The sequence below is a fragment of the Gossypium hirsutum genome, chromosome A09 (genome assembly GCF_007990345.1).
Source record: "Gossypium hirsutum isolate 1008001.06 chromosome A09, Gossypium_hirsutum_v2.1, whole genome shotgun sequence".
Lineage (NCBI taxonomy): Eukaryota > Viridiplantae > Streptophyta > Magnoliopsida > Malvales > Malvaceae > Gossypium > Gossypium hirsutum.
Genome location: NC_053432.1, coordinates 58327498 through 58399586, shown reverse-complemented (window position 1 = coordinate 58399586; position 72089 = coordinate 58327498). Strand labels below are relative to the sequence as shown.

At 33.6% G+C, this 72089-nt stretch overlaps 1 protein-coding gene across 3 annotated transcripts; it reads left to right on the top strand.

Moving 5' to 3' along the window:
* Positions 1–35080: 35080 nt before the first annotated feature.
* Positions 35081–51385, top strand: LOC107890019 (sister chromatid cohesion protein PDS5 homolog A). Of its 3 annotated transcripts, XM_041077746.1 has the most exons (34): positions 35145–35476; positions 38246–38449; positions 39024–39205; positions 39651–39777; positions 39880–40098; positions 40413–40629; positions 40706–40851; positions 40958–41103; positions 41598–41747; positions 41856–41904; positions 42004–42195; positions 43059–43241; positions 43479–43633; positions 43712–43838; positions 43964–44113; positions 44206–44265; positions 44450–44586; positions 44736–44853; positions 44951–45085; positions 45203–45399; positions 46002–46158; positions 46345–46491; positions 46858–46938; positions 47038–47386; positions 47459–47697; positions 47796–47852; positions 48078–48157; positions 49286–49337; positions 49436–49522; positions 49615–49658; positions 49925–49978; positions 50054–50190; positions 50497–50921; positions 51012–51385. In XM_041077746.1, the coding sequence occupies exons 1-34, from the start codon at positions 35384–35386 to the stop codon at positions 51063–51065; spliced, it is 4950 nt and encodes a 1649-aa protein (XP_040933680.1). In that variant the 5' UTR covers positions 35145–35383; the 3' UTR covers positions 51066–51385. The 3 variants fall into 3 exon arrangements, with proteins under 3 accessions (XP_040933679.1, XP_040933680.1, XP_040933681.1); XM_041077745.1 differs by having other exon boundaries at positions 35081–35476; positions 47038–47697; XM_041077747.1 differs by lacking the exon at positions 35145–35476 and having other exon boundaries at positions 38384–38505; positions 47038–47697.
* The last annotated feature ends 20704 nt before the right edge of the window (positions 51386–72089 follow it).

Genomic DNA, 72089 nt, shown 5'->3' with positions numbered 1-72089 from the left:
AAACGAGGGTCCAAAGACTCATCTTTCAACTGCTTTTCCTTAATCTGATCCACCCAGGTTGGCCTTACTTGCAATTCAGCCAACAAACTTCCATCATCATACAGACTTAGACGAGCAAACATTGCTCTCAGATCAGATACAGCTCTACGACTTAGAGCATCGGCTACCACATTAGCCCTGCCTGGGTGATATTCGATTGAACAATCATAATCCTTAAGCAACTCAATCCATCTCCTTTGCCTAAGGTTCAGTTCCTTCTAAGTCAGCAAATACTTGAGACTCTTATGATCTGTGTATATAATACACCTTTCTCCATACAAGTAATGCCTCCAGATTTTAAGTGCAAAGATCACTGCTACTAACTCCAAATCATGAGTGGGATAGTTCCCTTCGTGAGGCTTAAGTTCTCGAGACGCATAAGCAACCACCTTACCCTCTTGCATCAACACACAACCCAAACCTACGTGTGATGCATCACTGTACACAGTAAAATCTCTCCCAGACTCTGGTTGAATTAACACAGGTGCTTTAGTCAGAACTTTCTTCAACCTCTCAAAATCTTCTTGCTGCTTCTCTGTCCATACAAACGGTACTCCTTTCCTTATGAGTTTTGTGAGAGGTGCTGCCATCACAGAAAAACCTTCCACAAACCTTCTGTAGTATCCTGCCAACCCTAGGAAACTTCGAATTTCTGAAACCGACCTAGGTGGCTTCCATTCCAAAATTGCTTCAATCTTTCGAGGATCCACTTTAATCCCCTCTGCAGAGACGACATGCCCCAAAAAGGTTACCTCCCTCAACCAAAACTCACACTTGCTGAACTTCGCATAAAGTTCCTTCTCCCTTAACACTTGCAACACAGTGCGGAGATGCTCATCATGCTTTGCTTCGGTCTTAGAATATACCAGAATATCGTCAATAAAGACGACCATGAACCGATCTAGAAATGGTTGGAACACATGATTCATCAGGTCCATAAATACTGCAGGAGCGTTTGTTAGTCCAAATGGCATAACCAGAAACTCATAATGACCATAATGAGTCCTGAATGTTGTCTTATGAATATCTGCCTCGTTGACCCTTAACTGATGATATCCAGATCGAAGATCGATCTTGGAAAATACAGAAGCTCCTTTAAGTTGGTCGAACAGATCGTCAATCCTTGGCAGAAGGTACTTATTCTTAATCGTCAGTTTATTCAACTGGCGATAATCAATGCACATGCGCATCGTCCCATCCTTCTTCTTCACGAATAGCACCGGTGCTCCCCATGGAGACACACTTGGCCTAATAAAGCCCCTATCATACAATTCTTGAATTTGCGCCTTTAACTCCACTAACTCCTTCGATGCCATCCTATATGGTGCAATGGACATTGGTGCTGTCCCAGGCAACAGGTCGATTCCAAATTCAACTTCTCGGTTTGGAGGCAATCCCGGAAGCTCCTCTGGAAAGACATCTTGGAACTCTTTTACAGTTCTAACCTTATCCACTGTCAGCCCCTCTACATTTGTTTGACATACAAATGCCAAATAGGCCTCACAACCTTTTTGAATCCACTTTTCAGCCCTCAATGCCGATATCACATTAGACAAATAGTCCCTTCGCTCACCTATCACCATAACCTCATCCCCTTCCGTGGTTCTTAGCACCATTCGCTTAGCAGCACAATCCAGAGTCGCCTTATGCTTAACAAGCCAGTCTATTCCCAGAATAAGATCAAACTCTCCAAACGGCAACTCCATTAGATCGCCAGGAAAGATCCTACCTTGAGTTTCTAAGGGTACATCCTTATACAGTTTGTCTACCCTAACCGAGTGACCCAAGGGACTTAGCACAGATACCCCACTCACTATCTTCTCAGAATGCACTCCCAATGACCCAGATATGGCACACGCAACATAAGAATGAGTAGATCCAATATCCACCAAGGCAGTATACGGCATATTAGAAACTAAAAACGTACCAGTTATGACATCAGGTGCGTCGCCCTCCTCTCGACGACGAGCTGCATACACCAACGCTGGCTGTCGAGCCTCAGCATTTCCGACTCCCCTGCCAGGTGCCCCTCGACCTCGACCATTTCCATTCCCATTTCCGCCCCTACCTTGTCCACGTCCTCTCGGTGGCTGTGGTCCACCTCTCGCCGGTTGAGTAACCCTCTGTTCTGTAACTTGAACCTGATCAGCTCTCTGAGGACAGTCTTTAACTTTGTGCTCCATAGATCCACATCGAAAACAAGCACCAGAATGTTTCCTACACTCACCCAGGTGTACCTTACCACAGTCCCCACAGATTGGCGGTCTAACCACATTCATCGGAACGGCTCGAACTGGCTCCTTCACTCTCGCCCTTTTGCCATTCTTGTTTGCTCCACCCGAATGTCCAGAATCCCTCCGAAAATGGTTCTGATCTTTCTCACGGTTCTGCCTCTCAGTACGCTTTACCTCCTCAGCGATCTTGGCTTTTTCCACCAGAACCGCGAAGTCTCACTCCCTCTGCGGAGCAATCAGCACCTTAAGGTCATCTCTGAGTCCATCCTCAAAGCGAACGCTACGCTCATACTCCATAGCAACTATTCCCACAGCATACCTACTCAGCCTCAGAAATTCAGCCTCGTACTCCGCAACAGTTTTGCCTCCTTGGACCAGATTCAGGAATTCTTTCCTACGGGCGTCCACATAACTAGCCCCAACATACTTCCCCTTAAAGGCCGTCTTAAACAGCTCCCAAGTGACCCTATCAGCTGGGGTTCCATCCCTCACGGTGAGCCACCACTGATAACCCTCATCTCGTAGCAACGATACGGCCCCCTTCAGCTTCTGCTCCACAGAACAGTCCAAGTCATCCATAATTCGTTCCGTGGCCTCCAACCAATATTCTGCCACATTCGGGGCTACACCAGATACACCCCTAAAGATCTCGCTCCGTTAGCGCGGAGTCGTTCAGAAATCGACCCTCGAATTTCGTTGCCCGAACTTGCCCCGGTAACCCTTTCCAGAACTCGAAGCATAGCCTGCGACAGGGCGTCATCCCCGGCACCATGACCATGTGATTCCACTTCCGTTGCCGATGGTACCGGTGCTTCTGCCGCTGGCATATGTCCTGAAGACGAAGATCCCACTCGAGCTTTTCTTCGGCCACGTCCACGGCCTCTTCCACGAGTGGCTCTTGTACTCATATCGTATTATCTGATTATGAATTTTATGCATTAATATCATTCCAATGTTTATTACAGATGTTTTATGATTCAGACAGTAATTCAGAGTTGGTTTTCGCAGAATCGATGTCTAGCTACAGTCTCAGTCTTTTAGCAAGCTTTTCTAGGATTTCAGTAGCATCCTATCTAGAGTATTCTAGTAAAGTTTCAGTACAGATAGATAATTCAGAATATATTCAGAAAAATTTAGAATACTTACAGGCTTGGGCCGGAGATTCGGAATGCCACCTTCAAGAGTCCAGATTTTTTAAAAACTGATTTTTTTTTGAAAATCTTCATTTTTGTAAACCCATTCCACAGCCGAGTTGTTGCAACTTGGCTCTGATACCACTAAATGTAACACCCCAAACTCGGCCTAGACGTTATGACCGGATCCGGTGCGCCACATCGATGCGTTCAAAACGTTCCGTATTACTTAATTTGGAGAACTTAGTTGGTGTTGTAAAAAATACTTTTAAAAGTAGGTTAAAGTGAATAGAAGTTGTGCACCAGGTAGGAAAACCAGGAAAAGAGGAGGTGAGTCCATCGGACTGCTTAAGTACCAAGCTCCCTTCGGATCCAATCCTAGACATGCACACCACCATTGCCACACCTTAACGACTCGTATAATTTTGAGAAAATCGTCTGGTATGTCTATCTTAAGAAAATGATTAAGTTTGAGAACGTTTGCTTAGCGGAAGTCTTACTTGTAATCGTGTTATTTTGAAATCACTTAATGTTTTTGGAAACGCGTCCTAAAGCTAACCCATTTTCCTTAGTTATATAGTTTTTTTCATCATAATAAAATAAAATAATAAAAGTAAAACAAAACCATAAAATTAATTAAGCAGCCTTATTACACTTAAAACCCAAAACCATAAATGAAATTAAAAGGACGTCCAGTTCACCAGAAAGAAACCAGGTTCATAGAAACATGTGGCCAGTCCGAATCCCTCACAGCTCCAAGCCCACTATGGTTGAGGATTACCTGCGAGGATGAAAATAAGGGGTGAGTTTTGGGAAACTCAGTGTGTAATTCAACCCAACCATAGCCTAAATCAGTTCAAACCACAGAGACAGAATAAGTTGGCCTCAGCCCAGAACAGATATTAGAATAAAGCCCTTAGGCCCAGAACAGATCAAAACAGATATACCATGCTTATGCAGAAACCCAACCATATCCAACCACATACACCCCCATACCATCCTTTCGCCATGTGGGGTGACTACTCGACCCACCCAACCGCTATACGCCACAGAAATATGTAGCATGGCAGCCAGATACAGAAAATGTGACAAAGTCACCAGATACAGATATTTTGTGGCAGTGCCACCAGAACAGATATATGTGGCAAGGCCACCAAAACAGATAATTTGTGGCATAGCCACCAGGACGCTTCCTCCATAATATAACCCATGTCCCCATGCAACAGATATACATTCATGGCATACATCATACAGATTTAATTCATCATGCTTTTCAGACAAAATTAACCCTAAGGGTATAAAGGTCATTTTGCATACATAGGGGTATAATGGTAATTTTGCATACATAGGGGTATTCTAGTAAATCTAACTATTTCTATGGTTTTCATGCATATCGTAGCCATTATGTTTAGCCAGAAACACTTACCGAGCGTTCTTACCGAATTGGGCCCGTTGGCCCATTAACCCAGTTTTGGCCCATTAAGCCTAAAATATCAAAACGCACGAAATAGCACGTACTGCAGTTTTATTACTTTTGATTACCAGTAATAATTATCCATACGTCCTACGAGCATTCGCACACTCGCAAGTGCCCAAAATACCGGCTTTTCAGTATTTCGGCTTTTCGGCTTTTGCTGATCTAGCCTATGAGAGGGTGTCAGTTACACACCTATTTTTGGGATTTCCTCGACGAGATCTACACACGAACTGCCTACAATTGAATCACTTAATATTACTCCAAATATCGAAATAAAATTGAGTATATAGTCCCTTACCACATTCGGCCAAACATGCCTAAAACCCTTATTACTCTTACCTTACTGCCGAAATATGGTTAACTCCAAAGATCCGATTGTTCCACCTGTCCAAGCCCTTGATCAACCACCTCTAAATCACGTTATTACCAAAACAAAATAGTTATTACGACCCCTCAGGATTACAAGTCCAAATCGACAAACTCCCTAACTTTTAGGGATTTTGGCTTTTCCTAAAATATGTAAGAAGACTAAGTTTTGGAGAAGACTTACCACCGATTCCTTAGTGAATGATTCCAATGAGTTTCCCACTCGATACCGATGTAGATCTAAGCCCTCAGATGATAACAAAAGTCGAGCTTTCAGTGACTCCAGTATTCGGCCAAGTCCCTTATAATGTAGGGTTTTCGGCTTTTTGCAACTTGTGTTTAGAAAGGTAAAACGAGAGGATCTTGCTATGGTCTTGTCGTCAAAACTTGAGGTTTTAGAGGGCTGGTGAATCGGCCACAAATGATGAAGAGAAGAGATGTGGTTTTGATTAAAAGAAATCGGCACAAAAAGAAACAAGCTTTCGGGATTTCAGCTTTTTATGGCCACAGGCTATGAAGGTTTTGAAATGGTTGAAGGAAAAAATGGAGATGAACAAGATGGTAGGAAGGTTCGGTAATGGTGGAAAGGAGATGAAGAAAAAGGTTGATGGGGAGAGGAGAAAAGAAAAGATGAGGTGAAAAGTCAGGAAACGGCACCAACTACCCTAAGTGCCGAATTTATACTAGCTCCTTAACCTAGCCGAATTTTGCCCCCCTTAAAGAATCCCTTGGCCGGCCACCTCTTGCTCTTTAAGAGTCCAACATTCAGCTAACACATCTCTCCCTAATCAGCTCCTAATTTCTCTCCCTTATCCCCTCCTTGCTCCATCTCCTGAGCAACTCAAACTCTTGTTAACAGTCTTTCACTTCATTTCCATTACCTACCTTTTCTGTTCATAAAAATTAATCCCTTGTTTTTGCTATCAATGTGACTTGAACCTGGGTCCTCCCTAGCTTCCACACGCTACTTATAGCCTTCCCTGTGGCGTCACATGCCACTTCACCACTTGCTTCCTTGTGATCTATTTTACACAATTAATTCCTCAAAGCCCAATTTACCAGAACCCCTTTCTCTTATGGAATTAAAATTATTTAAAACTATCGGGTTATCCTAAGCTTGGGCCTTCTAGAGGCCCACTATCACAATTAAACCTACACTTAACAAGCAGAACATAGAATTTTAATTTTACAAACTTTTTTTCAGAATTCCCAAAAATTTGGGGTGTTACAAAATCAATTTAAAGATTAGTATAAATAGAACAAGGTAAGTATCTCAAGATTTCAATATGTTTTTAAGTTTGTTATTATTGACAAAGCATGGAAATAATGTTATAGTAGAGTTTTCTTACATAAGGTCATATGTTTTTGATATGTTAGTGAAGAGAAAATAAGAGAAAGTGATGAGAAATGGTGTAGAAAAAGAAAATAAGGGTGTTATAACATGGTAATTAATAGCTTGCACAAAAACAGTTTGGACAATAGCAGTAGACTAACTTTGAAAAATCACCATAAATTGTAGAAATCGAATTAGAATATGAAAAAAAAATATGGAATTAAATCTTATTGAGTATAGTTTCTCATAGAAGAAATAGTGTAAGCAATAGATTTGTAAATTTTGAGATATAATTAATTTTGTGAGACAAGGTCAGAATGAATTCGGGTTCCCCTATTCTGACTTTGAAAAATCATTAAAAATTGAATAAAAATAATTAGGGGCTTAAATTTATATTTCTAAAATCCTGAATGAGTCTATTTTTAATAGAAACAAACAAGTACATCATTTTAATCCTGTATGAGGAGATAATTAATTTTTGGTGAAGAAGGGTCAGAACTGTCAGACAGCAGAACAAGGGTAACTTTAAAGAACAAACTGTACTTATTGGCTAAACTAAAAATTCTGAAATTTATATGGTAAGAATATATATGAGTCTAGATTCAAGGAAAATTATCGGATATTAATTTGAAGTTCTATAGATCTAGATATAAATAATTTAGTGACTATGATGCAGATAGACAGCTTGAATATTCATAAAAGTAAATAATAAAAATAATGGATAATGTTACTTACAAGTGTGTTATCTACATTAAGGATGTTGAATGGAGAGGAAGAAGAGGAAAAATATGTATGAATATTCATCTAGCATGGCTAATTTGCATATTTTAGGCTCAGGGACTAAATTGAATAAAAGTAAAACTTTATGGGAAATTTTGTAAACATGTCAGAAATGACCAAATTGCATGAAATGGATTATTTTAATATTTAAATTACAAAATTGAATGAAATTATTAATTTAGTTCAAGATCGGGGGAAAACATGTTTTAGGGATTAAATTGAAAAGTGTTGAAATTATGAAAAATTCTGATATTTTATAGAATTCATGGATTGTTATCAATATATATGAGAATAATAGCTGGAAATAAGGATTAAATTGCAAGAATTTTATTTTCCTGGCCCTAAGGATGAAATCGTCATTAATTAAAAGTTTAGGGGCAAAATGGTAATTTTGCCTAGAGCATTAATTTAATGCATTAGAATATGAAATGAATGAAAATGATGATCAAATTTATTTATAAAGATCCGGACGACTCAAATATGAGACTTGATCGTGGAAAAGAAAAGATATCAAATTAATGAAATTATAAACACAAACAAGCAATGAGGTAAGTTCGTGTAACTTGAATTATATTCTTAAATGCTTGAGAATATATGTTATTTATGTGAATATGATTTGAATGTTCATTGTATGAAAATTTATGAAACATTGATAAATTTGATAAAAGGAGAAGAAATCCCAGTTGAATGAAAGGAAAATTCGATGGATCTCTGAAAAGGAATTGACGGTAAAAAGGATCTAGCCCGGACGGGTGATCCTATCCTGATATAGCCCTCCCAAAGAATATGTGTAAAACGGATTTAGCCCAGACAGGTAATCCGAATTAGGGTCTGAATTTAGCCTGGACTGGTAATTCAGATCCAAGCTCGTTAGAGTAATTGTCGTTGCAAGGGATTTAGCCTGGACTGGTAATCCCGACAATACTCTATGAGTTTATATTACAGGGGATTTAGCCTGGACTGGTAATCCCACTATAAGGATGAGGTTCGCGGGAGTGTGCTCTCTGATATGAAATGTGTAAGACCATGGTTGAAAGATACCATGGCAACATGTGTGTAAGACCATGGTTGAAAGATATCATGGCAACCTGATATGAAATGTGTAAGACCATGGTTGAAAGATACCATGGAAACCTGATATGAGATGTGTAAGACCATGGTTGAAAGATACCATGGCAAGGTGACATGAAAAGAATAAGACCATGGTTGAAAGATACCATGGCAACATGACAGAAAATGAGTAAGACCATAGTTGAAAGACACTATGGCATCACGTCAAAGATAAATAAGACCGTGGATGGGAGACGCTATAACATTTGTTGAACAATTGATATTCAGGTAAAATGTATCATATGACGAATGGTTAAATGAAATGGTTGTGTGAAATGTTTACAAGAACTAGTCATATGGAAATATATGTACAAAAGCATTGTCTGAAATAATTATGAAAATGGATAAACAAAATAAGTATAAGTACATGGAATATAATTTATGTTAAGTTCGATATAAGCTATTACCATAATAAATATACATAAAATATATGGAAATGATTGAGCAAAAAATATTGATATAATGAAATGAATGATATATGATTGTGAAGAAATGGTAAGAGCATGATATATTTCATGACATGTACGTATATGATTATCTTTGATATGTTGATACAAGGAAATTATGTAATTGAGACTATTATTAAACTCAAGTGCGACATGTCGAGAAAATAGATATATCAATGTTGAATTTATATGAGATATGTGCAAGTATACTAACAATGTTGTTGTTTGATGCTTATACAAGTGCCAAACTGTTGATTGAATGGTAATATATTTATTTTATATGATGCATTGAATCGGTAAGTATTTTAATTTTTTTAAGTAATCTGCAAATGGTAGTAATGCTCCGAAACCCTGTTCTGGCAGGGGATACGGGTTAGGGGTGTTACATCTTGGGCTCGACATGGACACGCCCGTGTGTAATTTCTTCAATCCGTGTTCAAGGCTGTTACATAGGCATAGGCGTGTGGTCTACCAATGTAAGTCGTGTTTCAATTCTGCCAAATGGACACGGCCTTGTGGCTTACTCGTATGAGGAAGTCCAGGCCATGTTGATTTCCTATGTTAGTCCATTTTCTTCGTTTTCAGCCCGTTTCTCGCTCTTTTTACTCCCCTATGCTCACTCAAGTATAAAACATGAAATTAAAGGATTAGTAGCATCGAATTCACCAAATCTAAGGATAATTCATCCAAAAATATGCTAAGCATGAGGTAAAAATATGTATAACTTATGGTTTATCATTTTTCCATTGAAAAATGTGATATTGTGATACCCAAAAAAGGATATCAAGATACCTCGAGCAATGTTGAAACTTGGGGTCTTCCTTGGGAAGTCGATATTGCCATGCCTAAGGGGATATCGCAATACCACTAAAGGGAATCCTTAGTCTTCTATACTGTCAGGGGTGTCGTGATTCCAAGGGTTGGATATCACGATACCACTGCCCTTGGTATCGTTCTTGCTCATTTTTTATCTCTGATACATCCCTACATCACTTAAACACATGTTAAACCTCTCAATGGCACTATCAACCAATTTGGGTAAAAAAAAAGACAAAAATAAGACATTTTTAGTTATTACCCAAAAATATGAAATAACGAAAATAACGAAAAACTATGCTAAAAACTTTATTTTGTTCGAGAAAAAGCACCTTAAGTGTGTCAGAAAAGCCTAATTTTCTACATCAATTTGTGGCAGGTCATACACTGAGAAATAGGCTTATTGGTGCATTTATGATTCAAGATATATATACATAACCATTAACAATATGTTTTAAGGCAAAACATGCATATATGTACCTAATATCCAACCAATTCATGTTCCAAAGTGCCAAACATTTTCCATCATCTATTTATATATGTAAGCATAGTAGAACATTACCAAACAACCTATTCAACAATGCAACATATATGACTAACTCCAACTTGCTTACCAATTACCAATCATTCAATACATATCAATTCAATATTATTCTAGAATCAAGTCCTTGTGTATGTATCTCTACAACATGCTATTGACATTATACCATTCAATTCATTTCTAGAGTCTATCAGCTCATTCGCATCCGATTCGACCCCCAGGGCTTATTTTCAATTTGTTTCCACATTAGTATAAATTTTCTTTATCAAACTCATATATATACATATATTTAATTGTATATACCATTTTGTTTCAATAGTATTTATCAAGCTTATCATTTACACCCCTATTATCATAACTCAGACTTATATGGATACACGGATTGTCCAACCAACACACCAGCTGGCATCGAAGTGCATCATCGGATAAATCGTAGTAGGCTAAACTGACATGTAAAGTGGATACTAGTGTAAAAACATAACCTAACACACCTGAGGAGCTTATTCTTAAGCAATTTAAGTTTCTTTTATATGTTTTTGCCAATTTTTAGTTTTAAGCATTAATAAACATTTATGTTTAGCTTTACACCCTTTTAAGACCCAAATTGGCTAAATGTGTCATGAGGGGACCTAACAATATGATTGAGCAGTGTAGGTAGTCGATAATGGCCCGAACTTGAAGAAATCATCATTCAGAATGGGGTATTATGATGTTGAACCGTAGAGGTTGTGATATCCTGATAGTGCTGAAGTGAAGGAAATTGAGGCCAACTCAAATGATATTGCAATACCCAGCCTCGGTACCGTGATAACGTTATGTCACATCTAGATTTGTAGGGTCGTATGTAGCAAAAGATTTTGGCATACTCAATTGAAATGTTCTCTAATCTGACAGGTTCTTTTTGTAAATAAGAACAAGTAGCGGACTAATTGAGTAAAAGTCAGATTTCAACCACGGTCCGGTTGGTTACGAACTAGATATTTCTTAGTGGGAGACATATTGATTAAGGTATTTCCCAGGTGGTTGTGAATTGGTTTCTATGAAAGGGGTTGAAGGGACTATATATATGTAAGAGAGGCATTCTTTTTCAGGGATAATCCTTTTATTTTTATGTTTTTCTTCTTCTTCCGTTGAGAATAGGTTTGCAATAAAAGAGAGAAGATTAAAGAACATTCGCGCATGAAGGGGAAAGACTAAGATCTAAGTCTTAGAAATTGTAAGATCTAAGTCTTAGAAATTGGAAATCTTGTAAGCTAGTAAGCTTTCTAATATCCTTGTATTATCAAAATTAAGGTAAAAAAAGGTTGTTAAAGATTCTAGTTAATTATTGAGTCTATTATGTTTTGGGTAAAGTGGTGGGTAACCATTTATATAGCCCCTACATGCAAAGAGATTATGGTTTGTATTATAATGAATGGTCTTAGTAGGATTCTGAAATGATTGTTGTGTTGTATTGACCAATGAGGCTTGAGTAACAAAGGAAGAAGGCCTAGTAGATGGATTTGGTGTTAACTTCCAAGTGAGTTCCAGAACTCAACTAGTAAAAGGATGTTTTTGTACAATTTCATGAGTAGAATAGGTTTACTTTAGTGTTATGTGAATAATTAATTATCCAATGGTTGAACTATGAGTATGATATGTCTAAGTAATGATGCATGGTGAGTGTATGCAATAGGGTATGAAAATATAAAAATGGTTGTAAGCTAACTATTTTAAGTAAACAATATGTTTGGCGTAATGCATTATTGCATATTAAAGTGATATGATTGGCTGATAGTAAGTATGATTATGATATTTCAATGGAATCTTTAGCGTGTTATATGTCGTATGATTCATAGCCTTTATTGGAGGAATAGGTGTATGATATGCATTCTATGTATGTGGCTTTGTGGAGGCTCGGATGGTCATTCGAGGGTTGCATATGCATTTTATATATTTGGCTTTGAGGGAGGTTAAGTTAGACTAAGCTAACATAGGAGATTCGAAATGGTTTGGAGAACAATGCACACCAATATATGAGAGCCCTTGAGTGGGACGTATAAGAGCCCTTAGTGGGATGAATGATGGTAATACTGTATATGTGAAAGTCCATAAGGCTTATCTATTATGTGGGAAGTCCGTCAAGACTATCTTTTGTGGAAGTCCGTCAGGACTATCTTTGGTAGAAGCTTGTGAGGACTATCCTTTGTGGAAGTCCGTCAGGACTATCTAAAATGGGGAAAGTCCGCTAGGATTATCATTGTAAGGAATGCCAGAATTAGCTTATAAATATGATTCCACCCTATGTCCATTCATATGAGTCAACAGAAAGGTGATCTATTATTTTGAGAAGGCTATTGTGCCTGTGTTAGCGGATAAATCGAGGTGGATACAAGTTATGACGGTTCGTTAGCTTACTCTTACAGTCTTGCATCTACTGTAGTTATGAAATTCACTTTGGTGAAAGTTGTAGGTTTGTTGGAAATTCGAACCTAAATTTATAATTCTACCAAGAATGAGCCTGCCTACTAGTAGCACATCCCACGTTCGATCCCACTGTATAGGAAAATTGTATGGAAGTCATATTATATATGACTATCCACTAGGTCCTTTTGGGAACAATGCAAGGGTATTCTGCTATATTTCTGAAATGAGGAAATTGTTTATCTAAGTAAGTGTTGTGTTTAAAATACTATGCCAGCTATCTGTTGATACGAAACTATATATGAAAGATATGGTAGTCCACCACAACTATTTCAAAGAGAACCACCAGGAAGTCTGTAATACAAGCTTGAGTTTGGTAAGACAAACTACTATTAATAGTCCGCGATAGGGACTATTCGCCAAGAATAGTCTTATGGGAATATCGATAGTCATTAGGGCAAGGTGTATCATGGGAATTGTTCATGAAGTTAATTAAAGGTAATTAATAAGGGAAACCATCAAGGAATCATCTATTGTGACAAAGAGCATGGCATACTATCTTAATACAAGCAAGACAATCATAGAGTCATAGCCACGAAGTGCATTCGTATTAGCGTTGTGTTAGTAAGATATGAAGGCTCATTAAGTTCTTTAGAACTTATTTGTGTTGTTATTCATTGCAGGTAAATAGGAATTTTGGAAGTTCAAGAAAGGACCAGATTAGAGATCGCCGTACATCGGCAAATTTTGTTTTTTAGTTGTAATATGCATATGGCGCGGTAACCTAGAGGCGAAGTCTCAGTGTCTTTGTTATAAATGAAATTAAGTGGTCATAATACAAATTGTTTTAATACTAAGTGATTATTTGAACATGTTAACGTTACTTGGTGAAACTATTATATATTAAATTAAAGTTTTATCATCAACATAGATTTTTGTAAGTTCGAAAATCTCTTAATAGAGGTGTTCATAGGCCGGGCTAAGCCCAACCAAAATCTTAGGCTCATTTGCTAGGCTTGAGCCTGGTTCGGCCTAAAAAATGAGCCTAAATTTTTTTTCAAACCCGGGCTCGGCCCACCCGTATTAATTTTTTATATAATTTTTAAATATATCTAATACATTAAAAATATTAAAAAATAAGATAAATATTTTCCAACAAATTGAAAATAAATTTTAAAAAATATGAATACTTTAAATAACTCTAAGATAGATGCAACTTAACAAGCAAATGCCTCTAAAATAATAACAAAATTAACAATAAAACAAATGTTATACAATATCCAAACAATAACAACAAAATAGTAGCAACCGAAAAAGTGAAATGGTAGCAAAATAGGGAGAAAACAATAAGAACATAGATTAAAACAACAAAAAATAGCATTTTTTTGTCCTTTTGTAAATTCAGGTCGAGCTGAGCCCAGGCCAAAATGCTTTAGGCTCGACCCATTTTTTAAACAAAACTTATTTTTAAATTAGTGTAGCATCCTATAGTCTGGACCTGATGATCAGGTCGAGTATAGGGTGTTACACAATGCTTGACGAGACATAAAAATGACTGCAATGGTAGTTCTTGTCCAACCCCAATCACAATTAGACATTTAAGGGCATTTTGGTCCAATTTCTTGGGTTGTACTTAAATGAAAAGTTATGTTTTGGTTGTGTAGAAAGAGAGACCACTTTAGTTTTAGTTTTATATCATCTTTTTAGCTTAGGTTTTAGTTGTCTTCTCCTCCATTTTTCTAAGGTTTAGTTACTTTTCTGGTTTAGGGTTTTAGAGTTTAGGGTTTAGTACTCAAAACTCTCTTATATTTTTATTTTAACCCGTAGTCTTTAATATAACCTAGCTCCATTTCAATTTCTCTGATAAAATATTGATCTTTAGTGTTTTTTTTCATCATCATTACTTCCATTTTCATATTCCTCAAGCTTCTTACAAGAAAACATTAAACTTTTCTTAACCTTCTTCTTGTGCTTATTTTAATGTATGTTTGCTTGTGTGTTGGGTTATTACTTGTATGAAAATGAGGATGATTAGGTAAATTTATGGTGGTTAGTTAATGGAAATGTTGCTTAGTTAGTTGTTGGTATAGTGACTAAATTGTAAAAATTAGACTAAATTGAATAACCTTCAAAACTTAGAATTGACGTCTCTAAGGGGACATTTAGGTAGGTGAGATAGAAAGGAGAGCCTATTGAGCATAAATTCATTTAGCCCAAGTTAGTTTGGTGATGTCAAGAGATAAATAGAACTAAATTGTCTAATTTGGTAAAATGGTGACCAAGAGGTAAAATAAGCCAATTAGAAGTTTAAACCTTTTAGATCCCTAATCTGAAGACTAATTAGTAACATGGACTTCAACCAACCTATGTTTTTCATTGAATTGTTAATTGTGTAATTTTGTCTATTTTGCAATTTAGTCCTTTTTAGTGTTAACTAGTCAATTAGTATAATTAACCTTGATCATGATTTCTTGTAATGTAAGACTTAGTAAGTAGTTATCTAGACTTCTTTATTCAAGCTAGTCAATTAGGAATCACTTTGTGCTCGACTCTCCTAGGTTCAATCCTTATAGTACTCAAGTGTTCCATTTTAACACTATAAATATTACAACTGGCCTGTCACATTTGTAATATACCGTCATATTATTGATTGTTTTAGTGTTGTTTCTTAACCCCAGTGCACGTACGTCATGTGCAGTCAATGGTTGAGTTTGGAGAAGATGATAACATTTCTGCACTCAATATTACTTATATAGGTGGATTAAATCATAATTAAGCTTAATTAATCAATTTGATTGTGTTTAATTAACATTAATCTTTAATTAACTTAAACTAATGACCATTAACTTCACATCCCACTATCATCCATTTAGAATTGGTTTATTTTTCATTTTAACCTCTTAGATAATTGATATCTAAGTCCCCAAGCCTTATTCTAGTAAAAAATTTATAATGATTAAACTTTTACAATTTAGTCCTTGGGGATTAATTACTCACAATTTTGGCTAAATCACTTAACCATTTTTCAATTCAGCAAAATATTAACTACGTAAATATTCTTATTTAATATTTATAGGATCAGATTATGGAAACGAAGTCTCGAAACTAAATTTTCTAACACCACTGAAAATCGAGTCATTACACACACACACACACACTCTCTCTCTCTCTCTCTCCCCCCTCCATGACGGCCCTCTGTCTTTCAAGGGTGAACCATCTTTCACCTCCGCCAATTCCTCTCCATGTTGATTCCTATTGTCAACAAGTGTAATTATTTATACTTACTCACATAATAACTTCAATTTTCATCCTCTTCCTTATAAAAATCAAATAGTATAATTGGGGTGATCTAATTACACTCAAGTCACTATAATCACTAATTATAATGGTTACCAAGGTTGTCTAAACCGCACTAGATAGAAGCAGTCGATCAGACTAATTGGATCAGAAATTGGCTAGAGTATTGGTCCGGAAATGGGCTTTGAACTAGTTGAATCAAGCGGCTTAATGGAATTTTAATATATATTTTTATTTTTTATAAAAAGTTTAATTAATTATTTAATCAAATTAGTGGCCCGGCCAGTTTGACCACCAGTCTGATTTTGAAAACCTTGATAGTTACATAAACATGTCTCACGTGTACAATTACACTCAAATTTAATTATTGAGTGACTTTCTAAACATACCCTTAAAAATAATAACTTTAAAACCTTAATCTAATATTATAGTTTTTTTTTCATCCTGATATTATTGTTTTATGTTGAGTATATAACTCTGCATGAAATGTTAAAGTCAATTACTATTACTTACCTTACAAAATCATAGTGTTATAATGTGTAATTTAGTCTTTTATAATTAATACCATCAATTAAGAAAAATTTCCCATGTTTTTAAGAAAGTTTAAATATGTAACATGTTTTTTTATTATTCGTAAAATTAGAATTTAGTTTTTATATTTATAATTTTAGGAATTTAGTCTCTTTACTTTTCAGGTTTCAAAATGTAAGTTCAACTATTAACACTATTAAAATTATTTTTGTTATGAATATCTTATTAAGTAGATGTCCATCATGATCAAGATAAAGTTTTAATGTACTTTAAATTCTAATAGTTATTAGAATTAGATCTCTACTTCTTTTATACTTCTTATGCCTATAAATAGAGACTCTGATGAAGCAATGTAATTACCCCTTTGATTAATAAAGCATATTCTCTGTTGCTTTCATATTTTCTTTATTCTTTATTCTCCCTATCTCTCTTTATTTTATAACACGTTATCAGCACGATCTTGCTCAAAGTGATAGTTCCTTTTATCGACGATCAAATTTATCCTTCATGATTTTCAATTTCTTTGACGGCAAGATGCAAAGTTTTTACAGGAAGTTTCTTTTATTTAATGTTTCATATCTGATTATTATTTTTCATTCTTCTTTCATTATATGTTATCATTTTTTTGATTAACTTATTTTACTTCTTGTTTTTAAGGATAGTGAAAGATTTGATATCGTTATACATATGAAATCAAGAATATTTTCGAACTATCTTATACCTTCTAGTGATGACGACGATGTTAAAGATCTTCAGGTATATTTTGCTATGTCTTATTTATTGTTTATAATAATTGGAGACTAATCATGACAACAAGCATAGATAGATTTTGATTTGAAATCTCATGCATGTTTGCGGTAGTAATTATGAAATAAAGAATCTATTGGGGTGTTTATAAGTCTGTCCTACTAGATTTGTTTCATTCCCCGAAATGAATGTAAACATAAAGAAAATAAAAGATATAATAATGGACCACTAAAAGTGGGAACATAGTAATAAATAAGAGAATAATGAGAATTCTCAAGATAACTCTTTAAAGGGTAAAGATAACTTATGTTATCAATATGTGATGTGAAATATTATTGGCCACATATGTGGCGTATGCCCAAATATTTTGTTTCTGTTAATATTCTTTAAGGAAGGATGTAACACCCCCTAACCCCAAACCGTCGCCGAAATGAGGTTATGAGGCATTACCGGACATATCAGACTACTTACGAATAATTTACAATTAATAAAACTTTCATAGTATAATATAATAATTAAGTCCCTATCTTGGACTCTCGAAGTTCAAACACATATTAAAAGTAGAACGGGACTTGTTCGAGTATTCCAAATTTTTTTTATAAAAAATTTCGGCAGCATTTCTGCTTATTTTTACCTAAACCTCCTGCAAATTCAAACCAAGATCACCAACACCAATGTTTCACATTCATATAACTAATATTTATATCATTAACATAATTTTAACTTAATAACTATCATAGCATCATTCAAAATTGATTATAAACTTCATTCATTTAACAACTTAATGTTCATGTATCAAAATATCATGTACTTTCCTTACCATTTCATTTAACCATCTAAATCTTATAATTCATCATTCACTACTCAAAGTAATATACATATTCAAGTGACTAAACAACACCTATGTACATGCCACCTTTACCCAAAAGAAAAATATACATCACCAAGTTTGTGTTGGAGTCAGGATTGTTCTGGATGCTGAGCCGGGACACTTGACTTCTACTAACCTGCGCACGGAAACAACCGTACGCTGAGTATGGATATACTCAGTGGTATTACTATAAATCAAGAATATTTAACATTAATAAATTACAAACATTAACCATAAATTTTATAATTATTTAAACTACTTTTATATATAATTATTTTACTTCATAAATCTTAAATTCATAATTTATTTTTCTCATACTAACTCAATTCATAATTTAATTCATACATTCTTTCTCGTACTTTTCAATAGTGCTAAAACAAATAATCTCATTTTCAAAATTTCATTTCAATTATTTACCCTATTAACAAAGCTCGAACTATGACAGATACGCGGATTTCCACCTAAACACACCAGAATGTCCAACCCAAACACACCCAGAATATTTTAAATTCTCCATAACACACCAGTAAGACCTTAAGTGCCTCTTCGGATATATCGAAGTATATAATAACAGAAACATCTTCTCGACCAAACTACAATCTCCTCATCACATCACAAATCCAATGGCATGCCATTTGTATCAAATCTAGTCCGACAAGTTAATAGGGCATTATTTTACTTTTTCTAATTTCAATTTAATTTACACAAAAAATTTCAATACTCATTCAATTCAAATATTTATTATCTTAATTCATATACAAATTAATTTTCACACAAGTGTATACCATCAACACCATACAATTGTCACCATTTATTTATTTTTCAATCAATACACTTTTCAAATAATCACATACTTACCTCAAGTCTTACTTACCATACATAACAATTAAAATTTCAGCAATCAATAATAATTAAAATTTGAGTTATAGTAATACACACCGTAATTCTCCCGTTTTAGTCCTCGATGACTTTCTCCTTTCCTTTCGATGTTGAAGTTTCAGGTTCTTTGTTGGCTACGAAAATAATAGTAATTTATATTATTATTTGCAGCATTAATTATAATAAATAATTAAATTTCTAAACAATTCTTACCTTATTCCCAATTTAATCCTAACTAAACTTAATTATTTTCTTAATCCAATTCACTCTCTTTTTCTATTCAAATTTTGTCTAAACTTATATTTAACTATAAAATTTCCAGCATATTTCCCTAATTTCGAAATTTCTTCAATTTAGTCCCTTCAACATAAAACTTATAGCCTAGTTTACAATTTAATCCCTTAATCAATTCTAACTTAGAATTCATTCAATTAAATCCCTAATTCCATAATTTATCCAACATGAACCATATTTGGAAACATATAAACTCTTGAATTATCAACTTAATTTCATCAAAACTTGTTTTAAAGCTTCTAAAATATCAAAATTAAGAGAAAATGACTTAATTAAGCTTACCAATTAAACTTGAAGCTTTAAAATCCCAATTTCCCTTTTTCTTCCCCTGTTTTCGTTTTGTTCCCTACTTCGTTTCTGTTTCTTTTGTTTTGTTTCTTTGTTTCCTTAATTCTTTTTATGCTTTATTATTTTATTAACATAATATAATATTAATATCATATATTAAAATATATTTTACTTTAATATTAAGTAAATAAATAATTATATAACAAGTGTACATATTTATATTATTACAAATGTCATTATCTTATTTGCTTATCAAATAAAAATCTCATGATTTAATTAATACAATTAATAATTATAAAATATCTTTATACTTAAATTATAAGTAATTAAATATTTAAATTACAATTGTACCAATACAATTCTTACACATGTATATTTTATTACCATACAATTGTCTTCTATTTAATTTATTTAATAATAATGCTAATAATAATAATCTAATATAAAACCATAATGTTAATTAATAATTGTAATAATTTAATATAAAACCATAATAATAATCATTATAATATATAAAACCTAAAAAAATCTTTGATTTTATTTTACCAATATGCCGCCTCATTTGTAGTCAATGGCTTAATTGCCATTTTAATCCTTTTTATTTTCTATTGCTTTATAATTAAACTTTTACCCTTTATTCAATTTAATCATTTTTATTACTTACTCTAAATTAAGCTAAATTCACCTAATTAGATCCTAATTTGACACACCACTAGGCTCATAAATATTTTTAATAATTATTTTCGAACTTATTTCACTAAGACGGAGGCCCTATAACTCACTTTTCCGGTGCCCGTGAATTTCGGGTTATTACAAAGGATATGAAAATGTAGGAATGAATTCTATCATTATAGATAGAAAATATTTATCTTATTTGGTATTGAAACAAACAAATATTATCCCAATATTTGATAGTATAAAATTAGTTGAAAGCTCCAGAAGAGCTAATATATCACTATCTAAAAAGCACAAAATTTGTGATGGTTAATGCATTACTTTTAAAAGTTATTTGTAATAGATCTCATATTGAGATTGTGAATGAGGAAAATATTATATTTCATATGAATAAAAAAAGGGATTGAGTTATTAATTTATAATATTTATGATATTCTTTTGTCATCATCCCTATTAAAGGGTTGAAAGTAAAATATCTGATTGTGAAAGATATACTCGTAAGTAATAGAATATGATAATTCTATCTAAAGCATATTATGGTTAGATGTATCTAAAGTTGCAAGTATTTTTTAAAAACTGTGAGTATAACTCTACAGTATTCAGAATAAGTTTTCAATTAAAATTATGTGGTAAAATATTACTGATGAGAACTTGCAAGAGAGAAAACTTATGTATGAAAAGTCATTGGTTATGTACCTGTTATACACATGGAAAATAAGATTCATTCTTAAAGTTTGCTATTAATAGATTTTTGGGTATTTGAAGATTTTGACATATTCTCTGAAGCGAATATTGCATACAATTATTTGGAAATTATATTTATTGACTTGGTGGCATTATAGACTTCACATTGATTTAGACATTTCCAGTAGTAAATGTCACAATAGTACTTATATGCCGATACAAATTAAAAGGAATGATAATAAAATTATCAATTTGTTACAATTTAGTACAATTGAAACACATGTTAGAAGTTTACTAATACAAATGCGTTTACTACTTGGCGTGACCAGTTAGACTATCCTGGATCATAAATGATGCGAAAATTAATTGAGAATTCATATAGACATTCAATTAAAGAACTAGAAGATTCTTTAATTTAAAGAATTTTCATTTATTGTTTGTTCTCAATAAAAATTGATTATTAGAAACTCACTAGCTAAAGTTAATATTTAATGTTTTGCATTTCTGAAATGAATATAGGCCCATTCATCCACAATGTGGATGATTTTGATATTATATGATTTTTGTAGATGGATCTACAAAATAATCACATGCATTATCAATTCGCAACCTGTTGTTTGCGAGATTGCTTGTTTAAATGATTAATTTCAGATTATGCAATTAAAACAATTCATCTTGCTAATGTTGGTGAGTTTACATCCCAAGTTTTTAATGATTATTGCATATCAATTGGGATAAAATTGAACATCCTATTGCTCATGTTCACAGACAAAATGATTTAGCTGAATTATTTATCAAATGCCTCCAACTAGTAGCTAAATCATTACTTATTAGAACTAAACTTTCTATTTCAACATGAGATTATGTTGATTTACGTGTTGTACACATCAAGCCAATAAGTTATAAATACTCCCCATTACAATTGGTTTTTGATCAATACCTAAATATTTCTCATCTTTGAATTTTTGTATGTGCGTATATGTTTCAATTGCTCCACCACAACACACAAAGATGAGTGAATCCTGAAAGAAATTTGGGAATATATATTAATTACAAGTTTATTTGTAATTACATTTTGATTTGATAGTTTTCCCTACATTAGGGAGAGAGAAATAATAACTTGTAATGAGTTAGGAGGAGAATAATTTGAATCAAAAGTTCAATAAGGATAACTCATTACAAGTTAGCTGTTAGATGTATTTACAAACTTAATGAGAATAACCAAGTGTTATATACCATCTAATATTTTAATTTGATTTAAAGTCCCAGTAGGACAATCAATTGGAATAAATTATAGATTGATTGGTTCCAAATAAGAAAATTATTCTAGATGGTCATATAGTAGAGGCGGGTGCTCTAGAAGAGACCCAAGACATAACTAATAAATAAAACTTCAGAAGAGATTCAGGTACCTGAAACTGAATTTTAAAATAATGAAAATAAGAGATCTCGATAAGTTATGTCAATTCGAGAAAATGTGGAACTGAATAATAAAAGTGGTCGACAATGATTTTGCATGCAGTATTGCTATAATGAAATAAAAGGAAGATCCTGAATAAATCTATTGAGAAATATAGATATAGAATAAATTGATCAAAATAGAAAGACACAACTCATGTACAATTAAATTTGTGGAGTTTTTGGACCATTAGTCCAAATATCTAAAGGTATAAAGCTAGTAAAGGTGCAATTAAAGTAGTTTTGCAAAAGCGGAATAAAAATATGAATTTTTTCGCTATGATTATTGTTGAAATTCCTGAAGAAATAAAAATATGTTTTCCCAAAATTTTCTCTTACTCATGATTTTCAAAAGAATGGTGGTATAAATACTTAGTAATACATTTAAATAGTCATTTGAAAAACTAGTATTCAAGATTGAATACGTAGAATATGAAAAAGTATGTTATGTTTTCATGAGTGGGAGTAAATACGTGTTGTACTCTTTTTCCCTTAACCGAGGTTTTGTCCCATTGGATTTTCCTAGTAAGGTTTTTAATGAGGCAGCATATTATGCGTATTATAGATCGTGTACTCTTTTTCCTTCATTAGGTTTTTATCCCACAGGGTTTTTCCTAGTAAAGTTTTAATAAGGCACATTATCTACCAATAGACATCCAAGGGGGAGTGTTATGAATATCTTATTAAGTGGATGTCCATCATGATCAAGATAAAGTTTTAATATACTTTAGATTGTAATAGTTATTAGAATTAGATCTCTATTTCTTTAATATTTCTTATGCCTATAGATAGAGACTCTGATGAAGCATTGTAATTACCCATTTGATTAATAAAGCACATTCTCTGTTGCTTTCATATTTTCTTTATTTTTTATTCTCCCTATCTCTCTTTATTTTATAACAATTTTGTTAAATTTAGGTTTATTGCACCATTTTTTTAGTTACATCCTACCAAGTTAATATTTTTTATTTCACACCAATAAATTTTTTAAAAGAATTTAACAATATTAACAATGGAATTTGAATTTTAAAATCTAAAAAGAAAAAGATTAAATTAATAAACCTAAATTCTGAAATTGTGAAAAATACAAAAGAGTTCTGAGATACTTTAAACTTTTCCAATAAACGCAAACAAGTATGATGCTTTCGTTAGGACTTAGCAGGGACAGATTCTATGTCTATTTCGATTTCTATTTTGTATGACAGAATCAATTACTATGTTTTGTACTCCAAAACTCTCCTACTTCATGACCTCTCTTGATTCTTGCCGATGCAATTTTTTTTGTTTAAGTAAACAATATGAATGATATTTGTGACTTTTGTTGAACTAATTATAAAAATATTTAATTTAAGTATCAATTTTAGTCATCTGCACTGAAATAATGAAGTGGTTTTTTTAATTGGTAGGATGATTTATTTAATTTTAAATATATATAATTAAATATGTATATATATATAATCAAAGTAAGAAAGAACTCTCTCTCTCTTTATATTTCCAAGGCCTTTGTATTTTTGGGATGGGGTCCAAGAACATGAGTTTGTATCCGATTCTTTTCAATAGTATTAGCTGTTGAATTCAGTTTTCAATTTCTAAATTTCGGTCTCTCTCCTTTTTTTTTTTTGTTATTTGACCTTATTTGAATTTGGGTTCTTTGATTTTGAGCTTTTGGGGTTTATTGAAATTTTTATTTTTAGAGAAAGTGAGCGATTTTCAATGGTTGTTTAAGAATATATTTATCAATGGCTGCTGCAGAAAATAATGGCGAATCCAACAAGAGTGTTGGTGATGGGCAAGATTGAGAGGTTAAGAAAGGGAATGAGCTTGATTTTGGGTTCGAGAATAGGTAATGAAAGCCGGTTTTTTGTGAAGCTTCCATGTCGCAAGGGCCTCATAAGAAGATTATTCATAGCCCTCAATGTCTAGAACCTGTTTGATCAATTGATTCAATGGTGGATCAGTTGTCTTCCTTACCTTCTAGTTTGCCTTCTTTAATGCTTTCTTTACCTTATTCGTCTTCTTCTAATGCTTCTTTGCTTTCTTTGAGATTGGTTTTCCCTTTCGCTTTTAACGCAACTCAGAATCTGATTTACTATCGGCCATCACCATAAAGTCGGCAACAAATGATTTCACTTAGTCCTCGATTGCAGCAACATGGTTTTCTTAGTCCACGATGTATTTTTTTATCAGTTAATTTTAAAAAATTATTATGACTTTTTTTTAATATTTTATTATATTTTATAGAGTACTTGTCAATCTCTAATCTTGTTTGTACAATTTAAAATCTCCACTAAAAATGTATATAAAATATTTATAATTCCTATTCAAATATGAAATATTTTTAATATTTATAATAATTATTTATGATTAATAGGTTTTTGACGATTAAATTGGTAAAATTTATAAATGCGAAAGATTAAATGTATTGAATTATTTAGAATTAAGATCGAATTGATAAAATATGTAAGTATTGATGACTAAATGTGTTATTATATCAGTTAGAAAAAAAACTATGTCATTTCGATGGGTGATGAAAACAGAAAGGGATACTAATGTTAGTGCCTAAATTGAAAATTTTTATAATTGAATGACCAAAACAAAAACACACTAATAAGTTGGATGACCATTTGTATAGCTTATATAAAACAAGAGCTTGATGAAAAGACCCTGTCTACAATCTAGTTGTGCCTCACGAATAGAGTATTGTAGGAGGTATTGATAGAGAAAACCTTATTCGCTTTATGGAAAAGGTTAGAAACTTTTTATGCGACTAAGTCCCTAACTAACCGTTTAGTGTTGAATCAACGTCTATTTATGTTTCGCATGAACGAATGTGAGCTTCCTAGAGATCACATTAGTCAATTTATTACTCTTTTGAATGATTTAAAGAATATTTATGTTAAAATTGACGATGAAGATCAGACTATACTATTATTGTGCTCTTTACCCTCTTCATACAAGTCTTAGAGATCACATTCGAGGATTTGAATGGTCATTTGTTGAGTAAATACAAACTCGACCATGAGTTTGGTTTGGATAAAAAAGCAGATAGGCAAGCTTCCGTTTTGATAACATCAAAGAAGCGTGACAAAAGGTGTTGCTATTGTAAGAAGTTAGGTCACATAAAAGCAAATTGTTATAAACTACGAAATAAAAGGGTTGTTGAGAGTAACGAGGAAGATGTAATTGATGCTAATTTGGCTGACGAAAGTAATGATGATTTCTTTTTAGTTTCAAAAAGTAATAGCTCTAAGCTTACATCTGAATAGATCTAAGATTCGAGATGTTCTTTCCACAAGTGTCCCTACAGAGAATGGTTCTTCATGTAACAACCCGTTTTTAGTCAAATCAGAACAGTGCTTTCGGGACCACAAATTCAAAGTTAAAATATTTATTTTATTATTATTTTAATGATTATAGGATGATTGAATGATTGTGTGAAAGTTTCATTTAGAAATTTTATCGATTGATTAGTCAATTTGATAAAAAAAGACTAAATCGCGTAAAGTGTAAAAGTGGAGTTCTATTAGTTAAAGGTATCTAATAGTTATAGAACCTTAAAGTTAAAGTCCTTATGTGGTAATTAGACCATTAATTAGATAGTGGATGATAATGGCTTGGCATAATTGAAATTTTGAATTAATAATAAGGTTAGTTTAGTAATTTAGTAAATAAATGAAAGTTAAATAAAACAAAATGTTTTAATTGTGTTCATCTTCTTCAAAAGACAAAAACCAACTGATTTTCTTGAGAAAAATAGGGCTAAGGTTCGGCACTCTTATTTCCATCAATTAGGTATGTGTTTTTGATCCGTTTTTGATGATTTCTGTGTTTTTGAGATCGTTACAACTAGGTCTAGCTAGCCCAAGGACTAATTTACAAAACTGTTAAAGATTTTGAATGTTTCCATTGATGAATAATCATGTATTTTAAAGTTTCTTGTTAGATTATGAATGTTTGTGGATAGATATACAAGTCTTGTTAAGTGATTTTTAATGAAAATGCAAATTAGGGGCTAAATTGTGAAATGTGTAAATTTAGTGGTTAAAATATGAAATAAATGAAAATTTTGGGCTGCAATAAGCATAATAAATATTTGGTTAGGCTTGGGGTTATGATGAAATTGAATGAATTTTGTTTTACAAGCCTAAGGACTAAATTGTAAAAGATGTGAAACATTAGGGGCAATTGTGTAAAAATACTTTAAAGTGAATTTTGGACAAAATTGAATAGAGAGATGATTAAATAAGTTAATTTTGATTATATTTAGATCAAGAAAGGCGAAATAGGGACTTAGATCGGGGAAATAACAAGGTTACAGAATAGTTGATTCATTTCACCGTTTTAGCATCCGAGGTAAGTTCGTATGTGATAAATTTCATTATAAATGTATTTTAAATGCTTTGATATTGCATAAACTGTGATTACGAGACTACGGATATGTTCAATAATGATTCGACGACAATTCGATATTTGAAATCCCGATTGAACCTTAGAAATAGATTTGGATACTAGTGACATGTCATTAGGGATTGTTGTGATTGTGATCTGGGTGTTGGTCCTGTACGTCTTATTGGTGGCTGAGTATACCGGCATGTGCTGTGGATACTTGGCAGCTTGTGTGAGCAGCAATGTGGAGTTACGTCTCGACTAAGAGCTTATATGAGTAAGCCCGTTGATAACTCTAGTGTAAGCATTATATGTGTGATATGAGATTGAGATAGCTTCAATTATATATGTGGCACTTCGGGTTCGAGTTTCCTATGCATCTGATAGTTTACCTAATGGTTCAATGAGTAATTGAAAGATGTGATTGCGTATGATACTGATAGGAGATGGTACAGGTATGTACACAAACTGTATAAATCTTAAATCGAAGAAGTTGTGAAGTTTGCATATAATCATGTGATTAAAGATGTGAAAGGTTTGTTAGTTAAAATATGCTAAATGTTGATATGGTTAATTGTGTATTTATGATTAGTTTAAGTTTATTTCATACGAGCTTACTAAGTAATAAAGCTTACTTTGTTTATTTTCCATGTTTTATAGTGAATTCAAAGCTAGCTCGGATTTGGGGATCGTCAGAGACGTTGTCACACTATCCATCTATCAATTTGGTACTTTTGACTTATGTTTTGGTCATATGGCATGTATAGGAATATGGTCATCTTGATATGTATTTTGGTAGTGAATTTTGTCAATTGATTTGGCTTAAGTTGGTTATTTTGGATATATATGTGTATACGTGAGAATGGCCTATGATATGGTCTATAATTGCTTGCAAATGGTTTGTGGTAGTTTAGTATTTATGGTAGCTAATGGTTAGAAATGACTATTGTATGTTTGTGATTTTAGGTAAGGTAAAATGTTTAGTTGAAATAATGCATATAAGTGTTTTGAGATTAATGTGTATAAAGAATGAGAGTATTGAATGTGCATGAATTATGTTTGATTTGGTTGAATTGAAATGCCTTTTGATGCTATGTATTGGTGCCTTTGAGTTTGATGTAGGTGAGCATAAGTTTGGGTGGCAAAATGGCTTAGTAAATAGCCTATTTTTGTCCACACGAGCAAAGACACGAGTGTGTGTCTCAGCCGTGTGTGACACACGGTTATGTTACACAGTCGTGTGCCCCCTGGTGTTGAATTAAAAATTAGGTCAATATGCTCCACACAGTTTCACACACGGGTGTGTAACTTGGCAGTATGGCATAAGCCAGTACACTCTATAGGTTTGGCACGACCTAGTACACGGTCTAGCACACGAGCATGTATGGCCATTTTAGGGCACACAGGCTAGTCACATAGGCGTGTGTGTTGGCTGTGTGACCCAATTAAGAGAGTTACACGGGGTCAAACATGGATTGGGACACAACCATGTGCTTCTATTTTGAATTTCCACACGAACATGTCTGTGGCCGTATGAGAGACACGGCCAGGCCACAAGGGCGTGTATCCCCTGTTTTTGAGAAAATTTCTTAAGTGTTCAAAAAGTTTTCAAAGTTATTAGTTTAGTCCCGAACCACTCTCAATGAATGTTTAAAGCCTCGTAGGCTCGTATTAGGGACAAAATGATTGCTTATGAATAAAATGTATATGATTTGATTAATTGTATGTGAAATGTATGTTTAAAATGTGTTATAAGTCTAGTAATGCTCTGAAACCCTATTCCGATATTGAATATAGATAAAGGGTGTTACACTTCACATACAGTTCGATTGAAGGTGGATTTGTACATATGTGAAATGATTCATCCAGTAAGGTAATTGGTATTGGTATTTTTAAAATTGGGATGCACGATGAGATGATTAAGACATTCTCAGATGTCAGGTATGTACTTGATTTACGAAAGAATCTCATCTCCTTTAGTATTTTAGACTCAAAAAGTTGTAAAATCAACATCGAGTTGAGCGACATTAAGGTGTCTCGTGGAGCTCTCGTTTTGTTAAAAGTAAAAGGATTGGTAGTCTTTCTATTCTGGAAGGTTCTACAGTGATCAATGAAACCAGACGTCCTTCGTCCGTTATAGAGTCGAAGTCAACTTATAACAGCCCGATTTTGGGGCTAGTCAAAATAATGGTCTCGAACCACAAATCTGAAGTCAGAGAAATTATTTTATTATTATTTTAGAGTCATAGCATGTTTATATTAGTACATGAAAAATTTGGTGAGTTAATTTTGACATTCGTGAACCCAATTGCGAAAAATGACTAAATTGCATAAAGTGCAAAAGTTCTATTTTGATAGCTAAGGGTGTTATTTTATTAGAGAAGCAAAATTGGGGAATTTTAAAGGGCAATTAGACCCCTAGAGATAGAGTGGCCGGCCATAGGAGACATATGTGGTCAAAATTTTCAAAATTTATTGGGTTAGGTGACTAATTTTGACTCAAAATAAAAATAAATAAAAGAAGGATGACATCATCCCTTACTCATCTCTTTTCTCCACAAAAATTAGCCATGGAAGGGGTTTTGAGAGCTTAAAATTTTTCAGCAACTTGAAGCACTCACAAGTAAGTGATTTCCATACCCTTTGTTGATGATTTTTGAATTTTTGAGACCCTTGAAGCATGAGCTTTCAAATGAGGGGTATATCTTGCAAAATGATTGAAGGTATAAGGTTTTTCCATGAGAGCATTTAGGGTGTTTTCTGAAATTTTATGGAAGAATATGAGTCTTAGTTGGGTAATAGACAACTTTTGTGAAAGGTGTTACCATGAAAACACCAAAAGGGACTATTTTGCACAAGTTCTAAAATAATTGATAAATGTGTGAAATAGAGAGAATTTGGGGTTTCTATAAGAGTAAAAAGAGTTTAGCTAAGCTTAAGATGCGAAGAAATTCGATAAAAATTATTTTTCGAGCATAGGGGTAAAATGGTCATTTTGCCAAAGTTTAGGGGCAACACAGTCATTTTACCAAAGATGTGAATCTTTAATTGCTTAATTTTATTTAGTGATTAAATGAGTGCATTTTTCTATTTTAGATCAAGAATTGCCAAATCCGAACCTAGACCGGGGAAAAGCCAAGTGAATTGACTAAACAGATTAGTCGTGTACGTTTTGTAATCCGAGGTAAGTTGTATGTAAATAGTACAACTACATTGCTAATGTATGTGTTGAATTGTATTTGAATTAGTATAGCATGAATTGCTTGATTGTGGAATTCAGAAGGTATGATGATAATAGAGACAATAGAGTTCCCATTTGAACCTAGGAAAGAAATCGGATATTCATGCCATGACATACGGGTTATTTTTGGCCAGTGTAAGACATGTCTAGGACATGCATCGGCCACATTATGAGAGCTAGTGTAAGACCATGTCTAGGACATGGCATCGGCATTGAGACGAGTGCTAGTGTAAGACATGTCTAGGACATGCATCTGCCTCGAGACGTAAGCCAGTGTAAGACATGTCTGGGACATGCATCGGCTACGAGATGATAGTCAGTGTAAAACCATGTCTGGGACATGGCATCGACTTGAGATATGAGCCAGTGTAAGACCATGTCTAGGACATGGCATTGGTCACCTTACCCACGTTTGAGGCTTAATGAATATCCGGTAGTGTTCCAAATGGTTCAATGGTGAATGTTATGTTCTTAAGCTAATGAGGAAAGTATAACTGTGTTGTGAGTGGTACAGGTACCTAATTGGTACGTATGAGATATGAGCTCATTGAATAATATGTGACTAGTATGGATGGTAATGAGTAAGTTAAACTTATGATTACCTTGGTATCTTGAGTATGTGGATTATTGATAAAATGTTGTTGTTGTGTACTTACTTATATGCAACTTACTAAGCTTTTATACTTACTCCCTTTCCTTTCCATTTTCTTATAATGCCGCCTAACTAACTCCAGGATTCCAGAAGTTAGAGATATCGATCACACTATCGATCGAAGCTTTCGGTATAGTTGGATTTATATTTTTGAATATGGCATGTATAGGACTTAGACTTTATTACTTTGTGTCTTTGAGTATTGGCCAAATGTGTTGGCTTGGGATTGGAAATCCTTCAATTTGTAGTAAGCTTTGAATGATGGCTAAGATTCATTTTGAATGTATAAAAGATGCTTTATCATGGTTGAATGAATGTCTAATGTGGTTGATTGGATTATAGAAATTGTGCTTGTCTTGGTATTTGTTGGCCTTTGTATGAAAATAGGTAGATAAGGGTGGCAATGAGGCTTGGTAAATAGCTTTATATTGTCCACATGGATAGGCACACGGGCGTGCATCTTGGCTGTGTGTGACACACAGTCTGCCCCATGGGCGTGTGGTCCGGTCGTGTGTCCCTTGCACGTAAAAAATTCTAGTCAGTATGCATGGTAATAAACATACAGGCAGAGACAAGGCAGTATGTCTCAGCCGTGTGGAGGACACGGCCCAGCACATGAGCATGTGCCTTGGCCGTATGACATTATGAGTATGCTGACGTTAGAAACAGAATGTCTATGTTTTTGTACACGGGCTAGGACACAGGTGTGTCGTGGCTGTGTGAGGGACACGAGTGTGTGTCTAGCCATGTGAAAACCCTTGTAGCTGTGAATTAGAAATTAATTCTACACAGGTGTGGGACATAGGCGTGTCCCAGGGTGCTTAGGCTGTGTGAGCCACATGGGCCTTCAGCACGACCATGTCGAAATGGTCACAAGGGCATGTTACTCTTCCTCACGGGCGTGTGCCCTATTTTAAAGGCGAATTTCTTAAGGTTGATTTAAGGATCCGGAATGGTTCCGAATAGTTTTAAATGATTGATTTGGAGCTCATAGGCCCATAATAAGAAGTTTAAAGTAGATATTGAAAAAGTTTTAAGTTGGATCAAGTCTCGGTGACTTGAGATTGGTTGTATGCATGAGATCAAGTTAGGTAATGCCTTGTACTCCTCCCCAGCGTGGGTTACGGGTATAGGGTGTTACATAACTTGTTTGGAGAGGAGGGAACTTGGTCATAGGAGGGAAAAAGGTATGACCGTTTCGTTGAAGAGAGGTTCTCTTTTGGATGCAAGTTCTGAAAAGTTAGGGCACCGTGTTCGTGAAAATTAGACCTAGGTTAGTTTTGATTTGGCAGTGCACAAGTCGAAGGCTAGAAGTCTTCCAACTTCTAAGCATAGATTCGACTCAGTTAGTTTCCTACATAGTTCAAGATAGGCCATGGCGGGTTTTGACAAAGATGGCGTTGTGAGAATTCGTATTAAGTTGGAGATTGTTAGGGTTGTGTGAACCAAATTCCTGTTAAATAAGAGATTACTTACAAGTCAAGTTAAGCAAAATATATTTCCTTTCTAGAAGATTTACTATTTTTTAGTATAATATATTTAACATTTATTAGCACAATTTATTTGACCTACAAATTTAGCATATAAATAGGCTCTTTTACAACCTTAGAAAATACACCCATTAAAATATTAGAACTCATAACACTTTTTGAAGAATTTTGTATTTACGTTTTAAAAAGTTACTTTTTTCGAGTTTCAGGGTTTAGTTTTTTTATCTCCATCTTTTGTACTTTTTGTTCTTTTATCATTATTGTAAATTTATTTTTGCCCGTGGTTTTTTTATTCTCTTTGGAGGAGTTTTTCGACGTTAAATTTGTGTACTCAATTTCTCAATTTTCTGCTATTTTTACTTGTTCTTAACTTAATCGAGTTGATCCCTAACATAACTTTTAATAATAAAAAAAAACAAAAATATGATATTTTTAATTATGTTTTGGTCTATTTTCATTTTTCATTTTTTAAATATAAAATTTCCTTTTTTTTAATAATTTCTCAATTTTATGAATTTTTAAATTATTGTTAAATTTTGAAACAATTAACTTTTAATATCATTTGTTTTGTATGTGATTTTGCGCATTTAATAGTTAATTAGTTTTTTCTACCAAATATTTAATTAGTTTTTTCTACCAAATATTTAATTAGTTTTTTCTACCAATAAATATTTAATCAAAATTTTAAATATTATATTTTTAATTACAGTTTTTAACATAAATAATATTTCTTATTTGAATTATTGAGTATAACTAAAATATATTAGCTTATCAATTTAAATATTATAATAGAAAATTTTCAAATGATAATTAAAGCATTTTACCATATTCAACATACAATATATTTTTACTTTATGTAATTAAGGCTAAGTAACATTATTAAAAATAATAACTAATTAACCTAATTAACTTTAATATTAATTAATTGATATTTAAGATGTTTAGAATTCTATTCAAGTAATAAGTCTATTCATATGAATAAAATTAACACAATTTTTGTTTACCTAAAAAATTAAACTAATAATTGTAAATTACAATTATAATTATCACAATTTTTTCCCTATATTTTATACTTAGATTTTAATTTAAATAATAATTCTATTTTAAAATTAGCACATTTCCTTTTAACTAATAATTATAATTTAAATTCTAATTATTTTTGAATGTATGATTACACAACTTCTATTTTGTTTCAACTTTTTAAACTAATAGTTCTAAATTAAATATTATAATTATTTTTAAATGTGAATTTAATAATATGATGGAAAATAAATGATATTTTGGTCGGTTTAAAAGTTTTTCCAAACTCATGCTTTTATATATACATTATAGAATTATAGATTATAAATTATACCATTCGATTTAGTTGATTGAATTCATTGAATTGAGAATTGAAAATCTAATAGATTTAACTTCTAATTTAATTTTTTCAACCATAATAGTTAAAAGTAGGGTAAACTACATTTTATTAAACTTTTAGTAAGTTTACTTTTTGGTCACTCAATTTTAAAAAATTATAAAACGGTCACTGAACTATTTTCAAGTTTTTATATAAGTCACTGGATAATTAAAATTGTTGTTGTACGATCTTCTTTGTTACCACAACTTGTATCAATCGAAAGCTCTCCTTCCCATTCTCTTCTACAATTCAATTTTTTTCATGAAACAACTTTGAATGTCACAAATCTACAAACCAAAATCCATAGGTTTCTTCTTCGATATCTAACACTGACCGACAGATCAATTTAGATCTAATTTATGTTCTTCTACTTGTTGATTGGTGCTAATCCACTATACAATTTCAAATTGTCGCTTGAAGCTCACTAGTTGAACTTAAAAAAGAAATTTAATAGCCCAGTGACTTGAATAAAACTTTCAAATAGTTCAGTGACTTGCATGAAAATATTCGAATAATTCAATGATCATTTTGTAACTTTTTAAAATTAAGTAAACAAAATATAAATTTACTAATAATTTAGTGACTTTTGAGATAATTTACCGTTAGAAGTAAAATACATTCAAAATTTTTAAAACTAAAAAATTAACGAGGCAAACCGGAAATAAAAAAGTAAAATCAAGTAAAAGTGCAAAAAACAAAAAACCATAAAAATATAAAAGAAAAGGTTAAACTCTACCACAGTCCCTATACTTTGCAAAAGTTATTGATTTAATCTCTCTACTTCAATTTGGTTATATTTAGTCCCTGTACTTTTCAGAATTTAAAATTTTGATCCTTATCAAACGGTAATTTTTAAAATTTGATACGTCAAGCATATTATAATATGTAAAAGGTTAAACTCTACCACAGTCTCTATACTTTGCAAAAGTTATTGATTTTATTTCTCTACTTTAATTTGGTTATATTTAGTCCCTGTACTTTTCAAAATTTAAAATTTTGATCCTTACGAAACGGTAATTGTTAATTCATTAAGTTCTACTATTTTCAAAATCTGATACGCCAAGCATATTATAATATGTGTAATGCTATGTCAACTTGTTATTTCTACATATTACTTACTAAAAATCTTGTTGATGGATTAACAACTATCATTCTACGTCAAGATTGAAATTTCAAAATTCGAAAAGTATAAGGACTTAAAATGATCTAATTGGAGAATATGAACCAAATCTATAACTATACGCATAGTACTAAGCTAATAATTGAGTTTAAACAAATGTATTTAACTGTTATTGTTTGAGTTAGGATGAAAATTTCAAAATTTTAAAAGTATAGGGATTAAAATTGACCAATTAGAAAAATAAAGTGACTAAATCCATAATATGGGGACTAAATATATAATTTTCACAAAAGTACAGGGCCTAATAGTAAAATTTAACCAAAAAAACCAAAGGCAGAAAAGGAGACGGAGCACGTAAATAAGTATGGAAGTCAGCATGTGGGCGGAATTTAAGTAAGTATTTAGAGCTCATTTTAATTTCATATTTCGCGTCCGTATTCGAAATCGAAAAAAACCACAGACCAGAGTAGAGAAAAAAAGAAAAGAAACGAGGGAGGGAGAAAAATATAAAGGCAAAAGGCCCAAACTATTAAATCTAAAAAAAAAAATTCAATTTTTTTCTTTGTTTCTTCCTTGAATCTCTATGTATGCATGTCAGCTCGGTAATGGTTCTCGAGTCTGAAAGTCCATGAGCTTCTGCTTTTTGTTTTTGTAAACAGAAAAAAATATAAGAAAAAATATACGGATTGGAAAATGGCGCAGAAGTTGGAACAGCAGCTCAAGGAGTTGGGATCCAAGCTTCACTCTCCTCCTTCTTCCAAAGACGCTCTTCTTAAGCTCTTAAAGGCACGCATGCTTCTCCTTTTTTCTTAAAAAAGTTCAATTGAATTACTTAATTCGAGTGAGCTTCCTAGTTGCTGTGAGGTTTATTCACGATTAAGTTGTTTTTTTTTCTGTGTTTCCTTAGTATTTTAGGTTTTAAAAGGGTATCATGAACCTCTTTTCTATAAATTTGCTTTCCCAGAGGAAGCTAGTTCCTAATTAGATGCGAGTTTCATGAAATTTGGTTGAATTAGGGTATGTGTACAAGAACTTTGTAAGTTTCCGTATTTGTTTTTTGAAAGTTCAATTGAATTACTTCATTTGAGCGAGCTTCCTAGCCTGTGAGGTTTACTTGCACTTAAGCCTTTTCTTTCCTTAGGATTTTGGGTTTTAATAGGGCGTCATAAACCTCTTTCATGAAATCGCTTTCTTAGAGGAAGTTAGTTCGTAATTAGATGCGAGGTTCTAGAAATTTGGTTGAATTAAGGTATCTGTACAAGAAACTATGCAGGTTTTAGTCTTTTGTTTTGAAGTTCAATTGAATTACTTAATTCGAGTGAGCTTCCTAGCTGCTGTGAGGTTTATTCACGGTTAAGTTTTTTGTTTACTTAGGTTTTAAAAGGTTAATAGGTTATCATGAACCTCTGTGATGAATTCACTTTGTTAGAGGAAGTTGGTCGTAATGCAAATTTCATGAAAATTGGTTGAATTAGGGTTGTTTTCCAGTTCGTAGACGTGTCTCCAACTTACATGTTTTTTCCCAAAATGGGTTTCTGACATGTTTTATTCCCATAATTTGGTAGATGATATGATGAATGTTCAGGCCTTGCAATTTTTATTAAAAACTCAATCTATTGTAATATGGTTAGGATGTTCTGTTGTGATTGTGTCAAGTAATTGGATCTCCAAATATGTTTCTGACAAGACCATGGTTCCTCAAGGCAGTGAATCAGGCCTAAATCAACAGCAGTGTGCTATGCCCGGAGCCTGGACCGTGCTTGGCATTTTACTTTTCAAGTTTGAATCTGAATTGTGCACAATAATAAGTGCAACGAATGCTGTAAATGAGTGATAAAATGGCACCCATGCATAAGAATGATTGATAACCCGTTCCATAGTTCAAATCTTCAAGTACGTTAGTACATCACAAATCTTTGATTTAGGTTGCCCTTCATGGATTGCAACACCCACCCACTATTTTGTATAACAGGGTCAAACAAGCATATCTGGGCCTGGTCTTAGTTTGGAATTTTCATTGTGGTTTTGGTCCTGGGGAAGGCTCTGAGGGGTATTCTGGTATGCGTAATCAACCCCCAAAAGTTTTCCTCTAAGACACAGAATTATATGGGACTGGCAACAGTAATCAATTTTAGTCATTGTTTTGGTGAGGGCTATATCCTTCAAAAGGGTTATTAAAAGCTAACTGATCTTTAATGATATCAACCCATCTAAGATGTTGTTTCACACTACCTCCCTCTTTCATTTTTTTTTTCTGCTTGGATTGAATCACTTTTCCATACTGGACTATCATTCTTCAGTTTTGCACATGACTAAACAATCATGTTGCCCTTCCTTTAGTTTATGAATGATTGATTAAGCTTCCACTGGTACGCAAATGCCTGATCTACGAAGAAGTGGTTAGGTTTCTCAAGCAGCAATAACTAGTTTGTAAAGGATTTTTCGTCTTAACCAAGCGTAGTCAAAGTGATTTTATTGAATATCCATTGCTTTTATTTTTGTAGTACATGATGTTTGGGACCTCTGATGGTGAGTTTATCACTTTGCCAATGAGCTGAAGAGGCATCTTATTATGCATGAAAGAAATGGCAGTTCTTATATTTTGGTTGACCTTAATATACTTGTGGTTGAGTGGGATCTCTGATGGTGAATTTATTATTTTGCTAATGGGCTGAAGAGGCATCTTGTTATGCATGAAAGAAATAGCAATCTTTCATGTTGGTAGGCCAGAATATACCGGTTGTTGAGTGGAAAACTAATATGCATTTTGTCCTTCAGTCGGTTTGAATTATGGATTCTGCATTTTATTTTCCAAAACTGTTTTAAACGCATGACTACCACAGTGGCAAATATGTATTAGTGTGTAATGATGCTGTAAATAAACCACAGCTGCTGCTTACTTGGGAGTATGTGAAAATAGAGTTCCTCTGATTTTGAAGTCTACTATAAGTAAAAACTTGGATCTTATGAGTCTGGTCAATTGATTTGTTAGGTTATTATGGTTGTTATATTGCCTTCTGCTGTTGAGTAAAAAATGCACAAATACTTCTATATTTCTTTTTTCTTTCTTCTCTTGTGTTAGGGGTTTAGGTGGGTAAATCCTATGTATGTATATGTATGTGTATTACATATATATTTCTGAATCTACCAAATGTTTTAGGTCGATTATAGGTTGCCTATTGAAACTGTGTCACTCATTATCAAATCTAGCCTGTGGCTGTCTTGATTAAACACTTTATACTAATATGTAAAAATTAAAAGCTTCCTTTTACTTAATCCATCCAAATGTTATCATTATAGTGCCTACTGTTTTATATGTTATATTTTATGCTTTTCCTATTTATATTGATAGTTCACCTTTCATTCTTTATCATGTTATTGATGCATATCTGGCATTGGACCTTAGTGACTTGTGGGTATGGTAAAATATACCATTTAATAATGCTTGCATATCTTGTTAGATGCTATTACCTGTGCATATATGTATTTCATGCCAATCGAAATCAGGTGTGAACTTTAATTTGGTTGTTCCATGTTTTGTCCTTGAATCTGCAGCAAGCTGCTACATGTCTTTCTGAGCTTGATCAATCTCCTCCATCAACAACAGTGGAATCAATGCAGCCCTTTCTAAATGCAATTGTCAAGCCAGAATTGCTCAAGCATCAAGATAGGGATGCCAAACTTCTAGTTGCAACCTGTATTTGTGAGATAACTCGTATTACTGCTCCAGAAGCGCCATATAACGATGACGTTTTAAAGGTGCATTTCTTTCATGAAGGTTGACTGTTTGTGGTCTGGATTTCTTATGAGTACGGGTGAGCATTCAGTTGGTTTGATGAAAAATTCTGAAAACAGATTAAAATGAATTAACTTATAAAAATGATTGAAATCACCAAGTTAAATTTTTTAACTAAAAAATTGAAACCGACTTGGTTTGGTTGTTTTTAACTATTTAAAAAAAAAAGGAAGTTTTATTATTATATAAAAATGATGTATATTATGTTTTATGCAATATATTATATAATATCAACGATGTACTTTTATAATTTTAAATTACTATATATCATATAAAATATATTTAAAATTAAAAATACAAAGGTTGGTTAGTTTGGCCTATTTGGTTATCAATTTTGAAATCCGATAACTGGCTGAACCAACAAATAAATCTATTTTCAAAAGCAATTGATTTTATAACTGAATAAACCTAACAGAATTAATAAAATTTGATAGGTTCAGTCTGTTAAATATTTTGTAACTGATTAATGCTCACCCTACTTGTAAACTAATAAAATGTCTACTGAACTCCTGTGTGATTGATGTGTCATGCTTGCAGGATATATTTCATCTGATTGTTGGTACTTTTAATGGATTGAGTGACACCAATGGCCCATCTTTTGGAAGGAGAGTTGTCATTTTGGAGACTCTTGCGAAATATAGATCATGTGTTGTTATGCTGGATCTTGAGTGTGATGATCTGGTGAATGAAATGTTCAGTACATTTTTTGCTGTTGTCAGGTGTGTTCTATATCCCAGTTTATGTATTTGCTCTTTTCAGCAAAGTGCTTCTATTGAGGGTAACATTTACTCATCACTACTATTTACATAAAATTTTCTGTTGCATGCATATCTGAATGCCTTAATTAACATAGAATGGTAGAAATCTGCTGCTGCTGTTAGTTATATGGAAATCATTCTTAGTGTTTGGCTTCAGTGTGATGGCCAAGTTATGCCTGCAACCCCTTAGTTGTATGCATCTTGACCCTGGAATAATACGTCAAAAAATATACGCCTATCTGTCTTTTGGTTGATTTGGTGTGTTAAAGTTACATTTCCCTTTAAATTGTCTTCACACTGAGAATTTGTGGGAGTCATGCAATGGTCAAAAAGTTATCTATAGCTTTTCCAGTAATATTTCATAATTATCTTGGACTAAAGGTATGTGTTTTACTACATATTGCAGAGATGACCATCCTGAAAGTGTTTTATCATCCATGCTAACAATCATGGTCGTCGTTTTAGAAGAGAGCGAAGATGTTCGAGATGATCTTTTACTTATTATATTGTCTGCTTTAGGTCGCAAGAGAAGTGTAAGAACTTTTTGTTTGCTATCTGCTTTTTCCTTCATGTATTCTGTAGAAGTTATAAATCTTAATTGGAAGGAAATTTACTTCTGGAATCTATAATCTCAGGATGTTACTCCAGCCGCGAGGAGACTTGCTATGAATGTCATAGAGCAGTGCTCAGGAAAACTTGGAGCTGGCATAAAACAATTTCTTATATCATTGATGTCTGGAGATAATCATTTTGTAAATAGTGAATTTGACTACCATGAAGTTATCTATGATGTTTATTGTTGTGCTCCTCAGATACTATCAGGAGTCGTCCCATACCTTACTGGAGAGCTTTTGGTAAGCACATATTAACAATAATTCTTTTCATTTTTGCTAATTTCCTAACTGTTTTAAGATTTTGCTCATCATGCAAATGCATATTTATTTGTTGTTCTGTGAAAATTTCTGTATTCTAAAATAATTCTAATGATGCTTTTGAAGTTGAAATGTTTGTAGTTCTGGACTGTTTGAATTCAACATTTGTGGTAACAACTGACTTTGTTTTTCTATTGAGGATTTGACAGTTTTAATTCTTATTTTGATAAGTTGTATTCAAAGATGATAGAAGTTTCATGAAAATTTCTGAGGTGTCCAAGTTCCAATATCTGCAGACTGATCAATTAGACACTCGTTTGAGAGCTGTGAGATTGGTTGGGGACCTCTTTGCTCTGCCAGGCTCTACTATATGTGAAGCATTTCAGCCAGTATGTTCAGAATTTTTGAAAAGGTTGACTGATCGAGTTGTTGATGTTCGAATGTCTGTACTTGAACATGTTAAGAACTGTCTGTTGTCGAATCCCTCCAGATCCGAGGCTGCTGCAATTATCTGTAAGTTTCTTTTGGTCTTCTACATATTCATTTGTGTGGTACTTTGCTGATTTTGATATTGTTCTACGTTTTCTAGCTGCCCTCTGTGATCGGCTATTAGACTACGATGAAAATGTTCGAAAGCAAGTTGTGGCTGTAATATCTGATGTTTCTTGTCATTCTCTTGCTTCCGTTCCTGTTGATACTATAAAACTTGTTGCAGAGCGTCTTCGAGACAAATCTGTATGTTCATTTTTCTTGTGTTCATTCGATTGCTTTTGTTACCCATTGTGTACCCAGTGATCATTATCCATGGCTTTTAACTCTTTCTTTGATTTGGAAATTACAGCTGCTTGTTAAAAAATTTACTATGGAAAGGCTGGCTGAGATATTCAAAGTTTACTGTGCTAGCTGCACTGATGGCTCAATCACTACAAATGAATATGATTGGATACCTGGGAAGATTTTTAGGTGTTTCTATGACAAAGATTTTAGGCAAGTCATTTTAGATATCTTGCAGCCGAGGATTACTTTCACACCTTATCTTTTATTTCATTATTTATCTTTTATTTTTTCTTATTATTCGAAGTTCAATGTCTGGTTAAGTAATAAATTTAGATCTCTGCATTATTAGGAAAGGTGATGCAAGAAGAAATTATATAAATTAGCATCAGAAGTATGCTGTATTTTCAACTCTCCATTAATCTTAATATCTTCAATTGGTGACATTAGAAGAAGTTGAAAATACTTTTGTATAAGTTAGCCTTTTCATAATCATTTAGTGTTCTTTTGTGAATGTGCAAGTAGTTATTAGAATGATTAGCAATCCATTAAATTATTTTTATTAGTACCTCAGTGACAATTTTTTTCCAATTAGTGAAGTACTTGAAACAATGTGGTGCAAAGTTGAAGCATTTTCTGCTATGACTCCTTGTCGCTGTGTGTCTGGCACAATCATAAGATTTGTAACATGTACATCTGCCCTGCAGGTCAGATACGATTGAGTCTATTTTATGTGGGTTTCTCTTTCCAACTGGGTTCTCAATCAAAGATAAAGTTAAATGTTGGATACGAGTTTTCTCAGGATTCGACAAAATTGAGGTGAAAGCACTCGAGAGGATGCTGGAGCAGAAGCAGAGGTTTTTTGTCAATGCTTTGATATATGACTGTTGAGTAGCTTTCCCTTTTCCGTTATGTATTTAATGGATTGTAAACTGATTTCCAGGGGATTTCCTGTCGGATTGCAGGTTACAGCAAGAGATGCAGAGGTATCTCTCTCTAAGGCAGATGCATCAGGTTTGAAGTTCAGAATGATGAAATAGTATCCTAAGGAGCAGAATTTAAACTTCTATGAAATTTGTCAAACTTTAATAACTCATTCTTATTCCCATGCAGGATACTGATGCTCCTGATTTACAGAAGAAAGTTTTGTTTGGCTTCCGAATCATGTCACGCTGTTTTTCTGATCCCATGAAGGCTGAAGAGAGTTTTCAGATTCTTGATCAGTTGAAAGATGGTAACATATGGAGGATTTTAGTGAATCTACTCGATCCAAATGCCAGCTTCCACCAAGCTTCTAGTGGTCGGGTAGGTTGTAAGATATTGATGATGCAAATTACATGGGATTTTGCTGAGAATGTATTTGGATTTTGGACCATTTAAGTAGGGATGATATATCACACCAAAGCCACCTATGGAAAATTGAATATTAGTCATTAAGGGGTTACTAGAAAAGTTTATAGGGTTTTCTACCTAGGAAATCTAACTAATGGTCTTGAGAATAAAATTTAAAGCCAACTAATTAGTTAACCTTGGCTGCTTTTTTTTTTTTGTTCAAGTGTCTGTATCAGCTGTTCTGGCCATCCATTTGGCATCATTGTTATTTATGCTAGGACTGCCATAATATTCCTGGAGTGGCGACAAACTGATGATGCTGTCTGTTATGATCCTCAATATCCTTCTGGTGCTATAATTGCTATCATTACTAATTGACAACAACATTAGTAACCTTGTCATGGCGACCTGCAATGTTCACATCTCCTTAATGTGGCTGGTCAGAAAAGGTTATCTCTACCATGGTTGTCTTCTGTATTTTCTCATAACAGGGGAAAAAAAAAATAGAAAAAGGAAGAACAGAGAAGTCTACTGCTTCTTCCTCTGGTAAAGCTTTTCAGTAAAGTATAGTGATAAGCCTCTTAGTTTTAATACTGTGGTTAAGTGGTGGCTTGGCTTCGACCCTAGTTTCTTTTGACAATTGCCTCGACTTTTACTTTAATAAAGTCAACCTTATGCAACTTTTGCTGCCACCAAGTAATGATGGCTACCCGTTCTCATAACTTAACTTGTAGTTTATGTTTTTGGCAGCAGTGTATCTTGTAAGTGAACTTGGCTTTGGTTTAAGGGGAAAAATGAATGTGGTGAATGTTTTTTTATATTTTCTTAATTTGCAGGATGATTTGCTTAAAATACTTGGTGAGAAGCATCGTCTCTACGATTTCCTAAGTACTCTCTCTCTGAAGTGTTCGTATCTACTTTTTAACAAGGAGCATGTTAAAGAAATCTTTCTGGAGGCTACCGTACAGAAGTCTACTGGAAATATACAATACACTCATTCTTGCATGAATATACTTGTGGTAACAATTGATCTTTCTATGAAACTTGTTTTTCTGGGTGTGAGTGAGTACAATTGTGCATGTTTCTATGGTCTTTCGCTTTTGTGTCTTGTCTTTTCTACTTTTCAGTTACAATGTTATTAAGAGTCTGCAATGTTAGTGTCTTCAGATGTAGGTCATTTGATGTTGTTTATGTTCTTTTTTCTGTTAGAAACAGATACATGTGATGTTTTTAAGTTTCTTTTGGTGGGATTTCAGATTCTGGCTCGCTTTAGTCCATTGCTTCTGGGCGGAGCTGAAGAAGAATTGGTTAAATTTTTGAAAGATGACAATGAAATAATAAAAGAAGGCATTTTGCATGTTTTGGCTAAGGCTGGTGGTACCATTCAAGAACAACTTGCGATGTCATCAAGGTGCAACTTTTGAATGAGAGTTGTCAAGGTTTTGTTCTTCATTCATATTCTTACTTTCCACCTAATGATTGTTTGCAGGTCAATTGATCTTATATTGGAGAGACTCTGTTTAGAAGGAAGTCGAAGACAAGCGAAGTATGCAGTGCATGCACTATCAGCAATAACTAAGGATGATGGGCTTAAGTCCCTCTCTGTGCTATATAAGGTCACAGAGTACTTCATGCATCACAGTTTATATATATGCAAAAATGTGTTAACTTTGAAAAGAAATTGTATAAATAGTTTCTTTATAAATTTGCCTAACATGCAGCATCTTTATTCAATTTGCAGAGGCTTGTGGACATGCTGGAGGAAAAAACACATTTGCCAGCTGTGCTACAGTCTTTGGGATGTATAGCTCAGATTGCGATGCCTGTTTTTGAAACTAGAGAGAGTGATATTGAAGAATTTATTAAAAGCAAAATTCTGAGATGCAGTAATGTATGTCTTGTGAGATATTTTTATTCTTCTATTATTTTCTGTAGGTAACTCATGTATTGTTGCTCATCTGTAAGCCTTCTTTATTACTTCAGAAAGCAGATACCAGTGCAAAAGAATGTTGGGATGACAAAAGCGAACTTTGTCTGTTGAAGGTTGTGAATTGTTGTAAAATTTTTTTGTTATTATTATTATTTCCATTTAAGATTAAAGCAAATTCATATTATCAGTATCTCACAGAAACTAAGTCCAGGTTTCTGTTTTCTCATTTTGTAACCTTTTCTTCTTATTAAAATTTTTATGATTGGTCTCTCCTCCCGCAACTTTTTCATGCCACAGGTATTTGGGTTAAAGACATTGGTCAAAAGCTATTTGCCTGGTAAAGATGCTCATCTTCGTCTGGGTATCTCTAACCTTCTAGAACTCCTTAGAAACATACTTTCTTTCGGTGAAATATCAAAAGAGATAGAATCAAGGTACTGTAGCTGACATTGGCAGATTTCTTTCTTTTTTTTCTTACTAATATTTTATGTCGCTATCAAATGTCTTTGTGATCTTGCCCAATTGGTTAGAATATGATGCTTGTTGAAGCAAATTTCATGCACAAGTGTTTTCTGTCTTACAGTTCAGTTGATAAGGCCCATTTACGGCTTGCTGCGGCCAAGGCAGTTCTTCGTCTGTCACGGTACTGGGATCATAAGATTCCTCTTGATGTCTTCCAGTTAACTTCGAGGACCCCTGAGGTGAAGTCATTTGTGAAATATAAATTATCCCTCCTGTTTTCTTTAAACCTTTCTTGTTCACATTTTTTTCTTTTATATTTCTTTTCTGGTCTTGTAGATGATCTCTTTCCCTCAGGCTGGGAAACTGTTCCTCAGAAAAGTTCATCAATATATAAAGGATCGGCTCTTGGATGCAAAATATGCTTGTGCTTTCTTATTTAACATAACTGGATCCAAATTGCTTGACGAGGAGGTTTTCATGCTGATTTTGAAATTTTTTAGTGTAGTTTTGTTTCCAATTTACTTTGTGGTTTCATTGTGGAAAATTTGTGAAATTTTCTGTTAATTTCCGTTGTGCTTGAAATAACAGGAAAAACAGAATTTAGCCGACATCTTTCAAATGTATCAGCAGGCAAAAGCGCGTCTGGTTTCTGTACAATCTGATTCAAATTCCTCAACAGCATATCCAGAATACATCCTGCCTTATTTGGTCCATGTTCTTGCTCATCATTCATGTCCCAACACAGATGAATGCAAGGATGTTAAAGCATTTGAGCTAATATACCGGTATATGCATTTTCTTTTATCTTTCTTGAATATGCTCTGAATATAAGCTCAGATGTTATGGTTTAAGTGGTGTTATCTTACACCAGTTAAGTTTGGTGGTTTATTTGGCTTTGTGTTGAAATGAGGCATCTTCAACAGACAAATCTAACTTTGAACCAATTGAGAACGAAGAACTTGATATCAGTACCAGCCAAAGGGATCCCTATTTAGCTAATTGGCAACAGTTTGAAGCCCAACATTAATATAAGGTCATAGAAAACCTCAAATTTATTTGCTGTGGTTGTAGACATTTGAATTGAGCTAACAAGATCAAAAAGAGGCAACCAACATTTTATATCTATTCTTTGATGGATTAGCTGACTTTATATTGCTCATTGCTGTGAATCCTCAATACTAAAATTTATCTTTTGTCAGTTGCTGCTGTTTAGTTGAACTTTTGTTATTGTTTTTAATCACTGCAATTTAGAATCATAGATTTTACATTGAAGAGGTTGGACTGTTCTTAAATGATTGGATTTTTGCTCTAGGTTGAAGAATTACTTGGTAATTTGTATCTATTCAGAGTTTTTATACATTGAACTTGCCTTTTCTGTAATTTTCAGGCAGTTGTTTGTGGCTATTTCTATGTTGGTGAATAGAGATGAAGATACAAAGTCAGAAGTCGGAGTCAACAAGGAGAAGCAGAGTATTTCTGTGATATTTTCTATCTTTAAGAGTATCAAGTGTTCTGAAGACAATGTTGATGCAACAAAATTAGAGGTTCAATGAGATGCTTAATTTTGTATAATACTTACTATTATCCTGTTATTATTCTATAGTATAACGAGTTGATAGGCTAGAAGTCACAAGTCTCTCCTGATATTGAGAAAAGTAGAGCCCCCTCTTAGGGGGAAAAAAAGAAGAAAAAAGAACAGAAGCTAATTCGAATAATGTTGACTTTTTCAGAATTCACATGCTATCTGTGACCTTGGACTTTCCATCATGAAATGCCTGACTTATAAGGAGGAGGATTTGCAAGGGCTTATGCAGTCTGTCTCTCTGCCTCCTCTCTTGTACAAACCATATGAAAGAAAAGAAGGTGAAGGTTCACAGGTAAGACTTCAAACGTATTTGTCTTATTTTCTTGCATTTTTGCTGCTTACTCAAACAGGAATATGCAGTGTCAGACTATCTGAAGCTCTCTCATTGCAATTGGCAGTGACAGGAAAAACTGTGCCTGTGGGGCTTTTACATGTATAATTATTAACTTGAGACACTGGACTTTTTAAGCAATGTATTAAGATCCAGATTTATATGCAGTTAACCTGATTGCAAAAAACATGAATCCAGTGCAAAAAAAGTTTTATGCTTCAACCATGTGATTATATGGTGCCAGTGACATTTATTTGGTCCATTATTTGCTGTATACTTCCACTATTTGTACAAAATTGTTATTATGCTCTTGCATGTTTTTGACAGGCTGGTGAAAGGAGAACATGGTTAGCTGATGAGACTGTCCTATCTCACTTTGAATCTCTAAAGTTGGAATCTGATGGAATGGTATTATGTGCTTCCTTTCTTTCATGTATAGGGTAGTATGTGGTGTATTTGGTGTTTCATTGTTCATTAACCTTTCTGCTCCTCTGTTGTTCATGTTAGGTTCAGCAAGAGATTTCTGAGGGTGAGGCTTTCAAAGACAGTGAAATAGAAGGAAATGACATGCCTCTTAGAAAAATGATTAAGCTACTAAAATCTAAAGGAGCCAAGGATGGAAAGGCAAAAAGGAAAAAATCTCTCTCAGCAGAAGCAAAAGATGCTAAAAATGATACTGATATTTTGAAAATGGCAAGGGAAATAAATTTGAGCAGTCGAGAAATGTCCAGTAGGTTTGAATCAAGCAACGGTCATAATCATTCTCCTACCAAGAAAGAAAAACTGGGGCAGGAGCATCAGAAAGGTAAAAAGAGAAAAACCAGTGGTGCAGCTTCTGTCCCAGTGCCCAAACACGGTAGGTCATTGTCTGCTCATACTGCTTTCAAAATTTCAAAAAGTGTTACTAAGGTCCCTTCAAGAGATTCAGGAGATGACTGGCATGAAGTTAAAGATGCCTCATTTCAATCTACTGAAATGGACACGGACAGAATTCAAGACTCAAAAGATCAACTGCCTACACAAAAAGTATTTAATAAGAACAATGGATCAGATTATTTGGTGTCATGTTTTCGGAAGAAAAGAAGCGTCTCCTCGAAAGGTGAAGGCAAAGGCTGTGATTGGGGTCATAGTGATGTGTCGGATGGAGATGATGATGAAAATCTGGAGGTATGTTTCTCTTGTTGGTTGATTTTGCTGTAAAGGATTCTACATTTAATGTTCTCATGGTTGTCACTGTTTTAATATCTGTTTTGTATCTCATTCAGAAGTCTGCAGCTGGATCTAGAGTCAAGTCTAAGAGGAGCATTGCAGGATTAGCAAAGGTCTTTGTTTTCACCTCTTTAATTAACAATAGGTCTTTCTAATTGCTGTTGTATGAATAATGCAAAGTGGAAAATGCGATGGTCTTCACTGTTAAGTGAGGACTGAGGATGAGAATTTGAATCCCTAGCATGTCTCTGTAATTCCCACCCGCTTGCCCCCCTTTTCTTCTTTTAATGTTGAGCGTTTTGTTCATTATCTGGTCTTTGTTTTTTTCCCTTGTTCAGTGCACAGCAAATGAAGATGGAATTAATATTGCAGACTTGATTGGTTACAGAATAAAAGTGTGGTGGCCCATGGATAAGAAGTGAGTCCCCAAAACTTTCGCTATTCCATGCATTATAGTCCAAAGTATTATTGTGAAAATTTCTGTGAAACAAATTGATTCTCAGTCTCAATCTCCAATGTTATTCCCACTTTATGCATGTTTCGTGTGTTTGGGAGTTTACATGAGGCTTCGTTTTGTTATGCTTTATGGTTATGAAAATGAGTCTGGGCTATTTGGTGCGTTTCAATTTTCTCCTTTTTGGAGTTTGCAAATGCATCCTCTTTCTAGTTGTTTTACTGAAAGCCTAAATTCTATTTTGAAGCAGTGCTCTGGTCTCGTGGCAGGTTAAGGTTTTAATTTCATTTCTTTTATTGTACTTGCATCATTGTGCTTATCTAGCCTGTCAACTTGACTGTTTCCTTGTGAGTATTAATTATATGGTCTGCATGATTATATTTGTCGAGTTTCATGTTCCATTCAAATGCACTCCACATTGTTACATGTGTTAGCATTATTCAATTTGAACTGGTCTAATCAGTGTTTCGAGGTATGCACGTAGGCATGCCTATGTCTTAGTGCTAGACAACAAAAGCACCTCAAACCCTTTAAGGCAAGATGCATTTTAATCAAGTGCTGAAGTGCATGCTTGATGTGCGTAGCCACATTTTTTTTGTAGCGATAGCCGATAGGCAAGTAAGGCCATCTAATTGAAGTTCTTTTTGACTTCTACTTTGATTATTGATTATTCAGCAACATTCATGGGACCATAGGGAAATATAGATATTGACTAAAAGAATTGCATGTTTTGTAGATAAATTTGACCACTTTTTGGAGTACATATATCATCATAATTACATATGTAGGCACAAATGCAAAAACACACTTATATACGTATTGCTCCCTGCTTCACTTAGGTGCATGCTTTTATCTCACATTATGCCTGAGAAAATATAAGGGGTTCTAGCGCCAACAGTGTTCCTGGCACTCTTGACAACATTGGGTGTAGTAATATCATTTTGCATGACATCAGTCTAAATGACTATGCTTTTACAGAGATGTAGACTATCTTTCCTCTTGTTTGAACCTATTAAGGTTTTAATTTTGTTTAAAGAAGAAGGATCCAGTTATGAAGGTACTCTACTGATTTTGTCTTGCTGCACGTGACAGGTTTTATGAAGGTACCATCAAGTCTTATGACCCTATAAAAAGGAAGCATGTTGTAAGCTACACCTTCTTTCTTGAATGACTGTATGTGCACATTTGTACCACATGGAACCAAATATTAATCATATATCTGAATATATGTGTTCTTTTTAGGTATTATACGATGATGGAGATGTGGAAGTACTCCGTTTGGAAAGAGAGCGCTGGGAGCTTGTTAATGCGGGCCGCAAGTCTATAAAGGTTAAGACTTTAACGTTTTTCATTTTCTCTCAAGCTAAAATCAGTTACTTTTCATTTGAGCGTAACTCTCTTCCACTTGCACTTTTTTATAGAAGGCAAAGTCACCAAAAGGCAGCAAGGGCCCTTTGAAGGAAAGGTATGTTCTATCAACTAATGCAGTATTAGATAATTCCCTTGGTGTGTAGGTGTGTGTGTTTCATTTCCACTTGATTAAAAAATATAAATAAATAGCAAGAAGAAGAAGAAAGGAAGGAAGAAAGAAAGAAGGAAATAAGATAGGCTACTTATATATGGAGAGAATTTCTTGTCTATGTTAATTGCATTTTGTTTGAGGATGATTTGTTCTCACATTTAGCAATTAACTCATGCTACTTCATAACTTAATTGCTTTACTGTTTACAGGTCTCCTGGGCAGTGTTTAGGTGGTTCACGTCAGAATAAGAGTTCAGTAAAGATGTGAGTACCAGAATCCAATATGAAGCGATTTTCCTTTCATTTAATTATGAACTTAATTTGATATCGGATATGCAGGGTTCAGAGGAAAAGAACTCCAAAGAGAAACTTGAAGCATACTCAAAAGAGCACATTGAAAAGTAATGCTGATGATGAAGAGGCAGCTGACCTGTCAAAATCCACTGCTGCTCTTAAGAATCATAAGATGAACTCAGGTATTGTTAGTGATTTTTGTAATCTAGTCTGCTTTGATTCTGCAGAATATGCATTGAATTTCTCTAGGAAGTTAGCCTGCTTTATTATATTCTTTATCTTCTACTAGAACTGTGATGTTACCGGATTAAATGTCATGTATTTAGATTGAGTTTTGCTCCATGAACTTTTTTTTAATGGTCCAAAAGCAACATGAATTCTGGTAACATGTTGAAAACTTCAGGAACAAATTGTAAGATGGTGGATCCTTATTTCTCTTTCCCCTTTCATTTGGTTTCTTTGAATATATATTGCTGACGTTTTCCTAGATCAATCGGAAGGAGAGGACACTGAAATGGTGGATGAGAACCTAACAGATAGGGAAGAATCTGATAAAGAAGTGGGTTCAGTTTCCCAGGAGAGGTGTTCAGAGGATACGAAGGGAAGCCCAAACCATAGTGTGGAGGCAAATGAAGTAAAATCTGATGCTGATAGCTATCTTTCTGAAGAGGCAGATAGCAGTTCAAAAAATGCTGAAAAGGAGGATGAAGAAGAGAAAGCAGCTAATGAATTAGCAAGTGAAGTCTCAACAGAAAGAGATCCTACTGCTAGTAAAGCAACTGAAGGTGAAGCCAAAGAGACTGAAGAAAGTGACCAAATTCAGACCAAATCTCGAGTTTCGAAGAAATCCTCGAAAGGATTGATGTCATCTTCAGTAGATGTGGATTCCGGGATTTCCGATGATGAGCCCCTTGTAATTACTTCTACCGATTGCTTTTTCTTTGAAAAATATAAATATTTTTATTAAGTTTGTTGATTGTTTTGTTTTGGGGTTGAAATGCAGTGTAAGTGGAAGCGTAAAGTTGGGAAATCAAGTTCCAAGAAGCCAGTGCGGTAGGCAAATGCAAAGTGCAGAGAAGAAAGGTAACAGTGGGCATCTATCTGACTCTTATGTAAACAAACACATATATATGGTAATAAATGTATGACTAACTCTAGAGTCTAGACTAGAGAATGTTACTGTATTACTTAATGACAGTGTTGGGGAGAAGAGAAATGAAATGAAATGCTAGTGGTTGGCACTTGGCACATACACAGAGAGTTGGGATAAAGATTTTGGATGGATGGGATGGTGTAGGAGACTCGGGCTGGGGATCTGAGAGATCTTCAAATGAAATCTAGCCTTAGACATATATGGATAGATAATAGGTTTCATTATGTGTACAGCTACTTATATTTTCGGGATAGCTTTATTTTGTTTATTTCATCCAACACCTGAACATAACAATCCATATCGCATTCATCATCATCATCATCATCATCATCATCATCATTATTATTAATTCCATTTGTAGATAAACATGTTAATTTGTTAGCATTAGAAATTATTATTCTCACTATTTTAATGTCAGAATTTGGCCCTTGTAATTTATGAAAACCGAGAAGTTAGATCATTTGTTGACTGACATGTTAATTTGAGTTGTTTTTGCTAATTTGTTAATTTTTCTTAATTTTTTGCATCTAAATTGTTGAAGTAGTAATTATAAGTTATTCAATTGAATAACGTTTCAATTTTCATAAAGTACAAAAATCAAATTATGAAAATTAAAGGATTAATTTTCAGATCAAAGTTATTATTATTGTTGTTGTTCTTGTAAGTGCAAATGCAAGATATATGATAAAGTAAAATTTTTAGTGATGTATAATAATTTGAATATGCGGTATTTACCAAAGAGATACTAATCGACAGATTAAATAGTTACACGTGATTTTTAAATTTGCAACAAGCTTCAATTTTAATATTTGTATTATAATAAAATATTTTAATTTAAGACCAATTATGGATAATAGTCTAATTGAAAAGCAAAATCAAGAGATTGATGATTAAAAAAGGAAGTCTTAGAGATTACGCATTGAAAATTAAAGTTACATTATTCATTTTCACTTTACATAATTGCTTTCTTTGGTGCGTTAAAATTTCTTTGCTCAAGAAAAATTAACAAATTAGCTAAACAACTCAAATTATACATAAATATTTGTTGATTCACTCGTTTCAATTGATATTATTATTATTAATATGTGATTAAGTGTGTATTATTTTACTATGACACTATTCTAACAGCGGATACAATGAATTTTCAAGAGAATTAGAAAACTTGTCAAATAAAAAAATTCTTCTGAAAATTAAAGAGGTGTCAAATAAAGAAATTCTTATGAAAAATGAAGTGGTTAAAAAGAATTTTCGAAGTGAAAATGTGATGAAAGAATCAAATCACAAATTTCGAAATGTTTGAAAACTAAAGTGCAATTTAACTCAAACGTATAAAGTGAGTTAGGATTGAGTATAAGTGTGTGAATTTTAAATGGGAGAAAGGATGAGAGAAAACCGCTATCGGCTCTCCTTCATGCTCCAGTCGGGGAGCTCTCTCTTCATTTTTCTTCTTCTTGCATTTCCTTTAATTTAAAAAAAAAATCTCAACATTCACTTTGAGTTTTTGTTTAAATTACTGAAAACTACTACCTACAATCATTTCCACCTTCAAATCTCCATTTTTTATTAAGGGTTTTTATGGTTCCTAAGAGAGAAAATAGAAGCTAGTAAGAAAGCTTCAAAAAGGTAAGAAATGATATTTACCTCTCTTTAACTTGATTATTGAGATTGGTTGCATGAGAAAGCTTGAAACGTTTTTAAGTTCATTTTTTATTATATTTTTGTTGTAAGAAAATGTGAAGATGAGGCATGGTATTCCAAGCTATTTTGAGGTTGGATTCAAGTGGATGGAAGCTTGGATTAAGTAGAAAAGCATCCAAGAGGTAAATACCTTTGGATTTATTATCTTGAAATAAATGGTTAAATAAATTATGAGTTAAACGTGGAAAAATATGGTTTAATATGTTGTGATAAATGGGAAAGAAAATGGTAACTTTAATGACTTTGGCTTAATTTGTATAAAAATGAAATGGATATTATATTTTGAGAAAATAAGGGTCACGACTTAAGTTTGATTTTTGGAATGAACACACACGTGTTAATATTCTTAGTAAAGTAAAATGATGACAAAGTAAGATTGGATATGGCTAATAGTAGTTTTGGCTTAATATGATAACTAAGAACTACGAAGATGAGAATTCATTTGCTATGAAATTGATGAGACAATGAATGGTATAATAAGCACTTATATGTAGAATAACTTCTCGGTAATTCAGTAAAACATGTCATAACTTATCCGAAAAGTGTGTTAAGATGACATGGTCACTAAATCCAATGATTAAGTGATTTAAGAAATAAGAATAATTTGTGTCGTATATGAAACAAGATAATTTGGTAAGCACTCCATAGTCATATGAGATATTGTGTGGTGATATGGGTCACTTATGTAACAAGTTAATGATATAAATGGGTATATGTGATATTTGGGTGTCTTAAGCACTAACAATGTGATACATATTATGTGAAACTCGTTATATGAGTTATGAATCTTATAATTGATTAATGATATGAAATGTCCTTGCGAGTTTGATGGATTAGCTAGGATATAATTGACATGTTATAGATATTAGATGCGCGCTTGTATGAGTTTATTTATATGTGTGGAGATATGATATGATGGCTTACAACATAGAACATTTGTGCTCTTGATTGTGTTTGGAGGGAGCACACTTAATAATGCAATTTATACTAATATTTTAGTTGTGTTTGGTTGGGCACCTTAGGTGCAATTTATTAGTTGTGTTTGGATGAAAATCCCATGTATCCAAGTCTGTCATACTACAGCTACAAAGGGCTAAGATACCAAATTTGTTAACAAGGAAGATTGAGATGTAAATAATAAATGATGAGATCAATTCACTAAGACCTAACTATAAGCTTATAAGTCCACATAAAAGTGAACTAATCTATTAATGAATTTATATCCGGTAATACACTTGTTAAGGTTTCGTGATTTGGTAAAAGTTGTGATAAATTGGTATTCAGACGTATATGAGACAAAATTTGTTAATAAATATGATTATAATCATGTTAACATTTAGTATGTGAACTAAGAAATTGAAGTTAAGAGATCTTTAGCTTAATAAGAATGAAAACTTAATTTTGAGATGGGAAGTATAGAAAATATTCATAACATATGAAATCATTAATGAAATGCTTCTATTCTGAAATTGGTTATAAGACGGCATACATGAAAGCAAATAAGTTCTAATAAGTGGAAACACCTTAAAAAGTGATGAACTTACAAAGGTAAAACATGTTTGAATGATGAATCCAAATGTGGTAAGTATACGAACTTGGTATAATTGAAACTTGACCTTATGTTTATAAAAGACTTGACAGTAATTCAGATAGGGTAAGATAGGAAATCTAAATCGTACTTACTAAGCTTTTCAAGCATAACATGTTAGTGGTTTAAATGCGTAGGCAGGGGTGAAGCCAGAAAATTTTTTTAGGGGGGATCGGATGAAATTTTAATTTTTTATAGGTTATATTTTTATAATTTGTAAAAGATTAAATTGAATTTTTATAGTTTTAGAGGGGCCAAAGTGTAATTTTACCTTTACTAATTTAAAATTTTTTAAAAATTTTAAGGGCCTAAAATGTAATTTTCCATTTTAGGGGGGTCGGGGCCCATGCCAGCCCCCCTGGCTAAGCCCCTGTGCGTAGGTAAAAAGCTTTCTAGGAGGCTTGAGAACGTAAGCTTAGGAGGGTTGCATCACAAACAAGGTTTAAATGTTTTATATTTTGGATTTGTAATTGCTACTCAGTGATTTGGAATGTACATGAAGGCTTAGGCTAATTGAGTATATGTAAACATACTAATTTGTGAAATGAAATATCATTTGAAACTATTTGGATGTTTTTTTTACCCTTTGTTTCGTAAATTGATTTGAAAATGTGTATGATTCGGAACTGTGTTTAAATGAGTTTTGATAGAGTTTTAAATGAATTTGGAACTTATTAGCATGCTTTGATGATATTTGAGACTTGATTCTATGCTTAAATGAGTTTTGAAGATGTTTTAAAATGTTTTGAAACTTATGGATATCATGTAAAAATGTTTGAGAATGATTTGAGATGTTTTTGAACTTGAGATTTGGGTTCCCTATCTTAAGTCTCGAAACTTATGTTTTTAGACTAAATTATTGCTCCAGGGGTCCAAGGTTTCAAGACTTACAAATATCAAAGCTAAAAGTCTATAGTACAACACCTAAGTCTCGAGACTTACGCCCCTTGCACTTGCACAACTAGAGGTGTTCATGGGTCGGGCTGGGTTCGGGCCGAACCCAACCAAAATCTTAGGCCTGTTTGCTAGGCCTGTGCCCTAAAATGGGCTTAAAGTTTTGTCCAAACCCGGCTCGACCCACCCATGTTAAATTTTTTATATTATTTTTTATATAATTTTAAAGTATATATAAAACATCAAAATAAAAAAAACATTAAAATAAATATTTCCTAACAAATTGAAAATAAATTTTAAATAAAATGTATATTTAAATAACACAAAGATAGATGCAACTTAACAAGCAAATGCCTTTAAAATTATAACGAAATTAACAATAAAATAAATGTTATACAATATCTAAACAATAACAATAAAATAGTAGCAACATAATAATGAAATGATAGCAAAATAGGGAGAAAACAACATTAAAATAACAATTTTTTTGTCCTTTTGCAAATTCGAGCCTGGCCAAAAAATGACTTACCTGAGACCCGACCTGTTTTTTAAACGGGCCTTATTTTTTTTGCCCAAACCCTCCCACTTTTTAGGCTGGCTTTTAGGCCGGGTTGGGTGACCTTACCTATGATTAGGGCTCTGCACAACTTCATTTTTTTTACTATATTAAGTTCCCAATACCTCGATTTATGATTTAGGCAAGTCGAAACCTCTCAGAATAATTTAGAATGATTTTAAAAATATTTTTAGACTCGTAAATGACTTCAAATATGTTTTAATAACTTTTTATAATGGTTTAAAGTTTAAAATTATTCAATATTCTTAAGCTTTTATTTATGTATGTGTTTCAGTGGCATCTCTTATTTGTACCAGTCGTTGGGGTAGATAAGGAGTGTTACAAATAGAGAATTAAGAGAAAAGGAAGCTGACTCTTATTGAATAACTGAATAAAATGAATTAAATTTCATCCATAAATATAACTTAACTCATGTAACTAATGTATGATAATTGGAAAACTGTAAGGTAATACATAACTAATGGTTATTTATATAAATCAATTATATCTCTAGCTAGCTCACTAAGCTCTTATTGCCTTGATGTTCTTAGCCTTCAATTTCTTGTCCTTCTGTGCATTCTCCCATGATCCACTATTGTTGGGTTGTTGGGTTTTCTTAGCCAAATTTGTGCTTGTATCACGGGTTGTGGATCAAATCCCGTGACGAATACACATAGAGTGTCTAATGGAGGTAAATTAAATGAAGCTAATTTGACCTATTTGAATTGGCCTGATTTGTGGAACAAGTGGAGAAGCCTATCTACTTATAGCCTTGGTAGTCCAGTCAAACACTCAAGTAAAACTAAGGTTACCGTGGTAAATATCTAAAGTAATCTTAGAAGATTTGATTCTATAACCTTAGAGTATTTTGTAATCTTAGAGAATTTGGTAAATCCCCTAAGAATCTCAATTTGTAGATTGGCTTTGATCTCGACCGTCGATGTAATTTAAACTATACCGTTAGATCTAGGGCAACTCAATTATAAATAAAGGTTTTTCTCATTTGTATTCATCTCATTCACTTCATTGTTGAGTAATAGAATACTTTTAAAAGCATTTACTCAAACACTTGGTCTATTATTGCTTTCTTGTGACTTTTTTGTTCTCTCATTACTTCTTTATCTTTGAGTTGATTTCACTTTACTTTCGATGCTTTAGAGAATTTCCCTTGAGAATTCTCATATTTCGAGAGTTAGATTAATTTAGATGGGTTTGAAGCAAAGAAATCGTCTAAGGCCGTGCAGTTTGACAAACTAAAGTTTTAGTCTCATGACACTTGCAACATCCTCAAGCCATTCTTTTCTGGGCAATCATTAAGTCCAGACCCACTCTCATAACAGAATCAGTTTAGTTGAAACCTAAGATAAAACAACCCCCCCAAACACCCTAAATTCATTTAATGGAAAACATTGCTCAGTCCCTCATTCCATTTGAAAGTAGATATTTTGGGCATGTTACTCATTTTGCGCAATCGATCCATTCCATTTACTCAGTTTCTTGAAATATAATTGATTGGTATGGTTTTTGAATAAAATGTGAGGTTTCTTCAAAAATTCTCCTAGGTTTTGTTCTTTAGATGATTTTGATGTTTCTTTTGGTCTCGATTTTGTTCTTGAAATCAAAATCAAGTTAACGTTCAAAATGATTTGTTAAACCGAATTTTCACCTTAAAATTTCATAAAAACAATGAACTTGGAATCATCAATAGCAATCGAAATGTTACTTCAATTTGAAGAAAACGACAAGTTATAGATCTAATTCAGTGGAAAACATTTGAAGAACAATGAAATATTTGATGGAGGAAACTTGAATTTTCTTTAAAATTTAAGGAAGAATTGGTGTGTGGATGACTAGAAAATTTGTAGGGATGAATCAATTTGAGAGAAAAAGCATTGATTTGGATTTTGGGAAGCATTTCAAATGAGGGGCAATGATGAAGGGAAAAGACGGTGGGTTATGGGTGGCTTAAATAACCAACCAATTTTCAAAAATCAGTCAATTGCGCTCTAGGCCACTCCCAGTTTCCTCTATTTTTCAAATCAGTCCTTTTGTTTAATTAAAACATATTTTCTTAATTATTTTTAAATCGAGTGTTGTTTTTAGAATCTATTTCAATCAAATGAATTCTCGACCACCGAATTTTAATTTCCTCGCCTAAATTTCTAAACCCGAATATTATTTAATTAATCTCTGTGATCCTAATTCTAGAATTTTGAATCTAACTCTTAGTTCGCCAGCCCAATTCTACAACTTGATTCTACTAACTCGATTTTTAAGATGTGATAAGGCTTGGCACACTTCATGCATTCGCGAGATATTTCCCTTCTCGAAATATAGAAAGTCCAGATAGTTCATTAGTTCTTTAACAAACTCACAGTCATAATCAAAATGATTATGTCATTGTCAATAGAGTTTCGAATCTATAAGAACAGTCATGCATCTTTTCTAAGTCAAGCTTGTTTAGTCTCTTCAGTACGTGGATAGTTAATTAAGTGGTCATCTTTATTAATACTCCTTAAATAAATCCTGATGGTTTTGATCTAATCTAGATAGGTAGACCCATTCAATTTATGCTCGGTGATATTAGACATCACTGGAACCATCTCGCTTACAATAATTTTTGAATTAACCACCATTGTAAATGACTTAAGAAACCCCAAAACCTAAAAAACACTAATTGCTCAACTTTCTAATCAGATTTCTAGCCTTTAAACAAACGTGATGTAACACCCTAATTACCTGACTCAATTGTTGGGTCCGAGGAACGAGATATCACATTCGTTGCTAGAATAACTAACATCAATCGTTCCATAATAAATCCAAATCATACATTTAGACCCAAGGCCATGTCATGTTTAATATACCAATATCTCAACTATTAACTTGTTTATTCATTCCATTTCATGCATCCTTATTAAATATATATATTGTTAAATATGACTCCTATTTTCAGTCAAATTTGAAAAATAATCTTTCAGTTAAACTCTCTTTACTTGTTTCAATCAAACACTGATTAGTTTAAATTATTTTATTATTATTTGATCTATGAATTTAGTCTATAAATAGGCTCTTTTACAACCTTAAAAAATATACCCATTAATATTAGAACTTATAACACATTTAGAGAATTTTGTGTTTACGTTTTGTGGATTCTTTGTTTTCGAGTTTTCAGGGTTTAGTCTTAATCTCCATCTTTTGTACTATTCGTTCTTTTTGCCATTATAGTAAAATCATCTTTGCCCATGGTTTTTTATTCTCTTTGGAGGGGTTTTTTCACATTAAATTTGTGTGTTCAATTTTCAATTTATTTTGTTATTTTTCTTGTTCGTTGCTTAATCGGGTCGAAATCCTAACAAGTGGTATCAGAGCTAGTTCAATTTTCATAGATTAGTCCATTCAGAGATGGCAACTACAAGGTTTGAAATTGAGAAGTTTGATGGTGAGACAAATTTCAATCTGTGGCAAGTTCAGATGATGGTAATTCTAGTTCAATCAGGCTTGAAAAAGGTTGTTACTGGGAAAAAGCCTAAGAATCTAAATAAAACAGAATGGGAAGAGCTTGATGAAAAGGCTTTGTCTGTAATCCAGTTGTGTCTCGCGAATACGGTATTGTAGGAGGTATTGATGGAGAAGACCTCATTCGTATTGTGGAAAACGTTAGAAAATCTTTATGCGACTAAGTCTCTAGCTAATCGTTTAGTGTTGAAACTAGCTTAATCTAGCTAGCCCAGGGGTTAATTTGTAAAACTGTTAAAGGTTGAGGGTTTTTCATGGATTTTTTTATAGTTTGTGATGTTAAATGATAGATTATGAATATTTGTTGAAAAATAAACAAGTTTTGTAAAGTGATTTTGATGAATTTTGGAATTAGGGATTAATTTGTTAAAGGTATACATTTGAGGGTTTTGTTATGAAATTTTGGTTTAAATGAGTTGGTATAGGTCCCTATGAAATTCGACTAGCTTGAATGGATGATTAAAATGGTTAGATTTCAAATTATGAGCTTATGGACTAAATTGTGAAAAGTTAAAATGTTAGGGACAACTTGGTAATTTGGCATAAATATGAAATATGGATTAAATTGAATACTATAAGTATTAAATTGATTGAAATTGTCTATTTAGATCAAGATAAACCACGTACGGACTTGGATCGAGGTAAAGCAAAAGCTTTGGATTAGTTCGACCTAACTACTAAGCCCACAGTATTCAACTTAAGTTCGTATGAATGGTTATCGTGTTTATGTTATTTAAATTGAATTTTATTATGTTATTTATAATGTAAATGGATCTATGTATAAACATATCAATGCATTGATGAATTAACGGATATCAAAACCCGGTTGAACCTTAGGAATTCCTAGGACACAAATGACATGTCATTAGGGATTTCATGTTTCGGATGCTGGTCTTGAATGTCCTACTGATGGCTGAGATCCTACATTTGTTGTGGATTCTCCATAGCTTGTGTGAGCAGCATCGTGTAGGTTACATTTTGACCCACAGCTCGTGTGAGCAATGATTTAAAGGAAAGGTTATAGTTATATGTAAAGGCACACTTCGTGTGAGCTTTCCCAAGTATCCGATGAAATTCTAGATGGTTTAATGGGCAAGAAAAGGGAATGAAATGGTAAGTATTCAAATGGAATCAAGCATAATCTTATGGAAAGAATGTATGAACTAAATAATGTATGTCATATAGAAATAGATTTATCTTAAGGTTAATTAATTTGAATTATGTACAAGTGTGCTAACTTGTGTATTGATGGTGATGTATAGGCTTATGCCAAGCTTATGGTTTGGTTCATATTATCCTTATGCTTTATTTAATGCCAATACAATGGTAAGTTATGTTTTGGTTTATACAAGCTTACTAAGCACTTGTTGCTTGCGTAGTTTCTTTCCTTTGTTTTATAGATTATTGAAACCTCGATTTGGTTAGAAGCACATTGGAGACCTATCACACTATCCAACATACATTTCGGTAGTTTTTGCACGTTTTGGCAAATGTTTATAATGGCATGTATAGGGTGTTTTGTAATGATAATTTTATGAATGTGATGTTGGTGCTTTGACATGTATAAACCTTTAGAAGTTGTTGGTTTGATACTATTTGATGTCTTGACAAATTGTGTCACTTTGGTCACCTTGTTATGCATGTTTATAAGGTCCTTTATGGTGTGTTTTAAATGGATTGAGAATAGTCAATATGTGGTATGATTTAGTAAGTGTTGAGCTAGGATATGATGCTTGAAATGTGGTAATTTTGACATGTTTAGGTTGGTGTTGTTTGTATGCAATTAAGGTGCCTTTGAATGGCATATTGGTTAGTTGAATTAGGATCTTAAAATGGTGTTTTGATGTATGTTTTGGTGAAGTTTAGGTACTTTTAAAGTCTGTTAAAATGGGTTGCAAGGTCATGCATGAAATGGTTTTGGAATTGGCTTGATTTTAGGTAAATTTGGGTCAACACGACCTGAGACACGGGCATATGGTTCAGTCGTGTGAGGCACACGGCTTATCGACATGACTGTGTGTCATCTGATGATTTCTTTAGGGTGCAAGTCAGTGAGTTACACGGCATAACACACAGCCTGGTACACGGGCATGTGACATGGCCATGTGACCTGTAACACCCCAAGCCCAAAACCGTCACCGGAGTCAAGCTTGAGGTGTTACTAAACTTATCTTACCTTTTAAACAACTCTAAACCACTTATTTTAATTTTCGGAATAAACTATTTTTCTGCGTCATGGTTGCTTAAAAATTCATTTCTCGAGTTTCAAAACTTGAAATTAAGCTCCGTAAATTTTCCTGAAACTAGACTCATATATCTATCTACTAATTTTTTTCTAGAATTTTTGACTTGGCCAATTAGTACAATTTATTAGTTAAAGTTTCCCCTGTTTCAAAACTCGACTGCACTGACCTCTTCTTACTGTAAACCATGTTTCTTCCTGTAAAAAATTCATATGATTAATCTGTTTGTTTCTATTAAAACTAGACTCAACAAGGATTCTAACGATATAAAGTAAACCTTCTAATTAGTTTTGTACAATTTATAGTGAATTTCCAAAGTTGAAATAGGGAATCCAGAAATTACTCTGACCCTGTTTCACTAAAACTCAGATATCTCATAACATATATTATCTTTACCTGTTTTGCTTATTCCATAAGAAAATAGACATAATAAGATTTAATTTCATATATTATTCATCTTCAAACTATGTTTCTACAATTTTTAGTGATTTTTCAAAGTTTTGTCATTTCTGTTACTTGAATCTGTTTTTAGGTTACTTTCACATTTTTCATAATTTTCATGTGATAATCACCATTCAATCATACATATTAATAAACATGTATATCATCGGCCATTTTATTAGCTAATCACTAGCAAGTATTTACACATCATTCATTGTTCATATTATACCAAAAGTAGCTAAGTTTCTATACATGTCATACCCAAAACAAAACGTCTAATTATACTGAGTTATTTCTTTGATAGTGTGATCGGCCTCCGTCGTTTCCTTCGATTCCCGAGTGGATAGATAAGTACTATAAGAAGAAGAAAATAAAGAGATTAAGCACTAGGCTTAGTAAGCTTACAAGCAAATAAATCACAACATTCAACATAATGGATAATTATGCATAATATCATCTAACATCATAAATTTCTTTACTTCTCAATTTCTATCTTCTTGTTTATTCCCTTACCTTCTTTCTTACCTGACCTTTCCGTTTTCATAAATATAATCTACTTTTCCTTTGTTGTTAATTCACTGTAATTTAACTCGTACCCTGACCCGTTGAACTGCTCGGAATACTAAGGATACTAGGGTCGTTCCTGTCTTTCAATATCCTACCAATGCCATGTCTTTGACATGGACTTACATGAATTATTCCTGTCTCCAATGCCATATATAATATGGACTTACATGGCTCAATCCTGTCTCCAAAGCCATATTTCTAATATGGACTTACATGGCTTATTTCTGTTCTGTCCTGTTAATCCTAATATCCTAACATTCCTAGGGTTCAACCGGGGCTTTCTAACACTTTTCCTCTGTCACTTCACCTTAAATTCGACTTTATATATTTTCATAACATAAATATATAAATGCTGGAAATTGACTTACTGTCTTTGGGATCTGATGTTACACCGCTGCTCAATAACTTAGGGGATCGGCTCAATAATAATGTAAAATAAAAGAATATTGCATTTATTTACTGTAACTTACCTTGATACAAAATGTGACTAAACTTTACAATTTAGTCCTTTACTTTTTCTTTTCCCCGATCTACTCCCGAATTTCGTTCTTCTTGATCTATAATAGAAAATTTAACTTATTTAATATTCACATTTATTAAAACATTCTGTGACCCAAACTTTAGCAAAATTATATTTTTACCCCTAAACTTTCACATATTTTCTCTTTTGCCCCAAGGCTCGTAAATTAAACTTCATCCTATTTTCTTATGTTTTATGACATGCTGATCATTTTTCCCTTCTATGACAATATCAAAATCACACTCTAACATATACTTATGACTATTGGTATTTTTTTTCGATTTAAGCCCTTTTACTCGTTTTCACTTAAACACGAGTAGCATAAGTTGTTTAACATAATTTAAAACCTCATATTCTATCATAAAACACCAAAATACACAAATTTCAGCTATGGGTATTTTTCCAAATATGAACCCTAGGTTGAATTATTGCTAGAATAAGCTTAATCAAGTTATCGGGACTCCAAAAACGTAAAGATTATTAAAAATGGGGCTTAGAATCACTTATTATGAGGCTTGAAAGTTGAAGAAACCCCAGCTATGGATGAGAGCAAAAATCGGCAGAAACTAATTGAGAAGATGACCATTTTTGTGTTATTTTTCCCTTTTTAATTCATTTAATATCCAAATGACCAAATTTCCCTTCACTAAACTTTTAAAAATTCCTTCCATGTCCTAATTTTTTTCCATGAACTTAAAATTGGTCAAATTGTTATTTAAACCCTCCTAATTAATATTCCAAAGCAATTTCATACTAAAAACTTCTAGAATGCAAGTTTTACAAATTATTCGATTTAGTCCCTAACCTCAACTTAAGCACTTTATGCATAGAATTTCATCACAAAATTTTTACACAATCATGCAATCATACCATGAACCTCAAAATAATAATAAAAAAAATTTTTCTACCTCGAATTTTTGGTTTCGCAACTACTGTTCCATTTAGGCCCTATTTTGGGATGTTACATGACCCTACTCAGAGAGTTACACAGGTAAGGACATGGGCTGGGACATGGCTGTTATCCCTAGTTCCTGAGACACGAGTGTGTGTCTTATAAGCTATTTTTACAAATTTTGCTTCTTTTTCCCAAATTTACTAAATTGTTTCAAATTGGTCCCGAATTGCTTCTAAGTTATTTTTAGGGCCTTAAGGGCTCGATTTATGGACACTATGCATGTATATGTCTGGTTTATAATGTGGTTAAGTTATTGAATGTTTTAAGTTTAAATGTTTTCGATTATACAGTAATGCTTCGTAACCTTAATCCAGCGACGGAGACGCTGAAAGGCTCATATCATAGCCTATACTAAAGGGTCCATGCTAGCCTATGATGTAGCCTAACCTGGAGGAGGAGGTACATTCGCATTAACTCTACTTCGTCTAGGAGGCATATCGACTACATTATAGCATTTAAAAGAAACAAACAGAACAAATGAGTGAGAAGTGGCAAATGATCCAAGGCAAATTCATGCAATATAAAACATTTAATAGATGGCAATGTGTTTCCGTTCCTACCTCAAAACAAGCAATTCAAACAAGGGTATCTCAGTCCAACATTTAAAAATTATCGGTTCTATTTTAAAACTAAATAATCAATTTTAATTTCCAAAATCTTTAAATTCGAGAGTTAATAAACTCTGGCTAACCTGGTTTTTTCAAACCTATTGTTGCCAATCTGTTTTTGTAAATATGACTCTGATACTACCAAATGTGACGCTCCACACTCAGTTGGAACTGATCCACTTGAATTCTAAATGTCACATTAACCATTTATATGACTCTCCTTACCGGTCATCCAAACACACCATAAAATCAACCATCACACCATCAAACCATACTTAATCAAGTATTTCTAGTCATGCACGCCTAAATCATGCTTCAATTAACACAAATTTGTTATTTAAGAATAGGGGTAAAATCATCATTTTACACATTTGTGAAAAACATGTAAATCATTAATCCAACAAGTGTCTTGGGAATTTTATTTTAAACCATTTGTGAAAATTTTAGCTTAAAACAACATTTAAAATTCAATTTCAAAATCAAATTTAAGGATTAAGACGTAAAGTTTTACAAAATATCCAAATAAACCATTTTAAGAAATTGAACTTACCATATTGAAATTCAATCTTTAAATCCATGTCATGTAAATTTTTAAAGTATTTTGTGTTATTTAAGGCCTCCAATTTTATTGTCTAAAAATAAGGACTTATTTGCAATAGTTTCAAAGTACGAAGTGATATTATTTAAGTATATAATAATTATTATTTGCAGCAGTTTCAAAAATCAGGACTTACTTGGGTGATATTATTTAAGTATATAATAATTATTATGAAGTGATTAGAAATTAGTGTTAAAATTTAATTAATAGATAAATTATTTAATTTAAAAAATAATTCTTCTGAAAACTGTAATAAATGATTTTTTTTTGAAAAAATATATAATAGTTATTGTGAAGTTATTTAAAAATGATATTAAAATTTGATTAATAGATAAATTGTCTAATTTAAAGGATAATTATTTTAAAATTTGTTATAAATAATTTTTAAAAAATTATTTTCAAATCAAAATTTTAAATAAATATAGTAAGAATATTTAATATGTATTAAATTTATATAAATTTTAAATCCATTTGTAATTTTTTATTACTTTTTATTAAAAATAGATTACCTTTTTTATTTTTGTTGATGTGTCATTTATATTTATTGATTTTAAATTCATCAAATAATCACAGTTGAAATGACATTTATATAGGTAATAATTTATCATCGTTAGATTTAAAAAAATATATCATTATAATCTAAATTATTCAATTGATAATAGTTAAAAATTATATAATTTTTTACACATTAATTTTAAGTTTATTTTAAATATAATTGTCAAATTTTGCGTAACAAATTCTATAGTAAAAGACAGGGGCGTTTTACCCAAATATGCCATTTAAATAATATAATTATAGAAATGGGCTAGTTTTTGCGTTATTTATTGGATTAGGCCGATTCCCATGAAAACGCGTCCACGTAAGTGCGATTTCTTGAGTAGGTGTCAGCAAAAAACGTGTCCTTGAGGGCGCACTTTGCTGATGTGGACAAAGCGCTCCCCCAGTGGAGCGTTTTGCCCCTTTTTAGGGTTAGGATTTTTATGGTTTAGGGTTAAGGTTAAGGTTTTGTAAGGGTTTAAGGTTTTAAGATTTAGGGTTTTAGGAAAATAATTAATTGAATTGGGGCATAAATTAACTATTAATTTTAAATACTAAATATTAAATTAGAGTTTAGAGTATTAAGGTTAATTGATTAAATTATGGATTGATTTAGGGTTTAGGGTTAATTGATTAAATTTAAGGTTAATTGATACATACAAGAAAAAAATTCTCAAAGATAATATGATTGCAGTATATATACATACTGGCACTATGCTAAGTTTAAGGTTTCGAGAAAAAATTAATTGAATTAAGATTTAAGGTTTTAGGGTTAATTCATTAAATTAACTATTAATTTTAAATACTAAATACTAAATTAGAGTGTATTAGGGTTAATTCATTAAATTAGGGATTACGGTTTAATTTTTTAAAATAAATTTGTGTTTAGGGTATTAGAAAAAACATATAAGCAATATAAAATTTTTTTTGTAATAGGTTTTAAGGTTTAGGGTTTCTGCAAAAATAATTATGAGCAGACGTTCCTAGAAAAATAGTGTCGGAAAAGGCTCCAAGCAGGATGCACTGTCAGCAAAATTTCTGGAAAAAGCTCCCACGTGGACGCTCTTTTGCTACAGTAGTTCGTAGACAAATAATTCTGAGTAGACGTTTCTGAACAAATAGTGCCAAAAACGCTTCAAGCAGGATGAACTGTCAGCAAAATTTCTAGAAAAAGCTTCCACGTGGACGCTCTTTTGCTACAGTAGTTCGTAGAAAAATGAAGCTATAAATTAGTCAAATTTTATTCTCAAGTTGCATAACTTACAAAAAAAAATTTAGAGAGGCTAAGAAGAAAAGAAATTGAAGATGAATGAATGTATTAGTGTTGTTATTGACTATGATGGTGAGGTCTATAACAACGAGAACGGTGTTGTTTTTTATCGGAGAACACAGTGAGACTGGTTTTTAACCATAGCATAGATTTGACAGAACTTCGCAAAAGAATTAGGCGCAAAATCTTCGGAACGACGCCAATGAAAATTTTGTCTATTAAGTATCGATTTTGTGCTTCAGTTGATCCTGTGACATATGACTCATTCGACATCAAAAGCGCTCGTAGCTTAGAGACAATGGTGTAGACTCATGTCGCTAGTGGATCACCCTATCTTGAGTTATATGTACAATTTTCATCGCCAAATGATGCATTTGCAGCTTCAACATTTACTGCTGGTCGAGAGGAATACATGACCCTTGCCCGACACTCCGTTAGTGGGTGGCAAAACACCGAATTGCCCATGTTTAATAGCAGTATGGAATACTCAACCCTTGCACGACACTTCATTAGTGGATGGGACATGCACCTTAGTGGGTCGATGTTTGATGCTGGAAATACGTACTGGGGAATGGCATCAACTTCTAGTGGTTGGCAATCCACATCTGATTGGAGACGTTGTGAAACATCCATAAGGAGGGATGATGTACTCCATACGACGTCCACCGGCGAGGGGACCTTTTACGTTGCACATGATGATAGGTCAGATAATGAGTCCGATGCGGACCCACTTCGAGAGGCCGGCCTCAATGGTGTAGAAGTTGCATTATTTTTTGAACCAGAGCCTGTTCCAATCATACCTAAAGATGTTGAACTGGGTTCAGATGAAGAAGAAGAAGATCCACGATTCAGGGCGTACTCACCTCCAGCCCAAATCCATCCCAAATGCATAATGTTGATATATTTGAAGATGATGCATTAGAGTTTCCAGATTTACCACACAGAAGGCGTGACCGTACAAGTTCCTCATTGGATTCAGGTGAATTAGAAGTTGGTAAAGAGTTTTCCAGTAAAGATAGTTTTCTTGGTGCATTAAAATAACATAGCATCATGAACGGGGTTAACTACAACGTGGTTAAATTCAAATCCAATAAATTTGAGGCCAAGTGTGTAGTGCAAGACGGTACATGTTCATGGAAAATCATGGCCTCGTTAAGGAAAAAGACAGGCTTGTGGGAGATAAAAAAGTACAAAGGTCCACATACATGTACTGCCGGTACAGTATCACTAACCGTCTAGATTTTTTTAATGGTACTGTTATTACGTACTGTTACATTTTTTTAACGTACTTCGTTGACAAGTGTTTCGGAAGATCATCCCAAGATGAATTCAGATATGTTAGTTATCTTAATACTACCGACGGTGAAGGTTGATCCCAGAACTTCAGTACCTGTCTTAATTGCCAATATTCGTAGCCAATTGAGGTACACACCCTCTTACCGTAAGGCTTGGATAGCTAAGCAGAAGGCGTTGGAAAAGATTCATGGTGGGTGGGACGCTTCATATAATGAAGTGTGGCAGTGGTGTCAGGTGCTGGAGAGATATGTCCTAGGTTGCGTAACAGACCTTGAAACTGAACCTGCGTACTACAACGACCGATTGCTCCGTGGATGCCAAGTATTTAAGCGTCTGTTCTGGACCTTTAAGCAATGCCAAGACGCATTTTTATATTGCAAGCCATTGGTACAAACTGATGGTACCTTTATGTACGGTAGATATACCCATCGGCTATTGCTAGCTGTAACACAGGATGACAGTGGGAGAATCCTTCCACTTGCTTTTATAATAACACCGGGGAAGTCAGCTGTTGACTGGGAGTTCTTTCTTTATAGGTTAAGGAGGCATGTCTGCCCCCAACCTAATTTTTGCGTCATATCGGATCGAGGCACCAAAATACTAGTTGCAATTGAGCGACAGGGAAGCCTATGGCATCGCACACACTATCGGTATTGCCTAAAGGACGTTGCATCCAACTACTATGGGCAATTTCAATTTATAAGTGAAAAACAACAGGTGACCAACATGGGTATTTAATATCTATTAATGTAATTTCGTTTGTAATATTGAATTTATTTTAAATGGAAAAGTGGTATATAATTTTCGCTATCAACTTATATTGGCAGGGTATGAGATAAGTAAGGACCGTTTTCATGAGATGTTGGCAATTTTACGTTCAGTTAACGAAGAAGGCGCAGACTACCTCTGTAACATACCTTTCGAACAGTGGACACAAGCATACGACGGCGGCCTACGATATGGTCATATGACCTCAAACCTGGCTGAATGCATAAATTCTGTTCTAAAAGGAACACGTCATTTGCCGATAACATCAGTTGTTCGAGAAATATATTTTCGTTTAACGGCGCTATTTTTGAAGCGAGCAGCGAGTTATAAAGGCCAAATGCAAGGAGGCCGTGTATGGTGCACAAAGGTATTGCAAGAAATTAACAAGGCGAAGGCGCGAGCGAACATCATGCACACAGTTTGTCATGACCGAGACAACCTACGATTTCCTGTGACGGATTTTGACAGACCGCACGAAGGTATTATTGGCAGGCAATATCATGTACACTTGATAAATAGGACTTGCGACTGTGGGAGGTTGGACGCACTTTGTTATCCATGTGCTTATGTAATTGCAGCTTGTTAGAATCTCCATCTAAATCCCATGAGCTACGTCGATGAAGTGTACAAACTAGAAACCATGCACAACGTGTGGAGACACGTATTCCCACCTATCCCAGATGAACGTAATTGGCTGCTTGTCTCGCTTACTCTGTTTAAGCTGCTACCGGATAGAGAATTACGTTGCAAACCAAAAGGTCGACCTTGATCGACTAGAATACGTACCAATATGGATATCCGAGAAACAATCAATAATCAGAAGTTGTGCAGATGGTGTAGGAACCCAGGCTATACAAGTAGATCATGTCCAAATCGAAATAGTTGATAGTTGTCGTAAAAAACTATGTTGTATTATTTATATTTTATTAAATGAAACTATGTTGTATTACAATTTTCTTATTCAAAAGAACTTTTATGTTTATTAAATGAAACAATATAAAAAAGTTTGTACAAATATATTAAAAAAATTAATGTCCGTGGCGGTCGGAATCAGTGCCACATGGGGGTCGTCGACGGGTTCGTGCTGGATTCCTCCTTCGATCAGGTTTCGGCAAGGGTTTTGGTTCCTCTAGCAGGGGATCCGGTTGTGGCTGTTGGGAGGATGACCCACCTTGATAGAATAATGATTGTGGTGGTGTTTGCGTCACCCATGGCTGAGGTGTTTGAATCCCGTAAGGTGATAGAGATTGATAGAAAGAATAGTTCTCCGATGGTGCCTCGTACAATCCCTCATACGACGGCGGCCTATAGATTGGAGGTTGACACGGAGTAATCGGGAACGGAGATGATCCGGGCCATGGATTCCAACCTGCCATAGGACTAGGAAAAGGAAACATATAAGGGTTAAGATACATATAAGGGCTAGGATACGCACCTGGCATAATCTGAAAAGGCTGTGATGTGGGTGTCGTCCGCTGAACTGTTGGGCCTGATGATTGTGTGGGTGCTATTGATGGGTTTGCGTTGTTGTCCCTTCTTCTTAGATTTAAAAGGTCCCGTCGTTCCCTTTGGGCACAAATTTGTCATCGTCTCTCCTCTTCCGACAATAAATATGGCTTGCCATGGATCCTAAACCATGGCATGTATTCCGCTACACACGCTAACTCTGGAACGATGATCGGTTCCCGAGTAGGTATATAATCATACTGATTTTTTCACATTTCGATATAGTGTGACCAGAATCTAGGCCAATCTGTATGCAATTTTCGTAAATCGACTTTGTGCTCGTCATCAAACACCTCAGGTACCACGGGAATCGGTTGTCGGAATTTAAATTGTCGCAATACTCTATCTGACTGGTGCATCTCCACGGTAGCATAGTTCACCAATGGGACCTTCACATGCCAAATGTTTGGATTTTGAAAGAATTCATTCGGAATTACTGCCCGAATTGCCGGATCCTCGTATGGTGTCTATTGAAACTATATGAACATGATAAAAATATTACTTATATACATAATACATAATACTAAATACTAAATACAAAATGATTATTTTATTATGTATATATATTTTATTTAATACTTACTTTTGCTTCCGATCGTTGATCTAATAGAAGTCGTATATCTTCGAGAGAGGTAGGTATTCCGACATAACTCACCGAATGGTTTCACCTAATTAAATAAATTTTTAGCATAAAATTATATTCTAAATCTACGTAATAATTGTAAAATCTAATATAAAACTTACATTGTTATGAGTGGAAATGTATATGGGTGGTTGACTCGAGGACGTAAAAATAGAAAGCGGAACCGTGCCCATGATTGCAGTAGTGATAGGCAACCTCCTATTTTGGCTTTGTTCGGTCGCGTCGCCCCGCACATTTCTTTGTACAATGTTGCCAACACGGCAGACCCCCAATTCAATTCATCGGCTACTCTAAAATCTACGAGTTTCAGCAGCCATCTCAGATGTACGAGGTTTCTTGACAAGTCCGGCATCAAATAACCTCCAATCATCTCAAGAATATATGTCCAAGCATATTGTATTCTTTCGAGTTCAGTCGTATCATTATCCGGCTCCGGGAATGTGTCTTGTAACCATCCCATCTCGATCCGACCTCCGTTAATTTTATCCCGTATAGCACCCAAAAGCTCATAGCATATGACTCCTCAATCAGTAGATGATGCAGAACCGGTGACTGCGTACCTATCCACCGGCAATCCCAATTGCAAATGCACGTCTTCCAGAGTGATAGTACACTCTCCGCATGGAAGATGAAAAGTGTGCGTCTCGGGTCTCCACCTCTCTATCAATGCACTAATTAGTTTCGGGTCCAACTTGCACCCCCGGCCTATTGTGGCCACGTGCCA

Coding starts and splice junctions, on each gene's coding strand:
- LOC107890019 (XM_041077745.1), top strand. CDS start 35,384: ATGGCGCAGAAGTTGGAACAGCAGCTCAAGGAGTTGGGATCCAAGCTT. Junction 38,450..39,023: donor ATAACGATGACGTTTTAAAG/GTGCATTTCTTT, acceptor TCATGCTTGCAG/GATATATTTCATCTGATTGT. Junction 47,853..48,077: donor GCATTGCAGGATTAGCAAAG/GTCTTTGTTTTC, acceptor TCCCTTGTTCAG/TGCACAGCAAATGAAGATGG.